The 72,089-nt window shown below is 34.2% G+C and overlaps 5 protein-coding genes across 5 annotated transcripts; 2 read left to right on the forward strand and 3 right to left on the reverse strand.

The window, feature by feature from the left end:
• Nucleotides 1–20,122: 20,122 nt before the first annotated feature.
• LHCA3 (PSI type III chlorophyll a/b-binding protein) lies at nucleotides 20,123–22,070 on the forward strand. The gene is made up of 3 exons (XM_012995175.2): nucleotides 20,123–20,471; nucleotides 20,779–20,840; nucleotides 21,333–22,070. The coding sequence occupies exons 1-3, from the start codon at nucleotides 20,319–20,321 to the stop codon at nucleotides 21,946–21,948; spliced, it is 831 nt and encodes a 276-aa protein (XP_012850629.1). The 5' UTR covers nucleotides 20,123–20,318; the 3' UTR covers nucleotides 21,949–22,070.
• Nucleotides 22,071–22,750: 680 nt separating this feature from the next.
• On the reverse strand, nucleotides 22,751–30,560 carry LOC105970400 (RNA recognition motif (RRM)-containing protein). The gene is made up of 4 exons (XM_012995213.2): nucleotides 30,210–30,560; nucleotides 28,841–29,152; nucleotides 24,731–25,809; nucleotides 22,751–23,900 (listed from the first exon to the last, which is right to left on the reverse strand). The coding sequence occupies exons 1-4, from the start codon at nucleotides 30,210–30,212 to the stop codon at nucleotides 22,964–22,966; spliced, it is 2,331 nt and encodes a 776-aa protein (XP_012850667.2). The 5' UTR covers nucleotides 30,213–30,560; the 3' UTR covers nucleotides 22,751–22,963.
• Nucleotides 30,561–34,032: 3,472 nt separating this feature from the next.
• LOC105970415 (putative amino acid permease 7) lies at nucleotides 34,033–39,233 on the reverse strand. Its single transcript, XM_012995235.2, has 7 exons — nucleotides 38,838–39,233; nucleotides 38,431–38,667; nucleotides 37,401–37,494; nucleotides 37,039–37,253; nucleotides 35,834–35,967; nucleotides 35,510–35,737; nucleotides 34,033–34,523 (listed from the first exon to the last, which is right to left on the reverse strand). The coding sequence occupies exons 1-7, from the start codon at nucleotides 38,935–38,937 to the stop codon at nucleotides 34,122–34,124; spliced, it is 1,410 nt and encodes a 469-aa protein (XP_012850689.2). The 5' UTR covers nucleotides 38,938–39,233; the 3' UTR covers nucleotides 34,033–34,121.
• A 1,255-nt stretch (nucleotides 39,234–40,488) lies between these two features.
• On the forward strand, nucleotides 40,489–43,383 carry LOC105970424 (G-type lectin S-receptor-like serine/threonine-protein kinase At1g34300). Its single transcript, XM_012995247.2, has one exon. The coding sequence runs from the start codon at nucleotides 40,765–40,767 to the stop codon at nucleotides 43,162–43,164; it is 2,400 nt and encodes a 799-aa protein (XP_012850701.2). The 5' UTR covers nucleotides 40,489–40,764; the 3' UTR covers nucleotides 43,165–43,383.
• Nucleotides 43,384–49,691: 6,308 nt separating this feature from the next.
• Nucleotides 49,692–50,534, reverse strand: LOC148768797 (uncharacterized). Its single transcript, XM_088821148.1, has 2 exons — nucleotides 50,405–50,534; nucleotides 49,692–50,256 (listed from the first exon to the last, which is right to left on the reverse strand). Exons 1-2 carry the CDS (start codon nucleotides 50,492–50,494, stop codon nucleotides 49,900–49,902), a joined length of 447 nt encoding a protein of 148 aa, XP_088677274.1. The 5' UTR covers nucleotides 50,495–50,534; the 3' UTR covers nucleotides 49,692–49,899.
• Nucleotides 50,535–72,089: the final 21,555 nt, after the last annotated feature.

Genomic DNA, 72,089 nt, shown 5'->3' on the forward strand with positions numbered 1-72,089 from the left:
AAGGCATTAATTGTGACAAGATTTGGTTTGGTGGAGTTTATTTGGCTGATACTTTTCATATTCCAGGCCTAATGAATGCCTCCAGCCCTAATGATGGTAGTGGTTGTAAATTAAATATTTATGACCTATTTCCTTGTTGAATTTCGAAACAAATGAAAAAGAAATAAAAAAAAGAAGCCAAAAACAGCTTCTCCAAAGAACTCAGAAGAAACTCAAAGGTTTCGGTTGCTTAATCTGTTCAGTAAGACAGATCAGTTTATGTAAGCATTTGTAAAATACTTTTCGTTTCATTAATTATATTCGTCCAGTTATTTTTGTTTTGTGTTCACAGCATGCCGAGGCCCCGTACGAGGAATCAATGAAGCTTGGACGAAATCAACCCGCAATCGTGGCCGTTAGAGTACGACGAATGTCTTATGGATGTCGCGGCTTCGTATGCACAAGATGTTGAAACTTTGAATGATTTCGAGGTGTATGACGAATGCCTCTTCGTATGCTACATCAGCTTGGCCTTTCAGTTCTCGAACAACTTCAACGACCTGCAAACTAATCGTAGGATGGATTGGCTTAGGAATCGTTACTTTCGATTTAAGGAGTACATTGCAAAGCCAGGTGTGACGTTTAATGTGCACACAAGAAAGGTGATAGTTGACAGGAGTTTTTGGCCAGTCACTCAAAAGGTAATTGTACTGTTTTTTGTTGACAGTTGAATAAAATTAAATTGTTTGCTGGGTTATTTTATGCTTGGATATTCTGCATGAATGATTTCATACCCGTGGGATGAAACACTAAATATGTCAGTTGTTAATTCTTAGTCATATCCAAGCAGAGTTCGTTTTGTTATGATAGTTTTCGTTTTGTACTACAATTTATAAACCCTCGGTGTTACTCATATCTGCTAATAATATTTTTTTGTTATTGTTATGATATTTTAAATGGAGTAATTATATGTCTACTAATTACGTGTTATTTATTTAAGTTTTTTTTGTAATTGTGGGATTTGTAGGAGACGGTGGACGAAAGGACATTTAGGATCAACGGGTTTCCATTGTTTGAAGATTGTCATTTCGTGTTTGATGTGAAACACGCACCCGCCGTCGACTTTCGTGGAGTTGAGGGCTATGATCCGGACTACCCGGTTGTCATCCACAATGACGAGGATGACGAACAGGCCGCTGCTGCCGTTCAAGCTAATCCACCTCCAAATGCGCCCATAGTTGTCGACCCGCACTATGCAATGTACCTGGATGACCTCTATAATCACATTCGAAATGAACGTGGTAACAACGCTGCAAACAACAACAACGGAAACGAGCACGGTGGGAACGAAGCCGTTGAACCAGCCGTTAGTTTCAGTGACAATATGGAAACATCCGACAACTCCGAAAGTCTTTGAACACTTCAAAATTAATGACCTTAACTGCAGCTTTCGTGATGTAGTACTTGTGTTCTTGTGTTTCACTATGGGATGTTTTGCTATGTATTAAGACTTCGTATTGTTTGCCATATTTTTTTGGATTTCGAATTATGTCCTATGTTTTGTATTACTTCGGCCTAATTTATTTCTAATTACAGTTGATGTTCACTTGTAACAGACTTAGGTTCCAAATTTTCAAAAAACTTGGACATGGTTATTTGTTTCTCACGGATTAAATTCCCAAATCCCTTTGTAATCTGATTATTGTTCTATATATGCTTATGTGTGTATAAATTAGGGTCAAATATGAAATATGATAAGCATTATGTATACCAAAGTAAAAAAAATGGAGGATATGTCTCATACATATTAGTATGAATTTCAAGTAATACAAAATCACTCTTCATGACTAGATGTAACAGACTTGTATCCACCATCCCTTGTTGGGCACATTTTGGTTCTCCATTATTAGTAACCTCTCAATTTAATGATTCAGGCCATCAGTACCAAGCAAGGACTAGTATACAAGATTCAAAAGTCACAACAACAAAATAACATTTACAAAACTTGAACAATGACCAACATCATTACAATAGAAACAGTTCTAATAACTGTTTGTACATTACAAATTACACAAATTACAACTGTGTATATAATACAATGGCAACAACGGTAAGAAAGACTAGAACGGATCCAAAAAGTGCGATAGAAAAATGGAATCCCTTTGTCTTACTATTACTTAGCTCCAATTGAGTTTCCAGATATGTTATTCTCTGTTGCAGTACAGGAAATCTGGGATTCCAGTGTATTTATTTTCTTGATCAAACCCGGAATGATACGTTTGGATCGTTCACACATTGCCGGATCATACCAGTAAAAGACTTGACAACCATTCACCTAAATCATTAAAGATGTATATTAAAACGCAAATAAAAATGTTAAACAACCTTTCAAAAACTATACTGAATGCCCAAATAGTAGTACTAGCAATTAAAAACGGGGGCCAAATAATTTTTCAAGTACTTTTAGCAGCTCAACATATGTAAACGAGGCCTTACTAGGGCAATTAAACATAACAAAACACATCGAATACCAATTTGTAACCACTGGCTCTAAAATTTTACAACTTCACCAAAGAGGCCCAAATTGTATTACCAGAGGGAAAAATGAAAGGATCGCAATGTCGAAATAATGTGACAATAACTCAGCAAATCAATGGATAGCCTGGTTAGTTTCTTGGTTAATTTAAAATCACGACCCAAATCAAAAAAAATATGAATAAAAACTAATAGCGAAAAAAGAACAAAAAAAAAACATAAAAGGGGGTTTGGATGCATACCCGTTCTGCGCAAGAAAGGAAACGACGACCTGGATTCGCAGAAGTCCAAGAAGTTTGTAAGCGAAGCTCGTTGCCGCAATCACAAACATCGTGTTGCACCCCATATGAACTGAAATCCTCACCGCCCTTGTTACGCGAATTCTTTCGAGAATTGACGCTGTGGTAGCTCATTACGATTTATGAACATACATCTGCTTTCAATAATTGTCAACCTGCGGGCTTGAAAAAAAATAAATAGATGGAGCAAATTTCAGCAGAACTTAGGGTTTCTTCGGCATAGGAATGCACCCAAATGAAGGAAGAAGAAGGTGATATTGGCTGGAGAGAGAAGAATGTTTTATAAGTAATATATGTATCAAAAGGGGCAAACCAGTAATTTACGTAACAAATTCATAGAAAACTGTGTTATCACCCAAACCAAACATGATATTATTAAAGCAGGTATTATTAGTTTCTCCCCCATAACTCAAACCAAATAATGGATTACTCACTGTGAATCAACAATTTAGTCAAGTGTATCATATCCCATCCATAGCTATCTATACCAACCTTCCAACCAAAAGGGCCCCAAGGGAGTTATGTGCTGATATTACGAGCACAATAGGATCATCTACAAAAGTTTGTAACTCGAAGACGATTTAAGTGCTATTTATCCATTATTTTATTACGAGAATATGTATTTGGGCATTGTTTGCATTTATTTATTGGGAAAATTAGCAATAATCCCTCATCTAGGAAAATGTGTTAAGGAAACACCCCCTCCCAAAAATAATTAGAAAAAATCCTCTTAATTAATATTCTACCTAAATGCTATTTAAATAATTCCCAAACTATCCTTAGAGTTGAATGTGCAAAAAAAGAAAATTTCACAACAACAATAATCTCTGCTATGGCGGCGGCTCTGACCTATCTTCCATATATTCAACCTGACGTCTTACACAACCACCGATTACTTTCATTCTAATTATTTCACGGTATATTAATTATACAATACAATACAGTGTGTGTGTGTGTGTGTGTATATATATATATATATATATATATATATATATATATATATATATATATATATATATATATATGTGTGTGTGTGTGTGTTTTTGAATTTTTGAATTTTTTTTGTTTTTTTTATGGAATTGGGAAAATGAACAGAGAAGTCCATTAATAAGGCAACAGAGGTTGTATATGACGAGAGCAGGCTTAATGCAGGTAGAGAAGCCAAGAAGAGGTTGGATAAGAGGCTTCAACTACCACACACTAACAGGTGTGTGTGCTCGTATGTTCACAAGAATATGATTGGTGTATACGGTGGCGGTGGCTGAGGGTCGGTTTGCATCAGCAGGCGGCAAATCATCGGATTTTGGTTCTTGACTTTTGCGTACACAGCAAAACGTTGTCGTCGGTCGGATTAATATTGATTCAAAGAACTGCTCTCTTTTTGTAAGAAACTTGTTTGTTTCTGCCTTTTGCTTGGAATATTTCGTATTGTCGGCGGAGATAAGCGATTACACAGGGCGCTGCCGACATTGGCTAAGCGTAGATGGTATGGTGTGGCGGCGGTGTGGTGACGATGGGGAGGCAGATCTACGTTTTTTTTGGTGGATCGCGCAGAGGACGGTGCGGGTAGAGAATTCGCGCAGGCTGGAACCTTAATCGACTACGTACATGTTCAATTGTCGATTAAGCTAATCGACTATGCTCTGATAGTCGATTACGGTTGATTTTTTGATTTTTTATGATTTTTTGTTTATTGATTCAAATTGTATAAATCAATTATAATGTTTGTATATTTTTTGTTTTTTGTAAAATATAGTTGATGTCGTATTTTTTCGCAATTGTGATTTGTTATGTTTAGTAGCAGATTCTTAATCGACTATGCTTCATCATAGTCGATTAATATACCTGATATAGAAAAAAAAATTAAAAAACAAAAAAAAAATAAATTAAAAAATTAAAGATTTTCCTTAATCGACTATGAAGCATAGTCGATTAAGGCTAATCGACTATGCTTCACAGTCGATTAAGAAAACTGATACATAAAAAAAAAAATCGCTGAGCGCGTGACACAGTGATGATGTGGCGGGCGGGGGCAAAGCTGGAAAACACAAGGCTCAAAAAGGGTGTGGGCTTTTCTTAAATGGACTGAAATGTTTTGGACCTCTCTCCATTAAAAAAAAAGTAATGAGGGGGTTTCCTCAAAGAGTCCCTTATTTATTACATCTAATAAACTTTAAATACATGGTCTAATATTCTATTCGTAGACAAAAATGAGGTGATTAAAAGTTCACCATAAAATAATTCCGTCTTCTCTTGTAGAATATTAAATTAAGCTTTCATAATCTAGATGGATATGTATATTCCATTGGAATAAGGGTTGTAGCACAAACTTAAGTGATCTATGTAAGGTCGATCAAAGATAAAAATAACTACTAAATTTTAGGGTAAAAAGCTGACCCCTCTATGGTTACAAGTTTTTTTTGGCAGATGACTTTCTTGTGCTTGTAATTAGCACATAATCCATTTGTGGTTGATATGGATAACTTCATTTAGTTTTTCCATCAAAATTAACTACGTGTCAAAATACCATATTTTGCAGATGACCCCCTTATACTTACATTTTCCCTTTAATTTTTGTAGATGACCCCCTTAAAGTTTAACACGAGCGGTTAAGTTTGACGAAAAAAACTAAGGAACACTACTTCTACAACCACATGAGGGTTATATGCTAATAATATAAGTATAAGGGGGTTATTAGCAAAATTTTATAACCACGAAGAGTTAAGTCTATCTACCCTAAATTTTAATATACTCTAATTTCATGTCTCAAACACTAACTTAACTCAATTTCACAAATCAAGCGATTAACCACGGTTGCCTCACTACCCCAATTTAGAATTTCTTTTTTATTTATTTTTTTTATTTTGAGAAAAGGATATTCAATTGTTGTCTATGGTTAACACCGTTGACTTTTTTTTTTCGTTTTTGTCTTTTAGATTTTTCAGATCAACACATAAATTTTATCGTGTAACACAATAATATTACTGTGCTGACCAGTCATCACTCTCAAATCATATAAAAATATTACTATTATTATTATGTTCCACAAAATAATATTACTCTTTAATACAATAATATTATTGTGTTAACCGATCAACACACAAAAATAAAATATTGTAAAAAGTAAATTAACATTGATGTATCATGCAATAATATTACTACGTTGACCGCCGATCAACGACGCCGAATAATTCAAAAAGAAGGGGTCACCGGTGGCGGATCGTTCTTTCAAGCGTGTGAGTCGCATGCGTTCAAGTCAAAACAAGAGAAAGCAACTCGACCTAAGCATAGTTTGAACTAAGAAGATTTGGATTGATGAAAATCGAATTCACAAGCAACTAACTGCTATTGGTGGATTACATCCTTCTAGAAAGTAAGAAACCCTAAAATGTAATGGAGAAATTGTAGGATCTTTGTTAAAAATATAAATTGTTTTAAAATTAGAGAGCTTGAGAAGCAATAAATTGTTGGTCGATTCAAAAGTTTTAAATTAAAAAAAAAAAAAATGTCTTGCGTTTACTAAAAAATATTCTCTATTTATCCTTTTAGAATTTTGATTTATATAATTGGACCGAAATTGTAAGTTGTAATATTAATGAACTAAATGACTTTCAAAATTAAAATTGAGTTTCTATGATGCACTTGAATATGTCCACTTTATGATGCAATTTTTTAATATTATTGAAAAAAATATTATAGATAGTACTTTAAATTTCTAATTATTTCATAGCCCAAAAACATTTTTAAATTTAATTTTTTACCCAAAATAATATTTTCCGTTAGAGGTGAACAGACACGCGACTGAGAGGATCAGATGTATTTAAAATTGAATTTTTGATGTTTATTTTATTCACTTTGGAACAATATAATGAGGACTAAATTGGAATTGAGTGAAACATAAGGGATGAAAAGTGCAATTCTCCAAAATTTTGATTTATGTAACTGGACCGAACTTGTAATATTAATAGACTATGTGACATCAAAATTAAATTGAGTTACTATGACGCACTTGAATACGTCATACTTTACGATGCAATTTTAGTTATCGGTTTTATCGTTAATCGAAGAGCTTACTTTGAATTAACTAATATTAATATTATACAACATGTCAACCAAAGTACGAAATAAGTTTATTTCAAAGGTTAAAAAATAACAAGAGTTCACAAAACTATATGCATGCATATAGGAGATCTTCATCCATATTTAAAGAAAAGATTAATAAATACTTCAAAAATGATAGATAAATAACTAGGGTATATTTTTATTTTCTCAATTTGCAATATAGTATGTGCTAGTGATGTTAATTGGAGAGTTGACCCTAAAATAGTCAACATCTAATAGCCAATCACAAGGTGATGAAAAAGACCTAATTCCTAATTAATGTATGTACAATTATTTCACGCAAAAAAAAAAAAAAAAATCGTAAAGTCTCAAATCTGATTACACAAAATGATGAATGATTCAACTAAGTTGAAAATGTTGCGTTTGAACGCGATTTTCAAACGATATATATACACATGTACGATCATATGTACGATAGTTTTCTGCATATACTAATTTACACTTAAAAGTAATTTAAGAAGAATTTTTATAACAATGTCTTCGAGTACGACCCGAGTGGAAGAAAAAAAGGTTATTATCGTAAGAGTAGGAGGTGACGGAGGAGGAAGTTGGACGGGAAGAAATACTAGTGATTCAAACAATAATACTCATACGTCGTACGCCACTGCATCGACTAATCACGGAAATAATTCTCTCACTACTAGTAACACTAGTTACAGTGGCGGCCATTCCAACATCGATGGTGACGGGCAGTCCAACAATGATAGCGGCGATGGTGGCGGCGGAGATTAAACTTTGTACGCGCGCGCGTATAAATTATGTATAATATATATCAATTTTTTTTTTTTTATATCCATGTTATGAAATTGTTTGCATGTTTATTTGTCTAAAAATATGTAATTGTTTTCTTGATTGATTGCTCTTTCCATCTAGCCTTATGTATGTTTGCTTTGGTTTTCAGCTAGTTGGATCATATCAGTGTGCTTTGTGTAATTATCAAGTTCATATGTAATTTTCAGAATAAAAATCCATCGGTGATTCTGTTTGATATTTATATATGATGGACTTTGTACAAATTTTCGATTTTCGTTTTCATTTTTAATTATTACTCAATTTGTTCCACAAAAACTGTCACTTTTGAAAAATATTTTTGTTCTATATTATTAATTATATAATGTCACTTTTCACCCATATATATATATATATATATATATATATATATATATATATATATATATATATATATATATATATATATATATATATATATATATATATATATATATATATATATATATATATATATATATATATATATATGTCACTTTACATTTCCAATACTGCATAAAAAGGAAATCTTCTCGTTTTATCCTTATTAATTTAAGGGTTAAATACACTTTTCACCCCTGAAGTATAGCATATGGAACGCTGAACCCCTTAAAGTATCATTTGTAACACTTAACCCCTCAACATCAATTATTTTATATTTTAAAATTTAAAACATAATAAACATAACAATCTAATAATTATTGGATCATATAAAATTGAAAAGTAACTAAAATTAAATTATTGGAAAAAAAATTTGAAAGGTCATATATCTTGTATGATAATGAATGCAAATATATTTTATGAAATTAATGAACTAAAATAAATTTAAATACTTACGATCACAATTAGTTATGCATTGATTTCTTAAACTTTATCAATATGAATATATTCGATAAATTGGTCCAACAGCACTTAGATCATGTTATTTATTAAATATGTAACCAACAAAAGATAATATTTTTTAAATTTTAAAATGTTGCATTTTTCAACAGAAATTTTTAGTTGTATAATTTAATTATTCTTTAAGTTATTTCTTTCAATGAAAGAGAAAATTTGAAGGCATCAGAGTTTAAAATATAAATTAAATTGTGTTTGAGAGGGGTAAATATTACAAATAGTATTTTACGGGGCAAGTGTTATAGAGAGTATACTTTAGAGGTGTAAACTGTATTTAATCCTTAATTCAACTATAATCATTAACTATCTCTTATAAATCATTAAATGATAAAGATTATTTTGATCATTTTTATGTGACTTTAGTAAAATCAATCCACATTTATTAAGATTTTTAATTCTTGTGCAAAGGTAAAAATATACAATAATTTAGGAATGAAGAGAGTAAATAGTACCTATATTTCCTCACAATTTTTAGGCTGGCATTCTGAACTTGGATCCAAAACCATATCCTGTCTAGCAATCGGGTTGCAATTTGGACTGAAAATTAGGGGATTTCAATTTATGGGAGATAAACATGGGTATTGATTAAATCCGGGTGGGAAATTTTAATCCCGAATTTCAAAATAATGATTTATAAAACAATTTTTTTTTTCTTTTTTTTTTTTATAAGAACATATTAGGGGTTAGTTGAAAGTTAGAAATTTTAATTATATAAGGTAATATTTAATATTATAACTTATTGCTTATGTTCACTAGTTGAAAAATGATTTGTTACTACAAAAAAAATTTCATGGTAAAAAATCGTAACAAGGTGTACCTTTTATAACGGGAGAATCTTTGAGCTATAGTAAAGGCTAGAATTTAACGTAGCAAAAAAGTATTTGCTACGGTCATTTACTATAGCAAAGTTTTTGTCACATCCGTATATGTTACGGGGCAAATTCGTAGCAAATGCATAAAAACGTCTTTTTACTACGAATTTGGTACATTTTGCTACGGTTCATGTTCGTAAAAGCCATTTTTCTACTACTAGTTTAAAATTCATTACGTCAGTAAATTTTTGTTTGCATTTGGGCATAAACACTTGAAAGTCGGAACATCAAAACTGACATCGGCCCGGGGATGGTAAGTTGGTGCAATGTCCTGCGATCGAATACTGGCAGCCGCAGTGTAGGAATTTTAATCCAAGAGGATTGGTTCCTTAGGGCACCTGGTCCTGGTCCGCTACCCTAATGGACCCTTAAGTTACCATAATTTACTTTCCTCCGTCAAATACGTGTCCGGCCACGGGGCCGAGAGATTTCGCTTTTTGGTGAACATCCTACTAAGTAATAAGCATTACAATGAAAACCGCGGTACATTACAATACACAATGACTAGTAAACAATTATTTTATTCAATAAAAATCATATTACAATTAATATCTGGCGACGGAGATATGTAAGTCCATTCTTTATTAGTCAAACCCATATAAATGAGTTTATTAATTCAAGCCCATAAATTAATCTAATCTTATTATATCAAGACTAAAGAGGATGAATATACCATTATCCACAAATAATACTCAAATACAAACAAACCCTATTTTTAATTTATTCAAGACCAAAAAAAAAAAAAAAAAAAAACTCACGACTGCCTCTGCAGGACATCCACAATGCCGACCAGCGAGGCTTCTACCGCCGGCGACAACCAGCAACCCACCCACCGCACCACCACCAATAAGTAAGTTTTTTTTACTAAAATTTTCTTTGTAAATTCTAAAACATTAATTGAGCATCGATTCTTCATAAATATGCGTGGATGAATATTATCTATGCTTATTTCTTGTTGGGTTGCAACGCTTTACCCAAACCAATTTTGTACATGAAAATCGACGTCATAATGCCGATTTTTGTTAACCAAATCGGCGACACAACGTCGACTTTACAAGTAAAAATCAGCATTGCAATACCGATGTTTTTTATGTTTTTTTTTTATTTTGGGGTTTGAATTTCATTAAGGGTAAATTAGTATTTTTATGTTGGAGGTCTTGAACTAATAAAAAAAATGGGCTTGCATATATCTGCCGCCTTAATTTCTCCATTGAATTGGGGTAAATGGCAAATCGGCTCATGACAAGGGATTTAAATGCACATAAGTCCAGATAAAAAATAGTCTCGCAAATAAACTCATCCCTATGTCATTTTGTCTAAAATACCCCTCACACATCAATTATACTCTAACTTAATCAATATTGCACATTGACCCCAAATTTGAATAAATATATCACATTAACCCCCATTTTTATAAAAAACAAATTTGATTTTTTTCCGGCCAGATTCCAGCGTTTTTTGTTTTTTTTTTTGTATATACCTTTTTTTCTCTCTAAATTATTGTGTTAACAGCAAAATTATTGTGTGAGACAGTAATATTGAATGTCAAAACAATAATATTACGGCATGAGACAATAATATTACAGTCGGAGACGGTAATATAACGGTCGAAGACAACAAAATTGCAGGGCAAGACGATAAAGTTAATTAATACGGTAATATTACTGTCGGAAACTGTCTCCGACGGTAATATTAATGAAAATAATTTTTTAAAGAAAAAAAGTTTAAAAAAAAAAAGTCAATGCCAGAGACCGGAAGTCAACAACGGCTGACTAGCGGTCTCCGGGGGTGGCGGTCAAAATTGGGGTCAAAATTGGTTAATTGGTGAAATTGGCCTAAATTGGGGTGTAAATCATAAAATTGAAGTTGAATTAGGGTTTCAAGAAGTTGGGGGTAATTTTAGTATATATAAATGTATTTTCCTTATTTGCAAATAAATTTGAGTGAGATGGATTTATTTGCAAGACAAAAAAGTTGAATGTACATTTTTTAATTAAGTGTACTTTTCATGAGTATATGGGCCAGTTGCCCTAAATTGTATGATTAGAATTACCTAGGGTAATTAAATCAGCAGTTTCTAACAACGACAAAAAATTAAAATGGATTATCTAATATTAATTTGATGTTAGTTTTATTATTTTGATACAGAATTACTCCAACCACAAACCACAAGCACTAAATAGACTATCAAATTGCAAGTATAGGAATAAACATATTTAAAACCAAGACATTTCAATTCATGATATATAAGTTATTTGAGTAGTTAATTTTTTGATACCTCTAATTATCCCATGATGCATTTTTGTATTTTCGAAAGTTGAATATCAAAATAGCTACTAATGTGATTCCTCCATTGAAGATGGATATTTAAGTATTCGGGCATCGAAATAAAATTTCTAAAATTTAATTCTCAATTTGATTTCTCCATTAGAATCGCTCTAAGAAATATATTAGAGAATCAAAACGATTGCGTAAAAAAATAGTTGTAAAGGAGTTTTTGGCAATTCGACCTCACCTTAATTATTTACACTAATTACTTATATGGGTATATTACAACCACCCCAGAAGTATGGTCAAATTACAAAAAACCCCTCATGTTTGGATAATTACAATTACCATGTCAACTATAATTTTTTTACACGTCCACCCTTATGGTGTCAAATTCAACATAATCTTCTAGATTCCGTGGAATGTATGTTCTCTAGTTTGTACTCGTTTTGTGCAAAAATTCTAATGCACCACATCTGATATATACAAGACAAAAAATACATCTTGTGATCGATCATTTTGCTTCAAAATGTGGAGCTCGAATGGGATAAAACGGGTACAAAATTGAGAATATTCCATATAATCTAGAAGATTCCACTAAATTTGACACCGCATGGGCGAACAAGTAAGAAGATTTCTAATTTATGGGGTGGTTGTAATTACCCAAACAAAAGGGTTTTTTTTGTAATTTAATCATACCTTAGGGTTGGTTGTAATTTCCCCTACTTATATTAACGAAGTTTAAGAGAGGATCAACAATCCAAATCCAATGAAGACTAGGTGGCTGTTAAGTGTATATTTTTACACTTTATCATATCTTTTTATTTGGGCTTTTGGTATGTTTTAATGATAATTGGTGCTTAAAAAGTTGATTTATTTTATTTTAGGTACAAATTGAAGAATTGGAAAAGTATGGGGTCAAAACTGCAATTTTGGAGAAAATATGGGCCAAAAGTGAAAAAAGCAGAATTCTGGAGAATCAAGGACCGCACGGCCGTGCGGATTTTAGGCATAAATCTCACACGGCCGTCCGGATGGGCGAAATAGCGCAGTGAAGGAATTTTAATTGCACAAGGAAACTGCCTTCTTCCCCAAGTTCTTCACCCTATATAAGACCAAGCCAAGCACACAATTAAGAAAAAATCTTTTTACGCAATTTCAAGAGCAACAAAGCAATAACGAAGACGAAGAATTCGAAGACTTCAAGCAAAGATTTATCGTTTATGATTTATTTTATTTGCGTTTTTGATTTAATCATGAGTAGCTAAACTACTTGTTTCTAGGATTTTATTTGGAACCCTATGTGGGATTTATGAACCCTTTTCTATGATTTTATGCAAGTTTTAATTCCGGATTATTTCTTCTACTTGTTTTATTAAGTTCATGAAACTGGCCACTTTATGTGCTTTTATGTTATTGTTAATCGCATGAATCGGAAGATCGGGTTAATAATTAGAACTGTGGTAGAAGAGCCTTTGTGGTATTAACATAGGAATATAGTTAATCTCTTAGGTAGCCATTATTGAGATTTGTGCTTAATGCTGTGTTCTAGAATTAATTGCATAGGAATATAGTAATTGAATCTAGAGGATTAGAATCGTAATACACGCGGAAGCGGGTTATGATTATTTTAGCATCTCAGGTTAATAATCCGGGTTAATTGCTTGCATAATTGAAGGAATTGGGGGAGTAATAATCACATAGGGGGAAGAATAAAATCCTAGGCTTGTCTACTTTGATTAATCTTCGTATTTTTAATTGCTTTCTTGTTTTTTGTGTTTTTAATTGCTTTAGTTTAATTTAGTTTATTAATCCTTAGTCGACTGTGTAGGGTGGGCTTGATAATAATTGGTAGAATTTAGCTTCTAGGATTAGATAATTAAATATTCCCTGTGGGTTCGATATCCGGACTTAATTGTCCACTATATTACTTGTACGATACGTGCACTTGCGTGTAGGTTTTCGACCAACAAGTTTTTGGCGCCGTTGCCGGGGAATATTTTAATTATTTATTTTATTCTAGCTCTAGATTTGAACAATTTTCACGATTCACCCATTTAATTTTTGTTTTATTTTATTTTAGGTACGGTGTATGCCTAGGAGACTCGATCTTGCTAGAGAACCGTTTGATCCCGAAATCGAACGCACTTTTCGAGCCGCTAGGAGACGTCAACACGCAACCAATACAATGGAGGACGAAGAACGCATACGCGCAGAGGGTAATTTAATCAATGCCAACGGAAACCAAATCCAAGACCCACCCCCTCAACTCCCATTACAGCCAGCAGCTAGGCCACGGGCACTTCAAGACTACATAATCCCGACTCATGACGGATTCCGCCCGAGCATCCAATATCCACCCATTGAGGCGCACAATTTTGAGATCAAGCAAGGCCTTTTGACGATGCTCCAAAATAACGGGCTATTTAGTGGGTTGGCAGGTGAAGATCCCCATCTTCACATTGTCAATTTTCTAGATACCTGTAACTCTCACCGTCAAAACGGCGTTTCCCAAGAGGCGCTTCAATTAATTCTCTTCAAGCACTCCCTACAAGGAAGAGCTCGCCAGTGGTTGATGTCCCAAGCCCCCCACTCTATCTCGTCGTGGCCTCAACTCCTCAACCTTTTCATGAAAGTCTATAGCTCACCCGAGAAGGACGAGAGAATCCGGCGAGAAATTCACAATTTTGTCCAAGAGCAAGGCGAGCAATTATACGAGGCATGGGAGAGATTTAAAACTCTTTTGCGGCAGTGTCCAACACATGGAGTCGAACAATGGCGGCAAATCCACATCTTCTACCAAGGGATTAACGAGAACGCACGAACCGTCTTAGATGCATCCACCGGAGGTAATTTTATGAGTCAATCAATACCGGATGCATTTATCATGTTGGATCAAATTGCACAAAATAGGTTTGCCAAGTCAAGCGAGAGGACGGTTAGTGGAGCCAAGAAAGTTCCCGGAGTGTTGGAGTTAGATGCAATTACGGCCCTTCAAGCTCAAGTGACCCAAATTGCTCAACAAAATCAACTCCTTCTGCAGCACATCAAAGCAAGTCCACCACAACAAGTCCAAGCAATCGATTCTCCATGTTGTGAAATTTGCGGTGGAAATCACTACACGCTCCAATGCCAACAAGATGTGGAGTCGCTCAACTACGTCAATAACGCATCACGCCAATTCCAAAATCAAGGGTGGAGATCTCAAGGGCAATATGGAGGAAATCAACAAGGCCAAGGATATCAAAGACCTCAAGGTCAATTTCAAAATCAAGCCCCTCCTCAACAAAGCTATCAAGGCAACAATCCACCGGCTCAAAAATCAAACACGGATGAAATATTGGCCCAATTCATGACCGCTACCCAAGCCTCGTTGCGAAATTTGGAGAACCAAGTCGCTCAATTAGCTTTGAATCGAGAGAACCGCCCGCCGGGAGCATTGCCATCGAATACGGAAGATCCTCGAAATCAAAAGTTCGAGACCTGCCAAGCTATCGATGTCAAGAGCGAAAAAAGGGAAGAAATTCAAATCAAGCCGCAAGTCACTGTAGCCGAATGGGTCGAGCCAATCCCATGTCCACAAAGATTGCTAACGAAAAAGATCGAGGTCGAGACATGCCAAGCAGTCACCTTGAAGAACGGTAAGCAATTGGAGGAAGCCCCACGAAAAGAGAAGAGAAGCACGGTAATCGAGAAGCCGAAAAAGAATGAGGAAAAAGAATCATCTCATGACGAGCCACCATCGACGGTGCCTTCACAAGTCCCTCCAATTCCTTATCCTCAAAAGTTTATAAAGAAGAAGCTTGAAGCTGAATATCAAAGATTTTTGGACAAGTTGAAGGAAATCCGCATAAATATTCCTTTCATTGAAGCACTTCAAAAGATGCCAAAGTGGGTGAAGTTCCTCAAGGACCTCGTGAAGAAAAGTAAGAAATTGCAAGGGAACGAGATGATCCAACTCACGGAGCAAATTAGTGCAATTCTTACTCGGCCTCTTCCACAAAAACTCGGCGATCCAGGTAAGTTTACTATTCCTTGTACTATAGGAGGCAAAAATTTTAGATCGCTCATTGATTTAGGCGCTAGCATTAATCTTATGCCGTACTCTACTTTTAAAAATCTTGGGTTAGGAGAAATTGAACCGACGGCTATAACTCTTCAATTAGCCGATAGATCTTTAGTTTACCCAAAAGGTATTTTAGAGAATGTGCTAGTGAAAGTCAATAAATTTATCTTCCCTGTTGATTTCGTTATACTTGATATAGATGAGGATAGGGAGATACCTCTTATCGTAGGGAGACCGTTTTTAGCCACGTCGAAAACGCTAATTGATTGTGCTAGTGGTGATCTTACAATGACTGTGCATGATCAAACAATCAAATTCAATGTCTTTAGTGCTAATAAAATTCCATGTGATAATAACGATTGTTTTGCTATTGAGCTTATGGATTTTACAAATAATGAAAAGCTTGATGTTTCGATCTTGGACAATGGGAAAGTATCTTTGAGTGCAGGAGATGATGGCGGAAACGGGAATCGGACGGAGCAAGTTTATTTCATGGACTCACTTTTAAATCCTCCGAGAGAAAGTCATGCGAGTCGAGGTCAAAACGACGATGAGAATGCAAGGAAGATGTTGCCACCCAAAGACTCGAGCAAGTCACGAGAGAAAGATGAGTCAAGCTATAGTGGTCGTAAGGAGAAAATCAAAAAGGAATTGCACAAAGGACAATTGGTGTTATTGTGCAAATCCCGTCTTTGGTTATTCCCAAGGAAGCGCAAAGCGAAGTGGTCGCGGCCGTGTATTGTCCAAGAAATTCTTCCTCACGAGGTGGTCAAAATAAAGGAGCGCGATTTAAATCGTACGTTTAATGTGAAGCGGAGCCGGCTCAAACCGTATTTGGAAGCGAGTGAAGAATGCCAAGTGACCTCGGTCACTTTTGCTTGAAAATAAAGAAGCAAAGTCCGGCTGAAGACTTTAAACTTAGCGCTTCTCGGGAGGCAACCCGAGCTTTATTGTTTTTCGTATTTTTTTTTATTTAATTTTTCGTTTCGTTTTTAATATCATAAGCATGCATTCTAATTTATTATTTGAATTTTACTTTTCAGGGTCGCAAACGTGATCGAGGGTCAAGTCGGGAGTAAAAAAAAAAAAAAAAAAAAAAAAAAAAAAAGATTTTGGGGCAATAATAAGAAGTTTGTATTTTTCAGGGACCTAATTGCAAATACCCACACGGCCGTGCAAGAAAAAAGCAAGAATCCCACACGGCCGTGTGAGATTCGGTGAGGCTACTGTATAAAATCGTGAAATGGCACGGCCGTGCGAAAAAGACCTGGAATCTCGCACGGCCGTCCGCGATTCCACGAGGCTACTGCCCAAATTCGATGATTGGTGCGGCCGTGCGGATATTAAGCCTATATCTCGCACGGCCGTCCGAGGCTATAAGGGAGCTTTTAAATTTTCGAAAATTAGATTTTCTCCCCCAATTTGTTTTTCTTAAACCCTCCTCTTTCCTTTTCTCTAAACTTCTACACACATAAGTCACTCACACACTCTCCGATTCGTATTTTGTGTTGGTATTGACAGGGAGGCTAGAGCATCGAACCAACTTTTTCAAAATCTCATCTCTCAAGGCACGCCCGAGTGCATCGAGCCGGTATCCACCGGCACCCATTCTTGAGCCCGTGCCCGAGCTTTCCGATGAGGATGAGCGTGAGAGAGCGAGGGAGGAGCACCCCAATCACATCGACTCCGGCTAAATCAGGTGTTTTCTATCCTTAACCTTTGTGCTAATTTCGTTGAGGGCAACGAAAATTTTAAGTTTGGGGGTGAAAAAAACATGTTATTTTTGTGCTTATTTGTTTTAGTTTGCATGCATTAGGTTTTATTCGCTTTTATTGTTTTTCTCATTTTTATTGTTTTTGCTTGAGTCGAATGCATCGATGATTTATGATGATGAGAGATGATCAATGTTTGATGATGAAATTGCTTGTTTTGTGTGATAAGGATTTGATGTTTGTTTAGCTTTCGATTCAACGGGACTTAGAAGCGAATTATTGCTAGGAATCACATTTTGTGCATTGCTTTGGTTGAATGTTTTGTATTTTAAATTTGGAATTAATTTGTGCTAGATCATGCTATGTTCGGTTTTAAAACTCACCTTAGGAAATTTATGATACGAAGTATTGAGTAGTGAGTGATTTGGGATATGATTTGGGCCTTCTTTGAACCGTTTGAGCCTTTCAAGCCGACCTTTTTATCAAAATTATCCTTAGAACCTTGATTTGAGCCTCGGAGAAAAGGTGTTCTTTCTTTTAGCCAATGAATAAGGTAGAATAGGTGGAGATTTTTGAAAATTACCCCTTGGAGTTCGGTTGAAAATTTTTATAAGGTCCTTCTTCTTCTTCGAAAAAAAAAAAAAAAAAAAAAAAAAAAAAAAAAAAGAAGAAGACAAACATCTATGCTTCTATATACATATAAAAAAAAAAAAAAAAAAAAAAAAAAAAAAAAAGAGAAAAAGAAGAAGAAGAAGAAGAGACTAGAAGGGAGAAATAAGGACTAGTTGTTGAAATATTTTTGAAAACTCGATCCATTGCCTCAAAAGCAAAAGTGGAGACTTTTGAACTTTTGAGAATCGAGTTTACTACAGTCCGCAGAGGTGAATTCTTTGTTTCAAACGCCTATCTTTCAAATTTTGGCGTAATCACCTAAAGTCAAGAAGAATAGCCACACATACCCATATTTCCTACCTCGAACCAAAGAGCCTAACAATTGAAAGCCACAAAGCCCCAATGATCCCAATAGCTTAATATTCGATATTAGTAGAGTAGAATAATTTGGTGAGTAGTTGGAGTCAAGCATATGCATGTAAGTATAAATTTTCTCTATTTTTAACTTGCAAATATTGGATACTTGAAGCAATTGTATGATTTGTGGTTTTTGGTAATGGTAAGTGACTAAGTGTTGTTGAATTTTGAGCTTGCGAATGCCTAAGAATTTTCATTATAATTACAAGTTCTGAAAACGTGAAGTTGGTCATTAATCTATGTGATGAGATGCGGTAGTTGAGTTATTTGCTTACGATTAGATTTTGCTTGAGGACAAGCAAAAGTTCAAGTTTGGGGGTGTGTTAAGTGTATATTTTTACACTTTATCATATCTTTTTATTTGGGCTTTTGGTATGTTTTAATGATAATTGGTGCTTAAAAAGTTGATTTATTTTATTTTAGGTACAAATTGAAGAATTGGAAAAGTATGGGGTCAAAACTGCAATTTTGGAGAAAATATGGGCCAAAAGTGAAAAAAGCAGAATTCTGGAGAATCAAGGACCGCACGGCCGTGCGGATTTTAGGCATAAATCTCACACGGCCGTCCGGATGGGCGAAATAGCGCAGTGAAGGAATTTTAATTGCACAAGGAAACTGCCTTCTTCCCCAAGTTCTTCACCCTATATAAGACCAAGCCAAGCACACAATTAAGAAAAAATCTTTTTACGCAATTTCAAGAGCAACAAAGCAATAACGAAGAATTCGAAGACTTCAAGCAAAGATTTATCGTTTATGATTTATTTTATTTGCGTTTTTGATTTAATCATGAGTAGCTAAACTACTTGTTTCTAGGATTTTATTTGGAACCCTATGTGGGATTTATGAACCATTTTCTATGATTTTATGCAAGTTTTAATTCCGGATTATTTCTTCTACTTGTTTTATTAAGTTCATGAAACTGGCCACTTTATGTGCTTTTATGTTATTGTTAATCGCATGAATCGGAAGATCGGGTTAATAATTAGAACTGTGGTAGAAGAGCCTTTGTGGTATTAACATAGGAATATAGTTAATCTCTTAGGTAGCCATTATTGAGATTTGTGCTTAATGTTGTGTTCTAGAATTAATTGCATAGGAATATAGTAATTGAATCTAGAGGATTAGAATCGTAATACACGCGGAAGCGGGTTATGATTATTTTAGCATCTCAGGTTAATAATCCGGGTTAATTGCTTGCATAATTGAAGGAATTGGGGGAGTAATAATCACATAGGGGGAAGAATAAAATCCTAGGCTTGTCTACTTTGATTAATCTTCGTATTTTTAATTGCTTTCTTGTTTTTTGTGTTTTTAATTGCTTTAGTTTAATTTAGTTTATTAATCCTTAGTCGACTGTGTAGGGTGGGCTTGATAATAATTGGTAGAATTTAGCGTCTAGGATTAGATAATTAAATATTCCCTGTGGGTTCGATATCCGGACTTAATTGTCCACTATATTACTTGTACGTGCACTTGCGTGTAGGTTTTCGACCAACAGTGGCCATGGGAATATCTAAGATTTATTCCATGCAAAGCCAATATATCTATTATCCAAGAAGCCATGCCACGTGTGCAATTTCTATTTGACAACAAGATCCCAATTTTATCACATAAACTAACTAAACAGGCTGTGCACCACAATTTGAACTCTCAACAAGGCCCACACAAATCCTGGCTTGTGTTAACTCGTTCCCTATTTTTGCTGCTCTCATGCTTACTTCTTCTCTCTGAGAGTAGCAAAAAAAAAAAACTAAGTAAAGAAAAAAAGGAAATGGCAACACAGGCATTGGTTTCTTCATCGTCCATCTGCTCGTCGGCCGACGCCGCCAGACAGATCCTCGGAGGAAGGTCACCGGCGGCGCACACTTCTTCTTCAAGAAAGGTTTCCTTTGTTGTTAAGTCAGCTGCTACTCCACCTGTTAAGGTACGTACTAATTAAATAATACCGTATACAGTTAAACCTCTATAAATTAATACGGTTGGACTAGGGAAATTCTATTAATTTAGCGAATTATTAAATTATCGAGTTAATAATTTATTACGTTTTCACCGAGAGAAACTATTATTTAATCGATGTTATTAATTTATCGAGATTCTACTGTATTATTTTTTATTTTTTTTTCAGACATCTCACAACTGTTCTTGTCTGAATAATGGGAGTTTTTCTTTTTTTTTTTTAATGCATGACAATTATGATTAATATTTCTTTTTTTTTTTTGTTATTGTTTCAGCAAGGAGGTAACAGGCCCCTATGGTTTGCATCTAAGCAGAGCCTTTCCTACTTGGATGGCAGGTAATTAATTTAAACTCTCTTGCCTCTTATTTTTTTCATTATTATTTAATTCGAAATTCTTACAATGAAAATAATAGGGAAAAGAATTGGTATGATTATGGATTTAGTCCTCTAACTTATCATGTTTCGATTTTACATGCAATAGCGTTACAAATATAGTATTTTTGGTCCTATTTCGCATGATTTTTAAATTTTATGATGCAACGGATAAATTTGACGGGTCTTACTTATATAGACGATTAAAATTTATAAATTTGACATTTAATTTTGGCCTTGATAGAAGTTGATCATGCGATATGACGAATTTGTGAACAAAGTTAGAGGAATTTTTAAAACGCTCGTTTAAATAAATTCCGACGAGTTTGTTTGCCATGATATTAATCATCGGATAAAATTCAATTGAAATATGACCAAAAATGATAGCTCTGTAAACTTATTGCATGTAAAATTACAATTTTCCCAAAAAAAAATAACAAATCATTACTTTCTCAGCCTCCCAGGTGACTTCGGATTCGACCCGTTGGGCCTATCCGACCCAGAAGGCACCGGAGGGTTCATCGAGCCGAAATGGCTAGCGTACGGCGAGATCATCAACGGCCGTTTCGCCATGTTGGGAGCGGCGGGTGCCATCGCCCCCGAAATCCTGGGGAAAGCCGGTCTGATCCCACCAGAGACGGCTCTCCCCTGGTTCCAGACAGGGGTGATTCCCCCCGCCGGAACGTACAATTACTGGGCCGATGGCTACACACTATTCGTCCTCGAGATGGCCCTGATGGGCTTCGCGGAGCACCGCAGGCTCCAGGATTGGTACAATCCTGGATCCATGGGTAAGCAGTACTTCCTGGGCCTAGAAAAGGGCTTTAGCGGGTCGGGCGAACCCGCTTACCCGGGCGGCCCGTTTTTCAACCCATTAGGGTTCGGGAAAGACGAGAAGTCGATGAAGGAGCTGAAGCTCAAGGAAGTGAAGAATGGGAGATTGGCTATGTTGGCTGTTTTGGGATACTTTATACAAGGGTTGGTCACCGGTGTGGGCCCCTTCCAGAACCTTCTAGACCATTTGGCCGATCCGGTCAACAACAATGTGTTGACCAGCCTCAAGTTCCATTAGGGCAGGACGTTGTTGTACGTGTAGCATCGCATGTTGTGCTCTCTTTGATTCTATTTTCTATGTGTATTTCGAATTTGTATAACAATCCATCATTAATGTGCAGAACGTACTTTTACCGTTGAGCATGTGTCGTCGTTTGTAATGTATTACGAAAGATAAGGTTCGCGACTTTGATCAACAGAAGTTTATACTTAAAAGAAGAAATTTCTCCGGTGCTCAGTGAAAAAATTCCTTTTTCGACAAAAAAAAAAAAAGAAAAAAATTGAACCGGCTTTTGCATTCCAAGGCTCCGTTTCCGTCCGTGGATTTTGAGCTTAAGAATTTTGAATCATACAAGCATATACATCAAATTTGGTTTGAATATGTTAGAATTTAGGCCTCGTCACACGATACAAAGAAGAGGCTAAAGAAAACTTGAACGCAAGAACTTGCACAAGAAAGTAAATGCGAAAAACGGCAAACCGTGAAATCGTACTCGGAAAATAGTATATATCACAAAAGTTAAGACGTGAATGTGGATACATCTAAATATTAAAAATACAAGAGGCATAATTGTAATTAATTATAGATTATTTGTTTATGAATGATATATTTTTTAGAAAACTATAAAGCTAACAAAATATTTGAAAATTTGACATTCAAACCTAGTTTGAATTTTTTGAAAAATTATAAAAATTTCAGCAGGTACATGAGTTTAGCGTTCGATACATTTTAGGCACACAAGGATGTCTAAATAGAAGTTGCCATGTACGTTCAACCGAATAATTCCCCAACACAATCAATAAATAGTCAATCAATCGAATAAACCGAACATAAGTTCGTTGTGTGCAAGTAAAACGCAGCTTCTTTCATCCACATTTTTACACCGTCCATACTACAAAATAATTCGGTTCCATAACAACAAAAATTAACAAAAGGCAAGAGAAAATAAAACGGAAACCAATAATATCGAAATTCAACAGCAACTCATAAAAACCCTACATTCACAATTCACCTTCTTCGCACTTCTCCATTTTCAGTTCCCTTTGCCATGCTGAATTTGCTGAAGAAGAGCCGCTGCAAGCTGCAAAGTCGCCTGCAAACGTTTCTGCGGATCGGACTCAGAATCATCGTTCTGGTTCGCCTGTGACGAAGCAGCTGCTAAATCCAACGACTGCTGCTGCAACTGCTGCAGTTGACCAATCTGCTGCGCCTGTGACAAATCAGACGACACCTGTTCGTTCGGCAATCCATAATTCTGCGGCGGAGGCAACCTAACGGGATATCCAGATTGATGGTTTATATTCCCCTGCGGTCTATATTCCCCAAATTGCCCCTGCCCCTGTTGCTGTCCAAGAAGAGATGACGCCAGCTGCGCCAGCTGTTCGGACGGGATATTAGAACTTTCCGGAACATTAAACATTCCGCTATTCCCTCTCGTGAAATCCGGAGTATAATTGCTGATGTGGGTTGCTTCTTGGATCGGTCTACTAGGCGGCATTGCAGAGTAAGCACCACTATTGGATGCTTGCGACGGAATATTCCGAATATAATCGTTCGCGGGTTTTCCGTAATTATTACTACTAGTAGTCAAAGGTGGTGGTGGAGGAGGTGGCGGCAAGTAATTAGGCGCGAATGAAGAAGCTGATTCGTTCTGAGAGGTGGGGCCCGCGTAGATATTTCCAGAAGGTTCTAGCCTTAGGAGAACACCGGAGATGCTGAGCTGGCCGGGGACTTTGAGAACCTTCTCGGAGAATTCTGAAGGCGGTACGAGAAATAAGGTTGTTCTCTCGTCGACTTTTACTACGGCTGCGCGCTGTTTTTCACCGAGGTAGTTCATGAATTCGTTGTAATATGATATGTCGTGGTCGTTTGCTGGTACGAAAAAGACGACCCATGCGGTGGCAGCTTGGTAATAATGTTTTGCCAGCATGTCTAAACTAGTCCTTGCTGTGCAGTCCAGATATTCGGGTCTGCATGAATTTGAATATATGTCGTCATTATCACGAGTTAGATCATAGTACATAAGCATCTCATGCGATATTAATATTTTATGTTCGTCTTTTTTACCATGGTGCGTCCCACTTAGGGGGGGAAACTGAAACGGAATTTGTTTAAAATACGCCAGTTCCTATCTGAATATTTTCGATTCAAGAACAATATTTCATTCTGTATTCCGAAAGTTTCAATTTTTTCGGAACGAATTGAACTAACTTATTATATACTGATTCCCGAAAATATTTCCGAAAATTACACTTATAATATCAATATTATTATGTATTTTACATTATAAGTGACTAAAAAATGGACATTTCAATCACGCCGACTCCGACCCGAATTATTTTTTTTATTTCGAAACAAGATTTTTCATTCCGATTTCATTTTTCTAAAAAAAAAAATCATTAACGGCATTAGAATAATTTCTCACTTCCGGAAAAAAATTGGAATTTTTCCAAAATGCTAATTCGGATCTGATCGGATTGATTTCCACCCTTAGTCCCAATCCATGAAAACCCGAATGTGTATGTTCACTTTCCACACACACACACACACACACACACACACACACAAACAAACACACACAGACACACACAGACACACACACACACACACACACACACACACACACACACACACACACACACACACAGACACACACACACACACACACACAAACAAACACACACAGAAACACACACACACAAACAAACACACACAGACACACACACACACAAACAAACACACACAGACACACACACAAACACACACACACAGAGAGAAGTATGATGAGAATAGTACTTACAGTGCTATATCAGGTGGTTTTCCAACAGGAAAACAACGAGTACGACAAATAGTAGTACCTCCCTTTGCAATCATTCCCTCCCATTTCCACACTTCTTTCGACGACGATCCCCTCCGTTCATTCGTACGCAACAAAGGCATCATCATCGAACCGGAACCTCCCTTGTAATCATCCTGTGGTGCATTATTCCAATAATCACCCCTTTCCCCAAATTGTTGGTTTGTCGGTACATTCACCAAACGCTCGGAAATCGGCCTACTATTATACCCCGAATATCTCGGATCGTAATTCTTATCAAGTACCACAGATTGGGGAATCACACGTTTCGATTTCTCCAAATCCGAAAACGGATACTCCGGCAACTCGTTTTCAGGAAGAGGGTACGTTTCGGTTTTCAATTTCTTCGCCCCGTGTAGAAACGAAACGTCTTCAGGCAAATCCCACAAGTCATCATCGTACATTTGACCTTGTCTATGAAACTTCTCGGGCGAGTATTCACGAATATGAGCTCTACGATGATCGTAGATATTCCGGTCAAGATTTGGGATGAACGGAGGAGATCTGTCGGATCGGAAGCGTTCGAAAGATCCTGCGCGTCCGAACGACGGTCCACCGTGGGGAGATGGTGGATCGTCGTCCAGAGGATTATTCCTCTCTCTGTTTGAAGAATCGGTTTTGGCGAAGCAAATGTGCACGCGTGGATTTCCAAATAGTTTCCCATGGAGAGCTTCTTTAGCCCTAATGGCTGCAATCACGTTTCTGTATCGGACGAATGCGTAAGTGCGCCCTGGAAATGCGGTTATTTTCTCGATATCTCCAAAGGGTGCAAATGACTTACGCAGAATGAACTCGTCGACTTTTAATTGGGCGGGAAATCCGATCCATAGAACCTCGCTCGGTTCTGAATCTTTATCGTTCATTCTAGATTTGTTACTATTAATATTCGAATGTGAAATATCGGGGCTGGAATAACGTGCTCTTGAGTCCCTCTGGGAATACGGAGAACCTCTTGCTCTGGGATTCGGATCTTCACGCCTATCGGAATATTCCGCGTCGCGTGGTGTATTTGATGATTTTTCCTGCAATGTATTCAACTGTATTAAGATAGCCGTGCAGAAAAGTCGGATATTAGTTTCGAAAAAAAAAAAGACAATGTTTTGCATGCAAACTATATCGATGGTTAGATTAGATTAAGTTACAAGAGGATCCGACTGAGGCACAAAAACTGATGATAAATTCGAATATCTCAACCATTAACTTAATGAAACGGAAAACGAAGCAATAAATCGAACCCAAATTTCTCTAAGCAGTACTCGAATGTGCATAGTTTCACTCTACCACCAACATTTATGCATCGAAAACATATATTCATTATTGAAATGGCTTATAGAATGTTAAGGTAAAAAGGCTAAAACGAAGGTCAAATCCATCAAAGAAACAAAAGGGATTACCTCAACAATACCGAGAGTTATCTACAGAAACAACCAACAGAAACTTTCACCTTATTGATGGTTTCTCAGATCACAAACCAGATAAAGACGGAGACACGTTATGCACAAAAAAATAAAGTGAAACGTTTCTGCACTTATAAACAATACATGCACGAATGATAAAAATACACACGAGAACTCCAATTTCCTAGGTTGACAGTATCTTCATAAGTACAAAACATACGAATCTCAACGGTCCTAAGAGAATATGAACCTACATACTAAGCACATAGGTATATACAAATAATGCAGCAAAACAAATATTTCATTGAGCATTTCCAGCATCAGGTCAACAAAATTTTATTATTTCCTGTATATCATCTAAGACAGCAAAACAGAAAATGAACCTCTATGCTGAAAATCAATCAAACATATATTTCTCGATCGATCCACAGTTTGTCTTGCACACAATTGACATGGATCATGCGTGGAGTAAATAGATAAAATGCATTGTGGTAGACTTGGATATGTTGAAGGTAAATGGTGCACAAAGAATCGACCAATAATGCCTGACCAGGCACAGAGGCTATTGCATTTCGCAGAGTGGAACGGTTTTACTAGGTGACCGACAAACGAATTCCCGTTCAACTTTAAAGGAGAAGTATAAGTTTCCGAATTTAATATATCAAGTGCATCAGGTGTTCAAGCAAATGCTCCATGTGCCAACGTGTAGAATAAGTTTCTGGGACAGATGAAAATTTACAAACATTTGTCCCACAAAGAGAATCGCACTTCCACACAGACCAATTGGAAGAAGTCAAGGAAAATAGAGACCATGTGTTAGAAGTAGACGAGTTCAGAAACATGAACCAGAAACGTATAATATCGGCTGATTTGCGATCTGAAATTCACCAGATAGGCAGAGCCTGTTATGGGAAATGAAGCATCGTTTTATCTCAATACATTAGATTATTGAGCAAAAAACAGAATGTACCAAACAATATATCGTAATGAAGGGTGGCTAATTATAAACTGAAATGGTTTTCTGTATGCTGCAAGACAGGATGCGAGCTATGGTTATATCCTTCTCTTGCATAAATGTACTGGAATTTGGTCGAGTAAGGGAAAATAGATAATGATGTATCTATCTGCTAGGAATTTGATGGCAATGAAACTGCATGTTGCGTTTAGAACAAACAAATGGATCTTGATATGCTTGTGCGGATTGGTAACGGAATGCAGGATCTAATTCAAGAAATTAGAATGCAATCATGAGGTCAATGGTCACATATGAAACTTGTGCTGATATAATCCTTCTCTTGGTAGATGCAAAAAGCAAAGAAGAGAGCCAAGATAGTCCGAACAAATCGTTTTAGAATTTCAACAAAATTCGTATTTTTAAGATAATCCTTCCACTAGCTACTTTTTTGTTCTCCTGAGAAACAATTAGCTACTTTCCTTCTCGTTCAGATGCATAAATCAAGTCATAATTCGTAGTCTCAAGATACAGGTGTGTGGCTTGCTGCAAAATGCCAACCCTACACAGTGTCAAATTTCAAGGGAGCGCATCAATAAAATTAAGAAATCTGATTGCAATTGCTTTTGGATGCATGTATCGCAAAACACGTGCATTTTTCCCTTTTTTCCTTTTGGCAGTTAATGTACTTTGGCTGTCAAATATTTAGCCCTTTTTTGCTTCACGAGATCGTAGACTTCTGACCAATTACTCAAGCAACATATACCAAATTCTATGTGTAGCCCAATCCACATAATTTAGGAAAAATTTCCACTTATTCAGTCGTGCATTGCCTAATGTGAGGTAACACATTAAAATAAAGGGAAATACTTGAAGAAAGCATTTTTCTTCAACGGTTTGTCCAAATGATTAACGTAAACAACGATGGTATCTCCCCTCTTCCAACCTTCATCCGAACACGATGTCCTTTGAAATAAATTGGACAAGTTCCACTTTAGCACACTTAGATATGCATTTATCGTCTAATGCTTGTCGAGTTAGTTTTTCCCTCAAAGTCTTGCCCACCTAGTCCATGAGAATTATTTAAATTTATTTTCTCTATTGGAGCTAGCTAGCCCTTGAAACAAATTATTCCTTCTCAATATTCAGTAAAATGAAGAGCGCAAATTAGGGAACCTTCTCTGCAACTTCTCCAGGGACTAGACTTATTTTATTATTATTGCGTTCATTTGTAAGGACCCGTAACGGGTAGAAACGACATGATATCTTAAACCTTCTAAAAAACCCGAGACGAATCCATCTTTAATAGTGTGATCCCTTGGCATGAATTTAGCACCTTAGAGTAATCTCAGTAAGACGTTCGAGCATGACGAACACAAGGGAAGTACTACTCGTGCACATTTATAGGAAGGAAGATCGAGGAATGGAAATGAAGATAAGAACCATTATTTCCTACACGAGTAATATATTCTATGTTTTTGTCTTTTCCAATGCTGACAAAAGAATGAAACTGATTGGTTCGATTAATATTTGATATGTGAAGTGAGAGATGGATTTGAGGGCGCAATGTGTCACGCCTTCATGTATGCATGGATGTGTTTCTGATGTTCTTGGAATCTAATGCACTAACTTGGAACGGTTATAAATTGCATAAAACTGGCAAAAGAATGTATACATATACAATAAAAGAATAACAAAACTAACCGCCTTGGCAAACTCAATCCTAACTGGATTGCCTTCAATAACAAAACCTTGAAGCTCTCTTACTGCAATAAAAGCCTCTTCTTCGTTTCTATAGTTAATGAAAGCATAGCTCCGACCCGGTTGAAATGCTATCTTCTCGAGTTCTCCAAACTGTAAGAAGTGATGAGCCAAAGCATTCTCAGTTAAGCTGTGAGAGAGATTTCCAACCCAAAGATGCCTCGATGGTGGAATGTTTCCTCGACCATGTTGGGATTTCTCTTCTGATCTTAAAGGGTAACCCCTACGAGGTCTGCCTCTTCCTTCTCTGAAGCTCTGTAAAGGGAACGAACACGAAAAATAATTACATACAGGTCTTGTTTGGTTGCCAAGATAAGATTAAATAATCTAATGAAACCCAATTATATTATTAGGACCTTGGAAAATCCAATAAAAAACATGCCTAGAAGGCAAGATAAGGGCATCTCCGACCGGACACCATAACGCCATTTTTTCATCTAATATAGGTGTTTTTAGCCTCCCACCCAAAATTCCTATATCCCCATTACACTTAGAATTATAGAAATTTGGATTTAGCCTCCCACCGTGGTCAACCCCCATATCACCCAATACTCAAATCCTATTTTTCCACCAATTTTTTTGATGAAGGAATTTTGCGGGTCATGATAACCTAATATTTGCGGGTCCACCCGACAAGTTATTGGGGACACCAAACCTCAAATAAAGTCCAATTATTTAGTTAATCATGGGTAATCAATCCAACCAAACGAGGCCTTACAAGACAAAACTAAAGTATCAACCCAAAAAAACCAAAAATATTGACATTCTAACTAAAGTCGAAACAGAATTAGCAAAACAAATACAACCAGGATACGGGTTAACTGTGGGTTAAATATGCTTATAGTATATTAAAACGTAATCAAAATGTCTCACTTAAAGCTAAAAACATAATATGACGTCAAATATACATAGCAAGAATGCGACATAGTACATTTGGATGATGTGCATACTTAGCGCCCTCGGAGCAATACATCTTTCTACAACATTTTGAGGGGATAAAAAAGCTAAATAAATCCGTATTTTATACCTAAAATATGGCAAAAAAAATAACATCGAAACTAGAAAATTAAATTCTAATACGGAAAAGCAAATACGAACACATTAAATAAATAACTGGTAGGCATTTTGCAGTAAGAATAATTAGCACGCATTAGGTAAGCAAAATCCAATTTAACAATAATTAGCAAAATGGGGGGAAATTTTCCAATTCAAAGTTCAGACAATAACGAAATTCCAAGAAACCGTAATCAATTTCCAAAAAAAAATCAAAATCGGAATACAATTTGAAAGAGAAAAAAAGTATAGAACTGACCATTTGTATCTGGACCCTAAATTATAAGGGTATGAAAGCCTATCAATAACGTTCGCGAATCGCTTCTCCTCCAATTATACTGTCTCGCAAGACATTTAGTCCGGAAGAGAGAGAAATTTCAATTAGGGCTGGATGAGAGAAAGAGAGAATTTGTTTTTGATGATAAAGGGGAGAGAGATTAGGGTTTGGGTAAATTGAGATTTTAGGGAAAAAAAAAAAGTTTGTAAATACGATTACAGCGTCTGGGTGGGTGAGAGATACGAAGATGGCGTGGGCCATGGACAAGTAACCTGCATGGTGGCACGTGGCGTATTGGTGTATGAATAATTTCTAAATTACCGAAAACTCCTCGGATCCTAATTTGAGCAAAATCTATATGCATAGAACTTGAAAAAAAAACTAAAAGACTTAGACATTTTACTCATTATTATTACTTTGCTTCCATGTTAGTTGTTATGGTTAATTTTTCTATTTGTCACATTATTTGTCACTTGGTTTTTAATTTAGAATTCTAATGATGTATTAAGTATTATTTTGTCAATTTCCACTTTTTTTTTTACAAAAGAACTACATAATATTAATGAAACGTAAACTTATAATTGTCGACTAGTGGGGATCCAAAATCAAAAACACAATTAATCGTAATATTACAAGGTGGAATCGGGCCGGTCTTATTTGATAAACTAAAGGCCCAAGAGGCAAACCTATGCCGCGAAGTTAGCATTGCGAGATATATATTTGAAACTCCATTTTGGCCAAAGAGCCTAATATTTTTTTATCTCATCTACGATCAGCTTAACATTTCGATCGATGATGCAACTGCTGGAGGTAATGAAGAGAATAGCTTCCTTGATCTTTGCATGGTGGAGAATTTGGTAAGCTTTTTTTAGCGTGATGGCTTCAGCAACAAACGGATCAATGCAAAGGTGATGGTTTGAATGAGCAAAAATACTAGAGTCGTTTCTGTTGCAAATCAAGGTAGTGGAGAAAGCAATGCCATTTTTTTAACTTGGAATCAGAATTGGTCTTGATCCAGAAGGATGAGGGTTTGCTCCAGGTTTGACAGTGATCTCCATTATTTGAGATTGCAGTTTGCTGACTTTTCCAGTGGGCAGGAACGGTGGAGTGGATTCTCTTGGAGATCACATGTAAATGAGGAAGAGGGGAGCCATGAGCCACTTTATTACGGGTCATCCAAACAAAATCAAAAAGAACAACAACAAAGGTAATGAACTCTTTGAGAGGAAGGAGGGAGGAAAGCCAGTTGAAGAGGCTGATATTTTGGAATACATCCAGACGGAAGTTCCATTTGGATGTGAATCAAATTTGCTCCACAAGAGTTTTTAGGAAGAGATGGTCAGAGTTATCATCCTCATTATTGCAAAGAGGCCGGAAGGAGTTTTGGATAGGGAAAAGAAGGCTCAATCTCGAGCTTGTGGGTAGAATATTGTTGAGGATTCTCCAAAGGAGGAGTTTATGTATGTTGTGAATATGAGAGTTGAAAAAGGATTTCCAATTGAATGTGGAGAGAGCCAGCATAATCAGATCTGGCAGTTTGAGAGGAAAGTAAGGCGTTTTTAGTGGATAATAGTCCTGACTTGGAAGACTTTTAGAAAAGCTTATCTTGCCTTTCATATGGGGAGACCTGGATTTTAAGAACTTCAAGAATTATATCTTCAGTGAAGAGATAGTACAAGAGTTCCTGATTCCAGACCGTGCTCCCTTTAAAGACAAGGTTATGGACAACATAGACAGAGTGAGGGCCGAAGGAAATGGGGGGAATGGAGTTACAAATGGTGGGAATCCAAGGAGCTGACCAAACAGGAAGGAGAGAAAAATAAGTGACTTCAAAGCAGATATTTTGGGCAATGAAGGATTTACATTTCGTGGTGTCTTTCCATATCCAAGAATAGGTTTGAGTATAGGAGGAGAGTTAGAGAGAAAATAGGAGGTTCTATAATATTTGGAAGATAAAAGCTGAGTTCAGAGAGTGATCTTTCCAAAGACAATGTTCCATGCATTTTTAGAAAGAAAGCACTGTTAAGGTACCATTCTCCTAAACCCTAAACCACCCACAACTTTGGGGAGACAAATAGAGTCCCAACTTTTAAGCATAAAGGAGTTGCCATTAATATTATAGTTTTGACCCCACCAAAATTTCCTCATGTCAGCATCAAGAGAGGAGCAAATGGATTTAGGGATCAGGAAGGAGGGCTTGGCAAAAGAAGGAATGGCCTATCTTGATGAGAATGGTTCTTCCCGCCTGGGAGAGGTTTTGATCTCCAGCCACAAAGCTTGAAGTTAAGCTTATCAGATACCTCTTTGAAAGATGAGGTCCTGGACTTAGGATGGCAAAACTGAAGGCAAATGTACTTTGAGGTATGGACATTGAGAATATCCATTTTAAACATCTTTTCCATTAACGGGAAGGATGTTTAAATCACATTCTATATGTTTTTTCTTAGTTTTCTTAATATTTACGCAACACAAAGTGATGTTTATTTTAAGGGTTAATATGCTATAAGCCTTAGCTAGAAATATAATTAGATGTGGAATACATTCCTAATATATTTTTTTTCTTTTCTAAACTAAATATTTTTTGTAAAATAAATATGACTCACATCCTTAAATAAAATCTTAATTTACTCTTAATCTAAATCCATAAACTCTAGAATCAGGTTCCTCTAGTATCTATATTTTTCTTTCTTCTACTCTCTCTCTCCACCTCATCATTTAGGGGGCGGTGACTATGGCGTAACTATGACGGTGGAAGCGACGGCAATAAGGCAGATGGTTATGGAGGTAAGGAGACGGATGTGAGGTTAGATCTACGATGGGAGGCTGCTAGGGTTCGTGGACGTCTAGGTTTTAGTTGATAGGGTTTGGTGACGGTAAGGGAGTTGTTGGTTGATAAGGTTTGGTGGCGGCTGGAAGTTCTAGTTGCTATGGTTTGACGGCGGCTGGAAGATGTTGAATGTTAGAATTTGGCAACCGCTGAGAGTTGTTGGGTGATAATGTTTGGAATAGTACACTATAATACACTATAATGAACCATAGTACACCATATAATATTTTATAGTATACCAAAGTATTTTTACAATCTGCTGAATTATTCAACAAAAGCGAAAAATATGTTTTTTTCATAATTTTCAATAAGGTTTAAAAAAAAGGGAAAAATAAGTTGTTTATAATAATGTAAAAAATGTTAGAATGAAAAAAATAAAAAAACAAAGATGAACAAGTTTGTAAAAATAAAATAAGATATGTTGGATGAAAAAATGAAGGTATTAAATGCAGTTTGAATATTATTTAGGTGGTGTTTGCAAATGATTATTTATAAGCAGAAGTTAGTGATTGTGATTTAAGTTAGTTTTAAGTGCTTATTTCTAAAAGTTGGGGGTGTTTGCAAATATTTCGGAAAATGATCTAAAATTGAAAAAGCAGGGTTAGGGGTGTTTTTAAAAAATAGCTTAAAGCAGATTATTTAAGAGAAGCAAAAGCAAAAGTTGATTTTGCAAACACATATTATAAGCAAAAAAAACCGCATAATCACTTTCAAAAAGTATTTGCAAACACCACCTTACTGCTATTTTCGAATTTGAGTGGAGGGGTATTTCTGGAATGAATATAACAAAGGATGTGAAGCTTTCCGGGTGAAGTCCCAATATTTAAACATTTTACCTCAAAAAAGTTCTCTTTCTTAACTAAGAATTTAAAATAGTGGGTAAAACATTGAAAATACAAGGTAAAATCTATGGCTGAACCATATTGCCATTATGTAAACTGCAAACACATAGAATCGCAAATGCAGAATATCGATCGATCATTTCAAAGTTTACGTATATTATAACTATATATATGACCATCAAATAACTCACAAGAATCACATACAATATATTCAACAATAATTTTCTAGCTCAATTTGTTGCTAATGAGTCCTTGCACAGATCCAATAAAAGCTAAGATGGTGCAAAGCAAGCAGAACAATCGGAAAGCTTGAAGAACAATCCACGTAGATGTCCAAGCTCGAACGTTATTCTGAGCCAAGTACATTTCCACGGGGAAATAAATCGCTAACGGCCAAAAATTCAATGCACCGAGTACTCCTAAAACTTGGTTGAAGTACGGGAATAATAGAGCGAGTCCGGTTGTCGATGCCACGTAAGCGGTTCTAAAGCATAGCCGAAGAAGATTCAATTTGAATTGGGGGAGAAGTGGGAGCTTGATTTTGTACTCGTTGTTGACGAATCTACTGTTCGGATGCTTTTTCGCTATTTGTCTTTCGGCTACTGCAAATAATGGCTGGCTGTATATCTGCAAGAAAACGAGCGGAGGAAAATTTAAATGAATCGGGAAAATAAATAAGTGAGAAATTTGCCAGACGATGATACATGATTGAATCGCTTAAAAAATATTATCGTTCATTTCGTCATCTAATTTAGTAAGATTAGTTCGGAGTGGAGATCAGACATAATGAATTGGAATTGGCACTTTTGGAAACATTCCTTTTCTTTTTTTTTTTGGGAAGTGAAATTACAACCCCGTTCCAAAAAAAATGGAAAAATCTAAAATCGTAATTTGGGAGATTGGAACAAAAAACTTGTTCCAAAATCGAAAATTTTCAGACTGGGATCGGCGGAATTCGGAAATTCAATTTTTTTAGTCACCTAAAGTTAGAAGTGCAATTTTCCGAAAATAATTGGAATTTTTGGAAATATTTAAAAAATATAATCGGATTGGAAATCGGGGTCTAATATGTCAATTCTATTAAAAAAATATCGGAAGTGAAACTTTCAGAATTCTAAATGAAAAAATATTGCTCCAAAATCGGAAGTTTTCGGATCTTAATTAGCGAGTTCAGAAATTCCATTCCAATTGCCACCCCTAACTAAGATGGAAACATACATAAGGACAAATTCGTTGATCTTTTCGTCCCCATATTACGCAGTGTGTACGTCTGTGTAATGTGATATTTGTCAAGTATCATATTTGCTTACCCAAAGTTCCACATATATATATTTAGGCCTCGTTTGGTTGGTAGATATGTCATTACTAATTAAATAATTAGTCCTTATTTGATTTTTGATTGCTTGTATCTTGACTTTATCGTCGCTTATTCAAAAATTGTTTATCAGCCCCTGATCGAACTGCAAAATCGGCCCCTAATAAAACTGCAAGTATCTCATCTTAACTTAACTCCAATGTAACAACCAAACGAGGCCTTATTGTTTCGTTAAATGCTTCAATTAGTCAAAAAATAAACGCAATGCTAAAAATAAAGTGATGGGATATATATGTACCTGATAACCTCCGACAAGGTGAAGAACAATACAAGCATTAGCAACGTCAACGAGCCAATAGGGCTCGTAAAATCCGAAGCCGGTCAACATATTCCCCGGTGCTTGGTTTCCGAAAGCAGCATATCCCGAACACCCACAGCACAAAAAGAAGAAGCTCGTAATAAGTATCGCGATAGTCGACGCCTTCTTCATTGTCTTGTTCTCCGGCGGAGGTGCCTTTAGTGTATCCTTCGATTTTCGTATATTCGATTTTAGTGTCTTATAATTATTATTAAAACAATATAAACATCACAAGTTACTATATATATTTTTTAAATTAATTACCTCAATGTCTAAAAGGATTACGTTGTAGGTGAAAGCGAATGCAATGTCTCCAATTGCTTGAGACGAAAGCCATACTTTGTCAGCAACTGTGGATGTAGATACTCCGCTAAGATCACCTCTGATCTCTCCGTTTTCTGCATAAGATCATGGGGGCCATGGCCCCCCACCGCTTTTCAAAAACTTAGTATTATTACAGATTTATTATTATTATTATTAGGGTAAATAACACCTACACCCCTGAGGTATGCTAAAATAACTTTAAGGTCCCTGTAGTATCGGTAATTACAATCACCTCCTGAAACATTGTTAGAAACCCTAACAGAATAATGCATTGGATAAGTTATTCGTTAGGGTTCTAACGGACTATTAATTTCAGCCAATAGTGGAGACAACATAGAGCTAGGGGGTGACATGGCTCTCCTAACATTTCTTAAATCCTTAGGTCCCGTTTGGTTGCCAAGATAAGCCATGATAAACTAAATAATTGGACTTTATATAATGTTTGGTATCTCCAATAAATTGACGGGTCGACCCGTCAAAATTATGTTATCATGTCTTATCTTACCTTCTAGAGAGTTTTTATTGTCGGACGTCGCGAGGTCCGACAAAATAATTGAGTTTCATTAGATTAGTTAATCTTATCTTGGCTAATCTTATTTTGCCAACCAAACGAGGCCTTACTATTTTATATTAGATTTATAAAGTTTCGCCTGGTAGCATTAACGGCCCACTGGAAAACAAATATAGTGCATATCGGTTGCCAGAAATCTTGGCTTTGGTAATTGTTTCAGGGGTGTGGTTGTGATTACCAATACCACAAGGACCTTAAAGTTATTTTAGCATACCTTATGGGTGTAGGTGTAATTTACCCTTATTATTATTATTCGAGTACTATAGTCTGTCGGAGGGTTTATTGCACCCCTTTATTTAGTCTAATTTCTAAAAGAGTCCCTATGATATAAATATTAGCAACCCCCCCCCCCCCCCCCCCCCCCCCCGCGATAATACTATATTTAGCAAACTACCCCCAAAAACTAACCATTTAAGTGGTTGTGTGGCGTTTCTGTTAATATTTATAACACGGTGTTTTTTTTAACAGTTCGATATAACACAGGTGTATTAAATGCAATAACCCTGTCGTCGAACTACCTAGAGAAATTTTTGATAGTAGTACAAAATCAAGAATAGAGAGAAAACTAATGTACCTAGTACATTTGCGAAACCGAGACCGAGTCCGATGAAGGTGTACGCGAATGACATGACGGCGGCGATTATCGAGAGCCACTGCATGTTGTGGAAATTGGGTATCTGAGAGAATATTATCTGAACACCTCCAAACAAAAGTATGAATAAACTATCTCCGTATTCACACGGCGCGTCGTGCCCTTCCTTGTGGTAACAATTTGATTTCAGAATCGCCCTATATATTATATATACCGAATATTTAAAATCATATTTAATAGTCCTTGCATTGCACCACTTATTTACTAATCGTTCTCGATAATCTTATCAAGATATAGCAATCGACACTGATGAAACTCGTACATAAGGTAAAAACGGGAAATACCTCATACTGATGGCGGAAGTGATGGTATACGCAATCCCGTATCCGAAATAACTTTCTTGAAGAAATATTCCAGCCACCCACATACTCTTCTTTCCTGCCCATGAACATAAATTTTAAGTCTCGTTTTACAATTTCATTTCATTTAAGAGTCATTTTACGATTTTGACGACGAGAAAATTTGTTTTATTCAACTATGAGGTAACATTAGTTAGTCAATGACCGAGTAATGAACTGAGAAAGAGAATACAAAAAAATCAGGTAATTTTGTGACACAAAGACCATCTCATTCCATTATCGGTGCACATCTACCTTATACAACACTTAAGGCCTCGTTTGGTTCCTAAAATAAGATTAAATTATAATATGAAAACCTACTTAGGGCTCGTTTGGTTACTGCTATAAGGTTCTACTAACTAAATAGTAGGGGCTAGTAACACGTTCAGTTGACAAGATTCACAATTTTTCAAAACCGCTACTAAAATCAAAGTCCGCTATTAAATGCTACTATTTCGTTAAATTATTATGCACCCCTCCCCCGAGATTAATTTAATACGGGTGACTAAACAATTAAAAGACTAATTTATCCTTCAAACGACATGTTAATTTTATTAAATAAAAGGTCTTACAGACAAATCACATATAATACTAGAATTTTTAACAGATTGAATACAAGATCTAATCTTACATACCGAACATCATACTAACTAAATAATTAACTAGTCAGTAAGGATTTAATCCAATCTCATCTAATCCAAACTTATCCGGTATAGCCCTTAATACAAGATCTAAGCTTACATACTGAACATCATACTAACTAAATAATAAATTAATCAGCAGGGAATTAATCCAATCCCATCTAATCTAAACTTATTCGATATAGGCAACATTAAAAACCATTTTTCCACAATCACGGGCCGGTCCAATAAAGTTATTTTGACTAACCAAACGTTCAATAATCAAATCACGGCTAATAATCCTACCAACCAAACGAGCCCTAAAAGAAAAACGGGAAAGAGTACCGTTCGATTACCAAGATAAGAGCTCACAGCCTCGGCATAAGACCTGTTTCTGATACGGCCCACCTCGGGATCGGGATATCTGTAACAATCACAAAGTAAATTCGAAGAAATAATAGTGATTATTCCAAACACCACCATGGATAAAGGACCACCAATCCAACCCAACTGAGCCACACTCCATGCCAATGAAAGCACACCCGACCCTATCACCCCTGTTATTATATGTGCAATTGCTGTCCAAACAGTCCCTTCACATTCAAACACACAGATTTCAAAAAAAAAAACAAAAATTAATAAAAATTCAAGATTTTGATGTTTTTGCAACTAACAAAGTAATTTAAGTGATGGGCAAGAATCAAGATCAATTTTTTTTATAGTTTGATTAGCAGAAATTAAGGTTGACTTAAAGCTGACTGACCTGTTCTTTTGAGAGAAGCATGGGGAGAATCTGAGGATGAAGAAGGGATATCTGTGAGAAGAGGGTTTGAGTATTCGTCTTGTTCTTCAACTTCAACCATTGCTGCTGCTTTTGTGAATCTGATGATGGTTGTTCCGCTATTGAGAATTTGTTTAATTAATGATTGGTTTTTTTTAAATCTATCTGATTATTGGAGAATAAAATGATTTTGAAGTTTTCGTGTGGGTCATTTTCTTGAGGCTGGAATAAGAGGCTGTTTGTCATGTCCAGCTTGGGTGAAAAGTAGTGGGAATACTTTATTTGAATTAAAAGGAATAAAAAAAAAAAAAATAAATAAAGAACAATTTGTTACAACTTACAACACGAGGAGTAAACAAATAAAAGAATTAAATACAATTTCACCCTTATACTATCATCAGTGTCGTATATATCCTCGTGTACAAATCCGTCTATTTTCAAACTTGATCGACCATTGCACTAGATGTTGGATAATTTCAGACGAAAATGCACCTGCAATTGAATGTAAAAGGTGTGCCTCTTTCTTTCTTTCTGGTACTCAATTTACTCTCAATATTATTTTTTTTCACGATTCTCCCTAATTTTATTTTGCTCAACCTAAAATTTCAAATTTTCTGAAGAAAATAAAATTATATTCGGAATATTATTTATAATTTTCTTTTAAATTTATGGAAATCTGCAATTTTGTTCTCGGTCTAAAAATATCACCCGAACTTTATGAATTTCTTTTATTATGGATAATATTTTTTTAAATATTTTTAAATTTCTGAAATTTTATAATTTCACACCCAAAAATTCTCGATTAAAAATGTTTTTCGTAGTTCTAATTCTCAAAATTCATACATTTCATTTTTTTATGTTCAAACACTACATGATATATTTTTCTAGAACTCTTGTCGATGTAACCAGAATGCTACGTCATGACGACAAAAACTAGCCAAGTAATAAAGTCAAAAAATGCATAGTTTATCTTATAAATGTAAGGGAAAAAAGTAACTGCGCTACTATATAAACTAGCGATGTTACATATTTGAGAGTTGGCCGTTAAGTTGAGGGGTCGTTTTATCTCATTTTATAGTAGAAGGGTATATACGACACCAGTAATAGTACATGAGTGCAATTTATAATTAACCCAAAATAAAAATGAGTCTTCCACTGTCAAAATATCTTATTTCACTACCAAATTAAATATATTTTTTATTTTACCCTTTTGTTCCTCTTCCACACATATTTTATACAAATTTAAAAATTGTTGAACCAAAATATTCACATACAAAATTCCACTACTTTTTACTAGAATCTTCACCACAAAATCTCATCATCCCCACCTTAAGTAAACAACACCTTCGTTAGAGAAAAATACCAGAAGGCCACAAGGAGCAAGAATTCACGTTCTCGGAGAAAAAAATAAATAAATTAAGAATGCTTGTGTAAAAATAATTAAAAAGATCTTTTTTTTTTATTGTTGTTTTCGATGGATTAAAATTGAACGATTATTAGAATCTTGTTTTAACTTTTGAAATTGCTTTGATGCATAACACAAGTTACATTCAGGAAATGGAGGTGGACAGTGAATTATAAATTTTAAGGGTATTTTCAATATTTTAAATAAATTTGGTGGTAGAGGTGGAAAATAACACAACTCATAAAAAAATACACAAAATAAATATTTTACTTGAGAGCAAGTAGAAGGGCAAGACTGTGTATTCAACTCCTTCCTAGTTGGGTTTGAATTCAACGCAGACCAATAAAATAAGGCTCTGTTTGCCCACTGTGCTTACACCATTTTTCTTCCACGCAGTTGAATTCAACGCTCACCAAACAGAGCCTTATTTTCCATGCGATTGAATCCGCCATTAAAATCCCCCAAGAAAAGCTTCAGCTATTCACTCAGTTTATTAACCCAACCATGCCTTCTCCAAACAATTTTCTCTCTCTACATCTCTTCTTCTTCCTCCTCCTCACAGCCTCAATTCTGAAACCCACCTCTTCCCAACAGCAAACCAACATCTCCTCCTTCTCCTCCTCCGCCTCCCCATGGCGGCCAAATCAAAACCAGATACTCCTCTCCCCCAACTCCGTCTTCGCCGCCGGATTCCGCCCCCTCGAAAACTCCCCATCTCTCTACACCTTCTCCGTCTGGTACCACAACATCTCCTCAAACGACGTCGTCTGGTCCGCCAACCCCCTCTCCCCCGTTTCCTCCGCCGCCTCTCTGCTAATCTCCACCTCCGGTGACCTCCGCCTGGTCAATTCCTCCGTCAACGGCCCCGATCTCTGGCCTGCTCCGGCCGCCGGAATCGCCAACAGAACTCGGCTTTCGCTGCTCAACACAGGTAACCTCGTCTACGGTGCTAGCTTTCGAAGTTTCTTTTTCCCGACAAACACGATTCTCCCCGGTCAACAAATAAACGAAACGATTCTCGTTTCGAAAAACGGCAAGTTCATGTTCGATTCCCGACAGCTGATTTTCACCGGTAGGAACGACACTTACTGGACTAATTCAGGCAATCAAACGTTCATGATCCTAGATAATTTGGGTGTTGTTTCGTACGGCGATAACAGTATGTATTACGCCGCCGATTTCGGTGTCGAAAAGTTGCGAAGGTTGACCCTCGATGAAGATGGGAACCTCAGGCTGTATAGCTACGACGAATTGTCGAGTGAATGGATTGTCGGATGGCAAGCGCAGTTTCAACTGTGTATGATTCACGGTACTTGTGGGCCCAACTCGATATGCTTGTACGACGCGTCGAATCTTTCGACGTCCTGCGTTTGCCCGCCCGGTTATCGGAAGGGGGCCGAATCCGATGGTTATTCGTGCGAGTTGAAGATTCCAATAGCTGAGAAAAGCAAGTTTCTGAAACTCGATTTCGTTAATTTCACGGGCGGATCGAACCAAACCGATATCAAGGTTCACAGTTTTAGTACGTGCGAGTCTCGTTGTTTGTCCAAACGGAATTGCTTGGGTTTCATGTTTAAGTACGACGGATCGAATTATTGCGTTCTCCAATTGGATACGATGGTTGATGGATATTGGTCTCCGGGCACTGAAACCGCTATGTTCTTGAGGGTCGACGCGTCGGAAACCGATGTATCAAATTTCACCGGCATGACGAATTTGATGCAAACTATGTGTCCGGTGAAGATAAGGCTCCCTCAACCTACGGAAGAATCTCGAACAACAAGTAGGAATATAGCGATTATATGCGCTCTCTTTGCGGCAGAGCTATTTAGTGGCATGTTCTTCTTTTGGGCGTTTCTCAATAAATATATTAAGTATAGGGACATGGCTAGCACGTTCGGGCTTGAAGTTATGCCTTCCGGTGGGCCCAAGAGGTTTAGTTACAACGAGCTGAAAGTAGCCACTAATGATTTCTCGAACGTAATTGGAAGAGGCGGATTCGGTGTTGTTTACATGGGCAAATTGAGCGACGGGCGGGTGGTGGCAGTGAAGTGCTTGAAGAATGTCGGTGGCGGCGATGGGGATTTTTGGGCGGAGGTCACGATTATCGCTCGTATGCACCACCTCAATTTGGTGAGGTTGTGGGGATTTTGTGCCGAAAAGGGTAGTAGGATATTAGTGTACGAGTATGTTTCGAATGGGTCGCTAGACGAGTTTTTGTTCCAAACTGTCGGAGCCGACCAATCAGAAACGGGCGAGCCAATCATGGGTTCGAATAACAAACCGATCTTTGATTGGAACATACGGTACCGGATCGCGTTGGGGGTGGCGAGGGCAATAGCGTACTTGCACGAGGAGTGCTTGGAGTGGGTCCTACACTGCGACATCAAGCCCGAAAACATACTCCTAGGCGACGATTTTTGCCCTAAAGTGTCGGATTTCGGGCTTGCCAAGTTGAAGAAGAAGGAGGATATGATTAGCGTCTCGAAAATACGCGGGACCCCCGGGTACATGGCGCCCGAGTGGGCCCAGCCCGAGCCGATAACATCGAAGGCGGACGTGTATAGCTACGGATTGGTGCTTCTTGAAATCGTGAGCGGATCGAGGAATAGTACGCAGCTGGATCCGAAGGTGGAGAGCGATCAATGGTTCTTTCCGAGGTGGGCTTTCGATAAGGTGTTCACGGAGATGAATGTGGAGGACGTTTTGGACCGTCGGATCAAGCACATCTACGATAGTAAAGAGCACTTCGATATGATCAATCGGATGGTCAAGACTGCGATGTGGTGCCTTCAACACAAGGCGGAGAATCGACCGTCGATGGGGAAGGTGGCTAAGATGCTCGAGGGGACGGTCGAGATCACCGAGCCGAAGAAGCCCACTATATTTTTCTTGGATGATTGAGATGTGTAACTAATTTTGTTTGTTTTTTTATAGGAGCAAGTTGTGTTGATTATTGTGTTATTAGCATTTTGTCTATTGTATAATTTAATAAATTGTATAAGAAGAATGTAATAAATTAGAAGTCTTGTTTTGACCACAGACTCAAGTCGGTCTTCTCTTGCATTATTTATAGATTCGAAAATTAAAATGTTAAATGTCATTTCAATTTTGTTGATATTATTTTGACTTCAGACGTGATTTTCAACATTTTTTATTCTAATTTTGGCAAAATTCAAGTCACGAAAACTGTATTTCTTTGAGTTAGTTTTTTAATCCAACTTGAATTGGCCAGATTGGATGTCCGGCGGCGAAGTTACGCTTGAATGAGTTTTATTTTGAGTTTTAGATAATTTAAAACATCAAAATTGTTGGCAATGTTCATTTATTTATGCGTATCTTTCTAATCCAACATTTAATGTTAACAGTTCAAATTGAATTACAAAGCTACAAATTCCATATTTTGGGTCTTCCAAATTCAAATTAGAAAATGGTTAAAATCACATTTGAGTAAAAATGATATTTTTGAAACTCAAGCGACATTTGAAAAAAAAAAATATTTGTCTATTTGAAAAGGAGTAAGAGGAAATGGTTTGATCCTCTCATCTTTGATTTCTCGAATCGAGATATGTTAAGCTCTGTTGAATAGGAGGAATATGATTGTATATAATATAAAATAGGGTGAATTGCATATAAGCTCATGGTAGGGGATTTAAATGTCCATATATTCAGATAAATAGATAAAATAGTGTCGCAATTAAACTCATTTTCATATCTTTTGTTCAAATTAGTCCTCATAATATAATTTTCATCAATTTCATCCATCACAACCTAATTTATCTAACATTAAACATTGACCTCAATTTTAACAAATATTTCACATTAACCTATTTTCACAATTTTTTTGATTTTTTTTCCTAAATTTTTTTCCGGACGACGACGTCGGTCTCGGGCGTTAACTTTTTTGTTTTGAACTTTGTTTCTGAATTATTTTTTCGATCTGTTGCCGGCGTTGACTTTGTTTTTTTCAATTTTTTATTTCTAAATTACTATGTAAACAATAATATTATTATCTCAAACAGTGATATTGGAGGCCAAAGCAGTAATATCACTAATATTACTGTGCCAAACAGTAATATTATAGTCTTGCAATAATATTATTGTCTGAAACAGTAATACTATTGTCTGAGACAATAATATTGCAGGTCAAGACAGTAAAATTAATTAATACATTAATATTACTGTGTTAACAACAATACTACTGTCTTGGACATCAATACTACTGTCTGAGAAAATAATATTGCAGTTTGGACATTAGTATTAATATTGATACATTATACTATGTCTTTGACATATATTACTGTTTTTTACAGCAATTTTACTGTCTGAGACAGTAATATTAATGAAAATAGTTAAAAAAACAAAAACCAACACCAGTTAAAGAGAGGAGCATAGAAACTTCTTTGACACTTAAATTCTTTGCCGCCTCTTTTATAGGGTGTATTAATTATTTTTTCGCCCATAACAAGCCTTTATGTCTGGGAAACTAGTACCGCTTCACTCTCATTCATTCGGTTCAGATCCCAAATCATATCTCTTGGAAAGAGGTGCCAATAAGCTTTCCTTTTGACTTAGGGGGGGCTTCCACCACTTCGACTGATGCAGACACGATTCTCTCGTCATAAAAGAAGTAATGAAAGGGAAGTTGTGGGTTAAACCGCCTTCGTTGTTGCACGTATAGCTTTTTATAAAAGAGATTTAGCAACGCATGCGTTGACAGGTCCGAAAAAAAAATTCAGAAGAAAAAAAAAGACGAATGCAGAGAGCGGCAATCACCGTACATCGGTCGAAATTGGGTTAGGGATCAAAATTGACTAATTGGTGAAAGTGAGCCGAATTATGGTTTAAATTGTGAAATTGAGGTTAAAATAGGGTTTCAAAGAGTTAGGGGTAATTTTGGTATAAATAAAAGAGTTTTCCTTGTTAGAGCATCTCCAAGGTTACAAGCTAAAAAATGTAATGATATATCTATTATACCTCATGAATAGTGTTATAGCAAGCTACTTTTCACCTTATCACTCTAACCATATCATCTATTTTATACCATTCTATTAAAAATTATTACTTTTTCATTATTTATTTGATACTTTAAGCATACCCCTTTCTAACAAACCTCTTATTTTAATATTTTTATCATTTAGCTTTCATGAATAGTAAATGGTATATATAGCATTTGTAGATGAGCTTTTAACTTGTGAGCTAAAATATACCACTCCCTTTGGAGTGAGTTTTTTCTTCTTCGAAAGCTATATTTGCTAAATTATTGCTTTTACCATCTCAAATTGTCTATGGTTGGAGATGCCCTTAGGAAATAAGTTCAAATGGGGTAGGTATATTTGTAAAACAAAAAAGTAGAACGTCCATCTTTTAACTCAATGGGTTTTTATGAAAAAGTTCATGACCAACCATCTTTATTATTCTAGGTTCAGGGGCTATATCTCTTTCGCCAATAAGCTCATCCATTTAATATATATTATAAATAAAGACAAGCTTAATGTATATGACAAAATTATCCCAACTCTTTAACCCAATCCTTAGTTAAAAACCTCAGTTTAATTCTAATTTCATCAATTTTGACAACAAAATTCAATTTTTACTTTTTTCTTTTTTCAAACTTTGTTTTTTTTTTTTGCCGTCGGTTTCTGACCTTGAATTTTTTTTTCTCCCGCAGCTGAGCGTTGACAGTACAATTACTGTAAATACAATAATATTATTGTCAACCACATCAATAATTTTTTTTAGCTTTATTATTTTGTTTGAGTTGTTAACCTGTCAACGTAATAATATTACAGTCTACTATTGTATTATTGCTGTTTAAACGAGCCAAAAAACATTCATGAAAAAAAATATTTAAGAAAAAAGTCAACGCCGGAGAGCGGCGGTCAACGGCAACAACGGTCGAAATTGGAGTCAAATTTTGGTTAGGAGTCAAAATTGGATAATTGGTGAAACTTGGGGTCAAATTTAGGTTAAATTGGATTAAATCATTAAATTTGAGCATATTAAAATGTGAGGGAGTATTTTAGTCTTTTACATATAGCTGGACATTATCTGAACTTTTATTGTAAAAGATTTTTTGGTATGGACCCCTTACGAATAAGTAGCTCATGATGAACTTATTTTTAATAAGTCCTAAATTCTAAATATGCGGTGTTGGGATAAAATAAAAATGGGACCTATTCATTACAAGACACGTAAGTATATGGAATGGAAGTTAAATTATTGGGGTTAATATGTAAGTGTCACTCACACCAAACTTAATTAGAACTAAATGACAATCACAAACTAATTTTTTATATACACCCCTATTTTAAAATATGATATGAGCCACATCCCTAATCTTTTTTTATCCCTAACTTGCCCTTATACTGTAAAATATAACCTTTATTTACGTCCCTCCAACCCAAATATGTTTTTTTTCATTATCTCTATTTCTCTTGTTATCTCTACCCTTCTCTTGCTCTCTCTCTTTCTCTCTCTCGCCCTTTTGTTCCTCTCACTCTCCCCCGCCGCTATCCATTCCATGGTCGAGGGAGGCGGTGGTGGTCGTGATTGTAGATGCACGATTATGGTTATATCGGAGATGGCGGCATGACTGTGGTAGGTATGGTGGGCGTAGATATAGCGGTTGTGATGGTGGTGGTCGAGTATGGTTGTGGTGGTCACGGTTGTAGAAGCACGGTTATGGCGATAACACAGATGGCGGCATGACGGTGGAGGGTATGGTGGGGGTAGATATGTCGGATGCGTGGCGGTGGTGGGGTATGGTGGTGGTGTTGGGGCGGATCTAGGGTTTGGTGGACGAATCTAATTTTTTTCAATTTAATGTCTACAGATGTCTGTAAGTGTCTATCAGTGTCTGGCGGCTAGGGTTCAAAGGAGGAGTTAAGGTTTCAGATGTCTGTGTGTGACTACGGATTACTACGGTTCCTACGAGTGTCTGTAGATGACTACGACCAGAATTTTTTTTTTTTTAACAAAATCATAAAATTTCAATATTATGTAGAAAAAAAAGGGAAAAAAATATATTTTTATAATAATGAAAAAATACGAAAATGAAAAAAAACAAAACAAAAAGAGAAACGTGTTCTACGTAAATAAATAAAAACTAAAATCCCAGATGCAAAATAAAAAATGTTAAATAATACCATAGTACAACATATTACATCATATTATATTTACAATCTGCTGTATTATTTAACAAAAAACGAAAAGAATATGTTTTTTCGCAATCTTTGATATAATGTTAAAAACAAGGAAAATTAAGTTATTTATAATAATGTAAAAAAGGTTAGAAACAAAAAAGAAAAAAAATAAAGATGACTAAATCAATAAAAATAAAATAAAATATTTTAGACGAAGAAATCAAGAGATTAAATCCATAACATAAAATGATAAATGTGTTTTGAATTTTACTTAATACACATTTCGAATTTGTGAGTGAAGGGGCAATTTTAGAATGAATTTAATAAATGATGTAAAACAAATATTTAGTTAGCCTTGTCATTTAGTTCTAATTTAAGGAGTTAATATGCTTGGCTCCCTAGTAGGAGACTTAATTAAAACTAAATGACAACCTCAAACTATTTTTTTTCAAATACAACCCTATATTTAATATAATAAGTCTCACATCCCTAATAATTTTTACCCCTAACTTGCTCTCATAATCTAAATATAACCTCTATTTACATCTCTCCAACCCAGATATGTTTCTTTTCTTTTATTTTCTCTCGTTCTCTCTGTTGCTCTTTCTATATCTCTATCTTTATCTCTCTCTCCATCTCTATCTCTCTTGCTCCCAGTTACAGTGGGCGGCTATGGCGGCGGTGGGGGTGGTCATGGAGGCGGCTATGACGTGGGAGTTGTTATGGAAGCGGTCACGGTGAATGGCGACGGCTATGGTGATCAGTGGCGGCAGTTATGGAGGTCGCGAGTATGGTGGAGATAGTTATGAAGGCGGCGGTTATGGGCGGTGGTGGTTGAAAGGGGGTGGTTATGGGGATAGGGAAGGGCCGAGAGGCGATGAATATGGAGGTGGTGGCGGCTATGGTGACGGTTTTGCAGATCTAGATTTTTATTTTGACGGCTATGGGGACAGTGGTTGTAGATCTAGGGTTTTATTTTTGGATGACTATGAATTTCGTGGGTGTCTATGGTTGTCTATGGCTGGCTGGCGGCTAGGGTTCAAAGAGAGAGTTAGGGTTTTCGAATTTTGAAGTACAAATGACTATGGTTTACTACGATTACTACAAGTTTCTACGGGTGTCTATAGATGATTACGACAGTACAAATGACTATGGGTTACTTCGATTACTACGGGTTTCTACGGATGTTTAAACGTGACAATGGCCGATTGTTTTTTTTTTTTTTAAATAATCATAATTTTCAATATTATGTAGAAAAAAAAAAGAAAAAAATAGATTTTTATAATCCTTAAATACTAAAATGAAAAATAAAAAAGATCGTGTTCCACGTACAACAAAAAAGATGCATAAATAGAAATGTAAAATGCAGAATAAAAAAATTATAAATACAATTTAAATATTACTTGGTGCATATTTGATTTGTTGTGTGTGGAGGGTATTTTTAGAATGAAATTTATAAATAATGTGACGAAAATGTTTAGTTGAGTTTGTCATTTAGTTCTAATAAATTTTGTCACAAGGTATCTATTAATTTAAACGAATTTGTCCTTAAAAAAATTAAACTACACTAAATTTTGACCTAATTAAACACAATTTAGTACTTTTGTTGTTTCTTGATTAATTTATTAATCACACACATGGGTCGGTCGATTACCAATCTAAAAATCGAGCCATCCGATAAACTAATTTTGTTCAAATTTGAAAACCGTTGCCGACCCAGCTGTGTGGGTCGGTCGATGGTTGGCAACCGAATATTTGGTTTCGGATTGGGTCGGTTGATGAGTTATACCAACCACCTAGTTCATTTAAATAAAACTCAAAATTTGGAGTAAAATTATGCACATTCTGTGTATTGTCACGGCGCGATCATCATGTATCAGTCCAAAATAACTAATACCAATTTGACAAAAAATATAATTAAGAAATTCAAACTAACCCTTTATTTTATAATTTTTAATAATATAGTTGGTTGACAGATAATTATCGGTCAACCAACTTTTGATAATATTATAAACCACCAACCGACCCATTATTAATGGGTTGGTTGAAATTCCCTAACCGGTCCAAAAAAATATTATCCACCTAAAATATAATCAGTAATGGATCGATTGGTGAATAAAAATCAACCGAGTCCCAACCCTTTTATATATATATATATATATATATATATATATATATATATATATATATATATATATATATATATATATATATATAGAGAGAGAGAGAGAGAGAGAGAGAGAGAGAGAGAGAGAGAGAGAGAGAGAGAGAGAGAGAGAGTGAAAATGCTAAAATAAGTATATATCTCTAAAATTTATTTTAAAAGTATAATATCCAGCAGGAACATATATATTGTAACAAGTAACAACAAATAGAAAAGAATATCTAAGTTTATAAAAAGAATAGAGAATAAATAAAAATTGAATGGGGGCGATTTGATGGTTTCTTTTTTCTTGGGGACAACTGCCCTCTACCCCTGCTATTAGTGGTTACTTTACCGAAGGTCTGCGACCGAAACAACGAGAAGCAAAGTAGCAAAGGTTATTGGAAATGCAGCAAATTGGTCACCGAATTCCCAATTCTTGACTGCCTTCAACCAAGAAAAGAAGCTGAAGCCCAAATGGAGAAGAGCAAAGACAAGAATCATGCTCTTATATGCTGGTGGAAGGTGCCGAACCATGCCTCCTCCTTTGTTCTTCCCCCTGTTTATATAGCACCATAAACAGACCACAATCACCGATAGCAAAGACGTCCACGGTACCAGTGCAAGGAAAATATCGTGGAGAGAACTCGGATGCCTTCGTACTCGTAGGGTGATCTCCATACCAAATGGAACAACTGCACCTACCACCTAAAAAAGCCAAACACAATTAAAACAAAGCTGAACAAAGTATATTTGAAGTCTCCTATATAAAATTAATTAAATAAATTACGTAGAACTACTAAGTAGTCTCTAAATTACAAAAGACTAAACAAAAAAAAGTCCTAAATACTTTTACCTGAAGCCCCATGGCGAGCCTCCGATAAAGTTGATTGCCGGAAACACTTTTGTCTTCTCTATTAACTCCAACGCTTTCCTCGTCAGACATTGCTTCGAACTCAATTTTGCAACTCCTTTTTGTCTCTCTTCTATTTGTTTCCACAAGTACTTTGTATTGTGAATATTACATGTTACTATTGTAATATATATATGTAGTAAATTTTAGAGAGTCCTCAAAATATCTGATTTAATTATACCTAATGTTTGATTAAATTGCAAATATTAACTTGTGATTTGATTAAATGTGTGTACACTTATTATAGAATATTGCAGGATATTTTGCATGATTATATCATCACTTAAACGACATAACCATGCCGTTAAGGAAAACTTGCACTTTACGTAGAATTTTCTTGTTATTTTATATTGCATGAAGTCCTCCATACCGTTAACAATTAAGATCATTAACTATTTAACAATTAAGATCATTAACTATTGCACCAAAATTGAAAGTAAATACTTTTTATTTTATTTTTATTTTTGAATAGTATTTTAACCTGTCAATGTATCTAAAAAAATTATTTTTCCAATACTATATATTTATAATATCAAAACATATGCATCCCAAAATTTGAAATAGCACATACAGTGACACGAGTTAATCATATATATATATATATATATATATATATGAAAATTTAAAAAATATCTATATGAAAATGTTAGCAATATAATATTAGGGTTTTAGTACCACTGTGTTATATCAATTGCTAAAAAACTATCTGTGTTATTTTATTGACAAGACCCCCTACGAATCGATTTCTTTTACCACTCACCCCCAAACAAGGGTACTATTTGCTAAAAAAATTACAGGGGATATTTTGCCAATAAAATAACATTGGCTAGTATTTTAGCAATTCGATATAATACAATGGTACTAATTGCAGTAAAGTCAACAAAATTAATCAAAGAAAAATCTTATTGCATGCTCTGTTCATTATATATTTCTCATCCCATGCATAATTAATTGCAGGAAAATCATTTAATTATTGGAATTTTTATGTATAGGCCCATGATTAATCATCTTTCTTATTCTAGGTTGATGGGTTATATCTCTCTCGCCAATAAGTTCCTCTCTTTAATCTGTATAATTTATATAATATATAAAAGATGAATTTCAATCTTAATTGCTTGACATTTGACAATTTCAATTAGTGACATGTCCTCAATATCTCCACAAATTAATAGGTGGAAATAAATCATCAAAAACATGTCGTCATTATGCTTAATTTGGGAAATATACAAATCTGATTTATGGAGATTCATTAATTGTATAAATCATAAGTAAGCATATGAAATTGGCAACTATATTGTGCTACAATTTTATAAAAATAAATTATTTATAAAAGTTTATTGATTTTATTCCTTTTATTTTCCCGTATGATTTTTTTAGGGTTAAATACACTTCGCACCTCTGAAGTATAGCTATGTAACACTTACCTCCTTGAAGTATTATTTGTAACACTTACCCCCTCAACATCCTATTTTAAGTGTTAGAATCCGAGAGGATTCTATTTACGTTTTTCAACACGTATGCGAAAAACGTGTATAAAAACTAGGGAAGTTTCCTTAGTTCTTTAAACTCTTATTTTGTCATTAATTTATTTAATTGCCTAAGTGTTTTATTAACAAGGAATTTATTTGACTAAGACTTTCCTTGTTTACATAACTCCTTGTTCCTTACGTGAAGATTATATCTAACCTAATGGGCTCTAATTTTGTAGGGCTCCACTAATTCAAGTAAGGAAGTATAAGAAGGGCAGCATCAACGTTGTAATACGTCGTCCCTTTTATTTTGAGAGAAAACTATTTTCTGCTCTTACGTTGCTGCTCCAGAATTCCTGATCTTAAATTGAGAAGAAAATACAGAAAAAGGAGTTTGCTTCTTTCACCGAAAAGAAGATCGGTTCTTCGGGAGGAGAACTCAGAAGATCTCGGGAGGAGGTCGATCCGCCGACTGAGGGACTCAGCGTTGAAGGAATTTCAACCGTGCGGAAAGGGACGTGCTGCAAAGTGAAGATTCACAATTCAGCGTAGGATACAAGAACGGCGTCGACAAAGAGGGAGTCTTTGCATTTTCGATTAAGTCCTATTACTGTATTCGTAAAACTAAAAATTAGTGAATTTCATTTGCAGGTCCCCGTGGATGTAGGGTACAATTGTATCCGAACCACTTTAAAATTTGTGTCTTTTTATTACTGTTCCATTAACTGTTGCAACTCTTCGTAAAACAGTAGAACAGTAGCTAAAACTGAATCTGGGATTTATCGGACACAAATTTATAATTAATTTGCACGAAATAATTCTAACAATTGGCATCAAGAGCCTGTCACTAAATATATCTAGTGAGATTTTGGGAACTGATTACTCTTATTTTGTGCAGATATGAATACTCAACGAGAAGGATCTTCAACTACTCGTCCACCTCTTCTAATCGGCTCCAACTACTCATACTGGAAATAAAAAATGAAGATGTTTATCAAATCCATAGATGAGAGAGCATGGCGCGCCATCATAACTGGTTGGACACCTCCCATGATCAAAGGAGAAGACAAAGAGGAAGTATTCAAACCAGAAGCAGATTGGAGTGATGGAGAAATACTACTCGCAAACTACAACTCGAGGGCCCTAAACGCAATATTTAGTGGTGTTGATGATAATCAATTTAAACTAATAGCGTCATGTGAATCTGCAAAGAGAGCTTGGGAAATTCTTCAAGTCACATACGAAGGAACGTCAACTGTAAGGACATCCAAGTTACAAATGTTGGCCACCAAATTCGAAAATTTGAAGATGGAGGAGAATGAGACGATCACTGACTTCCATGCTAAATTATGTGATATCTCAAATGAATCATACGCACTCGGTGAACCATACTCAGAAAGCAAATTAGTGAGAAAAGCTATGCGCTCATTACCTGAAAGATTCGCTTACCGAATTGCTGCCATTGAAGAAGTCAGAGACGTTGACACGCTCAAACTAGACGAACTCATGGGGAAACTTCTAGCACTAGAACTCAATCATGGTGAAAATCATCGTGAAAAGTCTAGAGAAAAGAAGATAGCCTTTCAAGCAGAAACATCATATGCAACGCCCCAAAATTCGTCAACTCAAGAAGATGAGCAAACAGTTGAAGAATCCTTGGCACTACTATCGAAAAATTTTGGGAAATTTCTCAAAAAGATCGAAAAAAGGGGAAATCTTCCAAGCACAGGGAAACCCGTGAATTTTCAAAATTCTAGGAGAAATTCAAATCAAGATAACTCAGAGGAGTCAAAACCAAGAAGAATACAATGTCGAGAATGCGAAGGCTTTGGTCACATTCAATCAGAATGCGCAAACACCCTGAAGAAAAAGAAGAAAATGTCACTTACTACTGGTTGGAGCGATGAAGAAGAATCTGATGATGACCAAGGAAACAACAATCAAGTCACTAACTTTGTAGCATTCAGCAGCAAAGTTCCTCTGGACAGCTCAGAATCAACTGTTGCTTCAACTGTTGCAACAGACTGTGAAACAGAATCCAGGTATGAAAATATGTGTTCTGATTATGAAAAAAATCTAAACGAAAATTCTTCTTTTGCAGAGGATCCGAACAGCAGCAGTGATGAGGAAGAACCAACCTTGGATGAAGTAAAGGAGGTATATGAAAAAATGTACCAAAAATGGCTCGACGTCGTTAAGGTAAATAACTTCCTGGAAAAGGAGAAGTTTGTGCTTGTAGAGGAAAACAAGACACTAAAGGTAAGAATCTCTACTCTTGAGGAAAGGGTCATATCTAGTGATCAAGAGAAAAATAGTTTGCAGGCTAAACTTACTCAAACTCAAGAAGCAATTGCAAAATTGAACTTGGGTAGAGGTAATCTAGATGAAATCTTAAGCAACAACAAGCCAAACTATAATCGTCTAGCCATAGGAGGGAGTCAGCTACCCAAAGTTGATCTAAAGCGAAAGGAAGATCAAAACAGAAAAATCAACTTTGTTAAACAAGCTTCTGTCTCACAAACAGTTGCAACTGTTGAAGCAACGAAACACAATTCAAAGAAAAGGTTTATTCCCACTTGTTTTTTCTGTCAAAATCCAGGTCACATACGTCCTAGATGTTTCAAATATTTAAAACTTGTGAAAAAGCTTGTGGCTCGTTCTCTTTACTCTGCTAGGGCTGATTATTTTCCTTCACCCTCTCAAAAACCCAAAAATAAAATTGATATTTCCAATAGACCTCAGCAAAAAATTTGGGTTGAAAAGTCCACGTTTAAATGCTTATCTGCGATTACTTCTTTAAAAGCAAGTACTACTAATGATTGGTATTTTGACAGTGGGTGTTCACGACATATGACCGGTGTTAAAGAGTTTCTGAAAAACTATCAACAAATCACCGGTGGAGCTGTTACCTTTGGAAACGGAAAAAAGGGTGAAGTGCTAGGGAAAGGATCGCTAAATCATGAGAATCTGCCAAAGCTGAAGAATGTACTACTTGTAGAAGGACTCACGTCAAATCTGATAAGCATCAGCCAGCTATGTGATCAAGATCTTGAAGTCAGATTCAACAAATTCGCATGTCGAGTATTAGACAAAGACGAGAATTGTGTTATTCAAGGAACTCGATCATCTGACAACTGCTATATTCTTGTCTCTGCTGGTATGAACTGTTTCAACAGTCTGTCAGACTCTACAGTGCTTTGGCACAAAAGAATATCTCATGAATTCTCCGCACCTAAAACACCTCAACAAAATGGAGTGGTTGAACGCAAAAATCGCACTCTGCAAGAGATGGCCAGGGTCATGATGAACGCAAAGGAGATCGCTCCTCGTTTTTGGGCAGAAGCAGTTAACACTGCATGTCATATTATAAATCGAGTCTATCTTCGACCAGGTACCACTAAAACTCCGTACGAAATTTGGAAAGGACCACTGGAAGAGAAACCAACAAAGGAATCGGAAAACAGCTCCAGTGTCGCACCAACAGTTCCAACAGTTGATGCAGCCTCTACCAATTCAGAAGAAAGTGACGTCAATTCTGAAACAGGAGACGAAGCTGAAGTCAGGCCTCTCGAATTGGATGATGAAACTCACAAGGAACCCTCAAGAAGAGTCAAAAAGAATCATCCAGTGGATCAAGTCATTGGCCCGGTAGAAGAAGGAATTCAAACCCGAGGCTTTAGCGATGCTGATTGGGCAGGTGATGCAGACGATCGAAAAAGCACAACTGGAGGATGTTTCTATCTTGGGAACAATCTCGTGTCCTGGTACAGCAAAAAACAGAATAGTATCTCGCTTTCCACTGCTGAATCGGAATATATCGCCGCTGGTAGTTGTTGTGCCCAACTCTTATGGATGAAACAAATGGTATGTGATTATGGTATTAGTCAAGATTTATTGCATATTTATTGTGACAATATGAGTGCGATTAATATTTGCAAGAATCCAGTACAGCACTCTCGAACTAAGCATATTGAAATTCGCTACCATTTCATTAGAAATCTTGTAGAGGAAGGAACTGTCTCATTAGAGTATGTCACAACGGAGAAACAACTTGCTGACATCTTTACTAAACCCCTAGATGCACAAAGGTTTGATTCCTTGCGAAATTCGCTTGGAATTTGTATTGTCTGACCTGTGCAGTTGCATAAACTGTTGCAACAGTCTGTGTCCAGACTTGCAACTTTTAAAGTTTTATGGACACATCACGCATACTGCATTTTGTTCATCTAGGTTATGCATTAGACATATTGCATGTGATGAGACCCCTTGTGTATTGGATACTATCTGTACTTTCGAATCTTGTGAGGTAGAACTTCATCAATCCCCAAATGATAGCTACAGAGGTTTTAGCTTATTTACTACCCTTCACAGTCTTGTCATGGTTGAACACACTCATAAGGTAAAGCTGCCGCTCCAAATGAGTGAAAGCTACTCTTGAATTTTCGTTAATTCTATATATAAAATGTCAATCAATTGGTCTGTGAATAGTTCGAAGCCTTTTTGAGTTGAGTCAGTAAATCACGTGGCCGAAAGCTCGCTACAAGGCTCAATTAGAAAGCCCAAGGGACTACACATTGCACGACCATTATAAATTTTATATGCGGTCAGTGAATAGTTCGAAGCCTTTTTGAGTCGAGCTGGTAAACCACATGACCGAACACTCACTACACGACTCAATTAGAAAGCCCAGGGGACTACACATTGCACGATCATAACTATCTCGCTATTTTAATTGCTCTGCTCTTCATGAATAAGCTACCTTTGATAGTGTGTGTATGCTGCCTAATAAGAGTGTTTTTGTGCTTGATTTGAGGATACTAAATTTGCTGTTAGTCTCCTTAGTCTATCTCTTGGAGCTTGCTTTTTGTTAAAATTGAAGATAAACCCCATGGTTTGATAGTCCTAATAGTATCCTATTCACTTGTGTTTATTCACTCATTTTTTTCTCACGTTTATTTTTCGTCTTAGTTATTTGCCTCTGCATGTTAGGCATTTATTTATTAAAAAAAAAAAAAAAAAAAAAAAAAAAAAAAAAAAAATTCCGGGGTGGGTTCGTAATTTTTGGCGGTACTATATTTCTTCGGAGTAACTCACTGTTCTGAGCATTTTTTTTCTTCTCGAAGTTTATTTGAACTGTGTTGGGCTTCATATGCGAAAGTTGAGAGTTGATGTATCTGAATTTGATTTTCATTAATTGAATTTATTGTGAGCATAATTATTATATTTGCAATTCTCTCACTTGACTATTCCTAATTGCTAAACTACCCCTGAGCAGAGCAACAGTCATCCTTGGAGAATCCCGTATTCAATTTTTTTCTCTCCAATTTTTCTTCTTCCCTACTGCTCTGTTTGCTTCTTCTTCTTCTTTTGCAGCAAAACCCCAAAAATTCAACACAGTCAACGGGAATCAACAACATCGTCATGGGCAAAAAAAAAAAAAAAAAAAAAAAATAAATAAATAAAAAAAATTCGGTGGTTCATCCTCGTCGTCCAAACGACGGTCCTCACGGCCGCCTTCGTCGAGAATTTTGGCAATCTGCCACTCATTTTGGTCCCTAGGTTTCTCCACCGCTGTCGCCGCCAGTCTCACCGCCGTCACCGTTCATCTATTCTCCACCATCTCCTCCACTGCCACACTCGCCGGCTGCCCAATCGTCACCACCACCGTGTGCACCGCCATCGCACCACCCAAACCGGCCTCACCTGCAACCCGCCACCTCGCCGCTCTCGTCGACGCGTTACTCACTCTGCCTCGCCTTCCGCTACTCGCACCACCGCAGGTCACTCTGCACCGGATCCCGTGGTGCCTATCTCTGCTGTCGATGCTTTTAATTCTCGTTTCTTTCTCCGAGCGCATCAAACCCGGTGGCGTCTGTCAAGTGGTTCATGATTTTTATGCCAACCTACCTAGTGGGGTCTCTGATTGTCGAAGTCGTTTTTACGAAAAAGAAACTCGACTATTTTACTGCCCTTGCTCAGAAAGGGGGAGATTATTCTTGAGGGGGAGTTGACAACGAAGCATCAACCCAGGAGGAACCGCATACAGGGGGAGCTGATGCAGCTGCTGGAACTACTACTGATCCAACTGTTGTTGCTCCAACTGTTCCAACAGTTGATGGTACAACAGCTGAAGTTAATACGAATGATGACGAGGAGTTGTTCGTTGATGCTGAATATATTCTGGATTAGTTTTTTTTGGTTGTCGAATTCATTTTCTGAACAACGGCCTCTAATAGTCTGCTAGGCTTAACCTTTTTCTTGTTTTGTTAACTGCTGTTTTCTTTAACTGTTCTAACAGTTACTCTATTATGCAGTCTAATGTTTTGTCAGGTATTTGATCAAGGGGGAGGACTTGATTATAATAAATAGATGACAAAGGGGGAGATTGTTAGAATCCGAGAGGATTCTATTTACGTTTTTCAACACGTATGCGAAAAACGTGTATAAAAACTAGGGAAGTTTCCTTAGTTCTTTAAACTCTTATTTTGTCATTAATTTATTTAATTGCCTAAGTGTTTTATTAACAAGGAATTTATTTGACTAAGACTTTCCTTGTTTACATAACTCCTTGTTCCTTACGTGAAGATTATATCTAACCTAATGGGCTCTAATTTTGTAGGGCTCCACTAATTCAAGTAAGGAAGTATAAGAAGGGCAGCATCAACGTTGTAATACGTCGTCCCTTTTATTTTGAGAGAAAACTATTTTCTGCTCTTACGTTGCTGCTCCAGAATTCCTGATCTTAAATTGAGAAGAAAATACAGAAAAAGGAGTTTGCTTCTTTCACCGAAAAGAAGATCGGTTCTTCGGGAGGAGAACTCAGAAGATCTCGGGAGGAGGTCGATCCGCCGACTGAGGGACTCAGCGTTGAAGGAATTTCAACCGTGCGGAAAGGGACGTGCTGCAAAGTGAAGATTCACAATTCAGCGTAGGATACAAGAACGGCGTCGACAAAGAGGGAGTCTTTGCATTTTCGATTAAGTCCTATTACTGTATTCGTAAAACTAAAAATTAGTGAATTTCATTTGCAGGTCCCCGTGGATGTAGGGTACAATTGTATCCGAACCACTTTAAAATTTGTGTCTTTTTATTACTGTTCCATTAACTGTTGCAACTCTTCGTAAAACAGTAGAACAGTAGCTAAAACTGAATCTGGGATTTATCGGACACAAATTTATAATTAATTTGCACGAAATAATTCTAACATTAAGTTTTAAAAATTTAAAAATAATAAACATGGCCATCTAATTATTATATGATCATAAGAAAATGAAAAGTATCTAAAATTAAATTATTGAATTTTTTTTAATATATATTGTATTAATAATGAACGAAAATATATTTCAAGAAATTAATGAACTAAAATAAATTGAATATGTACCCAGAGCGAGATCATATTTTTAAACTTTAAAATATTGCATTTTTCAACATATATTTTTAGTTGTATAATTTAATTATTTTTTAGTTATTCCTTTTAATAAAACATTTTTCAAGGTATTAAAATTTGAAATAAAAATTAAATTGTGCTTGGGGTAAGTGTTACAAATGATACTTTAGTGGTAAGTGTTATAAAGGGTATATTTTAGGAGTGTAAACTTTATTTAACCATTTTTTAATAATATAATCTTATGTAAACACTTTATTTCTAATGATGAAACATTAAATTGGAAAAAAAAAATTACAACCCTGAATAAATAATATTAATCTATGTATTTAGTATTAAATTATGGTGTACTGGTGTCTGGTTGTGATAAATAAAATATTAATTGGAGATATTTATAATATATTAAATGTAAGATTACAATATTGCGTGATTTGTTAATATTGTTTTTTCAATTTTTTTTACAGAAAAATCACGTTGATTGATATATAAATTAGGACAAATTAACTATTTTAATTTAGTCAATTTTTATGAATAAATATCCATTAATTAGCGATATAATTTAGGCGATTTCACTCTCGCACCTTGGGTCCCTATTCAGCATTAGACATAAAATTATGGAAAATTAATTTTAGCCTCACATAGTGGCAACGCCTATACTTATCCAACATTCTATCTTTTCACAAAATTTTATGGTGAAGAAATTTTCTCCTACCGATCCACTATTTTCCTATCTTTTCCACAAATTTTTATTTTTATTTCATAGGTGAAAATATGATTTGTACGTGTAATTAATTTATTTTATTAACTAGCATATAAAATGATGATTTTATTAACTGCACACAATTACCGATTTATTAGCATAGTTATTGTAAATACATTAGCTTTAATTAATATAATATTTTTTATGATATAAATACATTATTAAAAAATTAATTCTAATAAATATAAATATGCTTATTGTTAATTAATTTCTATATTTTTTGGTGTCAATGTTGATTGGTTAGTTTGTTTTTTTACGCTAATTGATATTAATAAAATATAATAAGCAACAATAGAATGATTAGAAATACACTTAAATTGATGATAATAATGTTGAGTGAGACGTTTTTTTATTTAATAATTTTAGATTAGTTTATGTTGTAATAGTATTTATTTATGCAATAGTTTATGAGATTATTGTTTATGTATGATTTTATTATATGTAAAATAATTTGTGTTAAATTTATTTCATGTCTAGATAGTTTTTCTAAAATTTATAACATGACTTTTAAATTATACATTTCAAAAAATTATTACAATAAAATTGGATCTATAATTAATATTTAAGAAATAAAATATACTAAAATTATGATAAACATTAAATTTATAGTTTATGGATATATATGTGCCATGGGAGACCAAACCAAATTCCATTTCTTATAGTTTTGCTAGAGTGACCTTACAGTCTCCATATTCTGAGGGTGTGTAGTAGGTCATCCAATTGGATAATAGGCCGCTTGGTAGGCTATCGTTTGGGAGAGTTTCGTACGCAGTTGGCGCCGGATCGGCGTTGGTGCAATGGCGAGCGGCTGTGTTCACAGTTCAGAATCGGCGGTTCTTTGTTAATAACTGGTGGTGCAAGGCCAAATGTATATGATGTTATTTTGAAAATAAATGAGCTTGATTTAGTTTAAAACATATGTTAATTTTCATAAGAATTAACATTTTTGAAAATAATCCAACTTTTGGAAGTACAAATTAAGGTTCAATTCTACTTTCAAAGTTTTCGGAATCTAGAAATCCATTCCGATTCTAGAGTGTCAGAAACTTCGGAATTTCGGAAATATCGAAAACACCTAAGTATTAATAAAAAAAATTGAAATTAATTTCGAAAATTTAAACGGATCATAAATTCCAAATATTGTTTTTATATAATTCCAATTCCTAAAAAAATGAATAAATTGGAAATCGAAATTTTCATAGTCGGGTTGATAAAAGTTAGAGTTAACTGCAAAAAATCCCCTAAACTTTGGACGTTTTTGCACTTTACCCCTGAACGGAAAAAAGTTGCATGAGCATACCTCAACTTACTAATTTGTAGCACCGAAACCAAAATTGTCCAGTTTTAACCTAATTGTTCCCGGAATTACATACGTACAACTCCCACGTGTAAATGGAAGGGCAAATTCGCCACCTCACAGGATTTTGGAAAAAAAGAAAAAGAAAACCCATATCCCCATTTCCCAGACATCTGCTCCGCCATCCTCTTCATCTTCTCCAACCAACAGCCCCATCTCCCAATTAAGCTTTAAGCTTTTTTCTTTTATTATTCTTCAAGCTCAAAACTTGGGCGAAGACCCACCAAAAATAAGCCACATGCTGTTGTAGGGAAAATCAGACTGCAAAACCCAATGGAAAATATTGTTGGGGTGAGATTAATAGAACGAAGAAGATCACTTTTTTTTTTGTTCTAATTTTATAATTATTTGTATTTATATATGTAACTAGTACTTCACCCGTGCGTTGCACGGGGTATTCATTGTAAAAATAAATATTTTATTTAAAAAAAGTCCTAAAAATAGTAAGATCAATGATATGCAATACAAAGTAGTAGAAAAGTAAAAGAAAATAAAAAATATATTCCGTATTGTGTAAGTAATGAATATCAGTACCAGTACCAGTACTAATATGAATACAAATACCAATACCATTACCGTTACCATTACCATTACCATTACCATCACCAATATCGATATCATTACCATGACCATGACCATTACCATTGTCATTATCATTATCAGTACCAATCATTACCATTACCATTACTAATGCTAATACTATTACTAATATGATAATAATACCATTACTGTGTTAGTAATCCTAATTTTATTGCTAATCCTAATCCTGGTATTAACTCTAATATTAATTCTAATACTCATCTCAATCATCGTTCTAATCCAAATTGTAATCCTAATGGTAATGCTAATCTTAATATGAATACTAATTATAATCATAATCTTAATCCTAATAATAATACGAATAATAATTCCAATCCCTATAGAAATGGAAATATGCTAATGCTAACGGTAATCTTAATACCAATCTTTATATGCTAATGCTAATGGTAATGCAAATCCTAATTATAATTATAATTATAATTATAATTATAATCATAATACTGATATTAATACTAATTCTAATTATAATGCTAATATGAATACTAATATTCATACTAATATAATTTTTAATATGCTAATGCTAATTCTAATCATAATCATAATACTAAGTAACACTAATTCTAATATTAATACTAATACTAATACTAATACTGATACTTATATGCTAATGTTAATATTAATGTTAATGACAATCCTAATATACTAATTCTATTACTAATACTATTACTGATATTAATTCTCTAATGTTAATATTAATATACAAATGCTAATACTAATACTAATACTAAATTACTAATACTAATATACTAATATTGATACTAATATACTAATATTAATATTAATACTAATACTAATACTAATACTAATACTAATACTAATACTAATACTAATACTAATACTAATACTAATACTAATACTAATATTAATACTAATACTAATTAATACCAATACTAATACTAATACTAATACTAATACTAATATACTAATACCAATACTAATATACCAATACCAATACATACCAATACCAATATCAATATCAATACAATTATCAATACCAATATATACCAATACCAATATCAATACAATTACCAATTCCAATAACATTATCAATACTAAAACCAATATCAGTACACATACTAATATCAATACCAATATCAATACCAATACCATTATCAATACCATTATCATTACCATTACCATTACCATTACCATTACCATGACATTTATCGTTATCATTACTGTTACCATTGCCATTACCATCACCAATACTAATATCATTAGCATTACCATTACCATTATCATTACCATTACCATTACCAATACTAACATCAATACCAAGACCAATATCAATATTGATACCAATATCAATCATTGCCATTACCATTACCATTACCTTTACAATTACCATTACCATTACCATTATCATTACCATTACCATTACCATTACCATTACCATTACTAATACTAATAGTAATATACTAATATTAAGACTAATCTGATAATAATACTACAACTATTAGTAATTCTAATGATAATCCTAATCATAGTCCTAACATTAATACTAATACTAACCCTAATTGTAATCCTAATACTAATTTCAATCATAATTTTAATCCTAATCATAATCTTAATCCTAATCCTAATGGTAATGCTAATCTTAATTCTAATATTAATTCTAATTATAGTCCTAATTCTAATAATAATACGAATCATAATTCTAATCATTATAGAAATGTAAATATGCTAATGCTAACACTAATTTTAATACTTTTCCTAATATGTTAATGCTAAGGCCAATGCTAATGCTAATGTTAATGCTAATTTTCAATAATAATTCTAATTATATTGCTAATACTAATATGCATCATAATCATAAAGCTAATATTCATACTAATATGCATACTCATATTCATACTAATATTAATTCTAATATGCTAACGGTAATGCTAATGCTAATCATAATCTTAATCCTAATCCTAATACAAATACTAATATTAATAATAATACTAAATTAATACTTATATGCTAATGTTAATGCTAATGCCAATGCTAATGCTAATCCTAATATACTAATGCTAATCCTAATATACTAATGATAATACTAATCCTAATATACTAATGCTAATGTTAATCCTAATATACTAATTCTAATTTTAATATACTAATGCTAATTATAATTCTAATTCTACTGCTACTGCTAATGGTAATGCTACTACTAATACTGATGCAACTCAAATAATGATACTAATATAATTATGACCGAAAATGAAGGGTAAATAAAAAGTAATTATATGGAAATTATTAAACAAAAAATCATTACAAAAAAAATAATAAACCATCTACCAATTATTACCAATAATAGAATTTTCTATCCCTTTAGATTTTGGAATAATCGAAGAAACTAAAAAAAAGTGTAGTTGAAAACATTATTGATTTAGTTTGATGGGAGTAATTTGAATGAAGATTATGAGGAGTAATTAAAATTAGGGCATAAAGCTATCCAAAATTTCAGTAATTAATTTCATATATAAAAACGAATTGCATAAAATTAGGGGGTATATATCCAACTAATAAAAAATTACAGCGATGAAACATACGTAGTGCCAAAAGTTGAAAAATGCGTACTAAAAAATGTTTTACTTGATGTTTTAATATTTTATTTAAATTAAGCTTGAAAAGGGATCTAATTTTATAAAATATCAGATCCTACAACTATAAATCCCATTTCAATAAAAAAAAACATTAGAATTTAAAAGAAACGTGAGGAATATTAATGATATGTATTTGGATTGAGTGCGTGTTGAGGAAAAAAAATTGGAACAAAAGAAGGTGGAGGATCGAGTGCTGAAAATTACATGTAATTGTTAACATTGAAAGACTTACATATGATAATATGAAGTAGATCATCATATGAATTAGTTGGATCAAGTGCTGCAAATTATATATAAATATTAAAACGGAAACATAATTGGATATGATAATATGAAGTAGTCGGATCGAGTGTTGAAAATCACATTGTTGTGGGAGATTATATAGCATGGATTATTACATAATTTTGGAAATATTTTAAAAATTCAAAATTTGAATTTTAAATGAGCGGCAATCTAAAATTTTGAAATCATTGATTATATAATGAAATGATTTGATTTGATTTGAATTGATTTGGAAATAGTTAATCATAGCAGTTAATAAATATGTATTAAGTTAATTTGGAAATAATTAATTTTGATTGACAACTAATTCAGCCACCTAATTCGAGAAAAGTTAAGCCACAATAAAAAACGTAATTTATCTAATTTTATGATGCATATAATATGGGAAAAAATATAGTTATGAGAAAATGTAAAAATTGTCCTTATTTGATATATACATAATCCAGAACAAAGAATAAAAGATAAAGTTCATTTGAACGAATCAAATCTTAAAATAGAGATAATTGAATATATATATATATAGTTTTCTATTTTATGTTTCAATCTTAATTTTTTTTGAATAAATTACTACATAAACATTAAGAATATTCAAATATATTCCTTTGAACGTCCATTTTTTATGACTATTCAAATAAATTTTAGGAATTTTTTTTCATTGTAGTAATCGACTAATTTTAATAATAAAACACATTTTTTTTTTCTCGTAATTATAGAATATTGGGATATGCATTCAATAGATTATATTTGTTTAAAATACAACATATAAATATTTTTATTATTTCATTATTTCATTTCATAAAATATAATCGTATATTAATAAAATACAATAATGTACATTCTTTTCTTTTTTCTAAAAATATATAATATTATTTTTTTGTAAGAGATAAAATTTCCATATGAGTATTACTTTCTCTTTCAAAAAACTAAAATAATAATACTTTATATATATATATATATATATATATATATATATATATATATATATATATATATATATATATATATATATATATATATATATATATATATAAAGTATTATTATTTTAGTTTTTTGAAAGAGAAAGTAATACTCATATGGAAATTTTATCTCTTACAAAAAAATAATATTATATATTTTTTAGAAAAAAGAAAAGAATATTTTTTATTGTACATTATTGTATTTTATTAATATACGATTATATTTTATGAAATGAAATAATGAAATAATAAAAATATTTATATGTTGTATTTTAAACAAATATAATCTATTGAATGCATATCCCAATATTCTATAATTACGAAAATTAAAAAAAAAATGTGTTTTATTATTAAAATTAGTCGATTACTACAATGAAAAAAAATTCCTAAAATTTATTTGAATATTCATAAAAAATGGACGTTCAAAGGAATATATTTGAATATTCTTAATGTTTATGTAGTAATTTATTCAAAAAAAATTAAGATTGAAACATAAAATAGAAAACTTTAATGAATGTAAAATATGTAAACTATAAGAAAATAAAATAAAACTCCAAATTGCACTAATGAAGCAAAAGTACAGAAATAATTGTTTGTTTTTATTATTTACAAAAAAAATATTCAATAGATGATACTGTCAATTGTGGTGAAACTTGTACATACAACAATACTGTCAATCCTCTTTTCAAAACCAAAGAAAAATAAAAAATCTTTGATTTTCACGTTTCCACATGCAATACATGATTCAGTGTCAATTATTCTCTCATTTCTGTTTGACAAAACAATAATCGATTTTTGGATAATGATAAATATATAAGTTAATTAAATTAAAAAACTAAATACGAACTTTTACATAAAAAAATGAAATAAATGAAATAAATGAAATTACAAAGATTATATGCGAACCGTAACAATGTAGCACGTAGGACATAAGTTGGATTCGTAAACAACATCTGCAAGAAATACATGACAAAAAAGTATTAGCATAGTTCTTCAATTAAATAAATATATTAAACGGATTTAAACCATCTAAATTTAATTATAATACGATAAATGCATGAAATCAATTGAAAAAAGTTACAAAAAAAAAACAAAAAGAGAAAACGAAAAACGAAAAACGAAAAACAAAAACAACTCGAATGAATTGGGTGAAGAAGAGTAGTGTAGGGTGAAATAAATAGATGGGGTTTATATAGTTTTGATAAGTATATAGTAATTAGGAAAATTTTTGAATTCAAAATTCAAATGATATTATTATAGGTGGAAACCGAAAAAAGAAAAAGGTAAGAAATCAAATCAATTCAATTCGGATGATTTGGTTAGGCATTGATTTTAAAATATTAAACAATATTTATGGTTATTGAATATTTTCCTTCAACTAACTATATCAATTAAATCTAATCATCTTAAATAGGTAAGAAATCAAAGTCCATATCATAAAATGTATATTCTGATTTTAGAAAATTTTAAAATACATAAAACATACACGGTTTTTTTTTTCTTTTTTTTGTATTTTAATAATAAAATTATAAATTTCATAATATATTATTAATATGTTAATTTGAAATCGAATTTTAATTCATTATTAAACAATATTGATATATTTTTTTAATAATTTTTTTAGTGAATGGATATTCGAATATTCCAAGTATTGAAAAAAAAAACAACAGTATTCCTTTATTTTAATATTTGAATATTAAAAAAATGTTTTTTTTTGAAAATTATTTGAATATTCGTAAAAAATTGAGTATACCGATTTGTTTTAAAAAAGACTACCAATAAATATATTTTGAAATACAGGAAATGTAAATAAGATTTTTTTATTACGAATTTATAAAATATTAATTTTGGAAATAATATATATACACGTGGTAATTGTTTAAATGAGTGTATAAATGTTAAATAGGAAATAACTTAAATACATACCAAAATAAAATTGACAACTCACCAATTGAAGAATCCACCTCATCAATTGAACTCCAACTAAGCAATTTTGATAAATGACATCATCATTTGCCACATGTCAATCATTGAGGGCATAGATCCTCTTTTTATATTATATATAGATTTCATGAAAATATTGAAAAACAGGTAAAATACCTTTTTTAAACAAATCATTGTGAAATCCATTGATATAAACAGTAACCGAGGAAAGAAGTCACCAAGAAAATAAATCTGGTTTAAAATACGGTATATTAGTCTACTTATTGCTACTATTTAAAATATACATGAATACCATAAAATCGTGAAATATTTAGAAAATGAAAAAAAAAAAAAAAAAAAGAATGGATTTCCACTTTTATATAAATATATAAATATGATTCAAAGTCGTTAAACATTTGAACAAACTTTCGAATGAAATTATTAAAAAATAGAAATAAAAATGAATAGTGAATCGAATTTTATATTCAAAATGATGGGAAACAATAATAAAATGCTACAAAATTATTGAAATAAAATTATATGAAAATAAATAGCATTAACATTGGGAGCTGTTTAAAATATGAAAATAAAACCAAAACTAAAAGAACATAATATAAAAAAAGAATAATTCATAAAAAAATGTATGAAGATTTGAATGGATATATTAAGAAAAATGAAATAAAATAGAATGGTAATTTAAAATATCTTTTGAAAGCAATAGAAATAAATAAGTAAATAAAAATGATAAAGCATCATTGAAATAAAATTGTATAAAAATTATAATAATAAAAACGGAAAAAACAACACTAACAAAATATCATCAGCCAAATTTTTCTTCTTTCATTTCTTGCTTCTGGCATCGGAATGAGGTGAAGATGAAGATAAAAACGGGTGGACAATTTTGCTTTGGTGTTGGATGGGAAATGTGGTTTTATACTTGTATTGAGTATGATAATTAAGTTAAATATGTATAAATAAGGAAATAACCATTTATTATATAATTAACATAAATGCTGATATTCAAATTTGTAAGAAAAAATAAAAGATATGATTGACCAAATCAAAGGAAATTCGAAAATTTCCTTATTAAATATCAATATAAAATTTATTTTATAATTAACATAAATGTAATAAAGAAATCATTTTTTTGAAATAAGTTAAATAATAAATAAGACAAAATGTAATAAGGATTAATTAAGGAAAGAAGTCCACAAATAAAATAGATGAAAAGATTTGGGATCAAAATTGAAGATGCAATAAACTTCAATTGTGTATTCTCTCTTTATATATTATATAGATATAAATATATATTTGTATACTGATAACTGAATGAATTGAAATTTATTGGAAAAAATATAAAATAACGTTAAAAAAGTTTTTGAAATATTACAAAATTTTCAAATGCCATAAATCATATGATAATTTAAAAAATAAAACGATTTGCATATTATATCCAATTTTTTTCTTTTTCTTTTTAAGATTTGTTTATATTAATGAAAAAAAAAAGAAAGAAAAACAGGTGTAAAAGGAAAAGACCAATTTACCCATCTTAAATCATGTGCTTCTCACGTGTTATGCCTTCCGGCCATTTTTTTGCCAAAAATGGACAATTTTGAACTTCGGTGCTACAATTTAGTAAGTTGAGGTATGCTCGTGCAACGTTTTTCCGTTCAGGGGGTAAAGTGCAAAAACGTCCAAAGTTTAGGAGATTTTTTACAGTTAACCCTAAAAGTTATTCCAAAATTGAAACTTTTTGGATTGAAACCGGCGAAATTTTGAAATTTCGTTCCAATTTTCACCCATAGTTAACCTTTTTTTTTTTTTATTACACTGACTATCGAGATAAAGAACATAAGACTGTAGGATCCGACGGATCTCCATAAGGGTTCACAAATATCTGGTGCCGTTGACTTTTATGCTATCGTTGTTTGAGGTGTTTGAAATGTATGCAAAGAGGGGGAGAGGAAGGGCATTTGTTGAAGTTTGCCCGTACTACTACTTTGAGAAAGAAGGCGAGCACTTTTGGGACTCTCCCACACGGCTGGAGGTGCTTAGTATGTTGTTCACTCTCCTCCACATGGCTTCTAACGTCTTAAAGTTTCTAATGTCAGTCAACTGTTGGGATTCGGCGCGGCATTCTCTTCATCTTCGGTAGTGTTCGCTACACTTCTTTGGTGTGTTTTGGGCCTTGACTTATGCTCCCCTTGATTGGATCGGGATTTTTTTTTCCGCACTGTTCGTGTCATTTCAATTTTTAATTCGTAATGTAGTTTTTATTATGTTTGTTTTTAATTAATCACCTATTTACTTTGCTAGTTTTCAAATTAATGAGATGAGCGCAAATTACAAGTCTATGTGGGTGCACTTAATCATAACTGTCCATTAATTAGAAAATAAATGAAAATGACATTAATAACAATTACGGTAAAGACTAGAGAGTCGAAATGGTCGGAAAACAACATAACAAAAGACGCAATATGTGGTTTGTCACATAAATAGCCGAAATGCAACTAATTACCAAAATATAATTCGATCCTCCGATATAAACAAGTTAATTAGTATTTATGGGGAAGCAAAAAATATGAAATTATGAATGTTTGAGAATGTTATTAATCGTCTCTCTCAAGATAATGGAGCTAGTACGTAGAAAATACGAAACAATCTCTAAAACTAATTTTCGATAATTTACTAAATTGTTTTGAGTTTCTTATGCTTGAAATTAATGTTTGCGAGACTGTAAGGAAAAAAAAATTTAAATAACCAAACATACCTTGATATATGCTCTGAGGCAAGAAGGGTTGCCCTTGGAGCTGGAGGAGGTTGAATGACCGGAACGCCATAATTTCCTGACGGAACTTCATCTCTCGCCAGAACACCGTGACAATTAATAGTATATTATAACGTATATATTCAATAAACAAATGCATAATATTTTTTCATGTCACATAATCATAATAAATAGTTAAGTTATGTCCCTAGATATATGACCTCAACTAATTAATATAAAAGAATATTACAATTTTTTTAATCGCCATTCATTCTTAAAAATACTCGTTTTGTGTTTTTTCATGTGTAATCACGTAATTTGAATGTGATTTGCACACAATTTGCATGTATTTTGGTCGGAGTAAAATTATTGAATTATCCTAAACTTATAAGAAGAGACTACAATACTACGTTAGTCAAAAGAATATATATATATATATATATATATATATATATATATATATATATATATATATATATATATATATATATATGTGTGTGTGTGTGTGTAATAATGATAATAAAGATATATATATTTGTATGGAGGTGAAAATGCTAAAATAAGTATATATCTCTAAAATTTATTTTAAAAGTATAATATCCAGCAGGAACATATATATTGTAACAAGTAACAACAAATAGAAAAGAATATCTAAGTTTATAAAAAGAATAGAGAATAAATAAAAATTGAATGGGGGCGATTTGATGGTTTCTTTTTTCTTGGGGACAACTGCCCTCTACCCCTGCTATTAGTGGTTACTTTACCGAAGGTCTGCGACCGAAACAACGAGAAGCAAAGTAGCAAAGGTTATTGGAAATGCAGCAAATTGGTCACCGAATTCCCAATTCTTGATTGCCTTCAACCAAGAAAAGAAGCTGAAGCCCAAATGGAAAAGAGCAAAGACAAGAATCATGTCCTTATATGCTGGTGGAAGGTGCCGAACCATGCCTCCTCCTTTGTTCTTCCCCCTGTTTATATAGCACCATAAACAGACCACAATCACCGATAGCAAAGACGTCCACGGTACCAGTGCAAGGAAAATATCGTGGAGAGAACTCGGATGCCTTCGTACTCGTAGGGTGATCTCCATACCAAATGGAACAACTCCACCTACCACCTAAAAAATCCAAACAAAATTAAAACAAAGCTGAACAAAGTATATTTTAAGTCTCCTATATAAAATTAATTAAATAAATTACGTAGAACTACTAAGTAGTCTTTAAATTACAAAAGACTAAACAAAAAAGAAATCGTAAATACTTTTACCTGAAGCCCCATGGCGAGCCTCCGATAAAGTTGATTGCCGGAAGCACTTTCGTCTTCTCTATCAACTCCAACGCTTTCCTCGTCAGACATTGCTTTCAAACTCAATTTTGTAACTCCTTTTTGTCTCTCTTCTATTTGTTTCCACAAGTACTTTGTATTGTGAATATTACATGTTACTATTGTAATATATATATGTAGTAAATTTTAGAGAGTCCTCAAAATATCTGATTTAATTATACCTAATGTTTGATTAAATTGCAAATATTAACTTG

Source organism: Erythranthe guttata, chromosome 8 (assembly GCF_056151865.1).
Source record: "Erythranthe guttata isolate IM_541 chromosome 8, IM_541, whole genome shotgun sequence".
In the NCBI taxonomy this organism is placed as follows: Eukaryota; Viridiplantae; Streptophyta; class Magnoliopsida; order Lamiales; family Phrymaceae; genus Erythranthe; species Erythranthe guttata.

What these genes read in the sequence shown, in the direction of transcription:
- LOC105970415 (XM_012995235.2), bottom strand. Translation starts at nt 38,937, where the DNA reads ATGGTTGAAGTTGAAGAACAAGACGAATACTCAAACCCTCTTCTCACA. An exon ending in ACTTCCGCCATCAGTATGAG is followed by an intron (nt 37,254 to 37,400) that starts GTATTTCCCGTT and finishes TATAATATATAG; the next exon opens with GGCGATTCTGAAATCAAATT. An exon ending in ACCTTGTCGGAGGTTATCAG is followed by an intron (nt 34,524 to 35,509) that starts GTACATATATAT and finishes GTTTTCTTGCAG; the next exon opens with ATATACAGCCAGCCATTATT.
- LHCA3 (XM_012995175.2), top strand. Translation starts at nt 20,319, where the DNA reads ATGGCAACACAGGCATTGGTTTCTTCATCGTCCATCTGCTCGTCGGCC. An exon ending in CTGCTACTCCACCTGTTAAG is followed by an intron (nt 20,472 to 20,778) that starts GTACGTACTAAT and finishes TTATTGTTTCAG; the next exon opens with CAAGGAGGTAACAGGCCCCT. An exon ending in CTTTCCTACTTGGATGGCAG is followed by an intron (nt 20,841 to 21,332) that starts GTAATTAATTTA and finishes TTACTTTCTCAG; the next exon opens with CCTCCCAGGTGACTTCGGAT.
- LOC105970424 (XM_012995247.2), top strand. Translation starts at nt 40,765, where the DNA reads ATGCCTTCTCCAAACAATTTTCTCTCTCTACATCTCTTCTTCTTCCTC.
- LOC105970400 (XM_012995213.2), bottom strand. An exon ending in GGATTGAGTTTGCCAAGGCG is followed by an intron (nt 25,810 to 28,840) that starts GTTAGTTTTGTT and finishes AATACATTGCAG; the next exon opens with GAAAAATCATCAAATACACC. An exon ending in AAACCACCTGATATAGCACT is followed by an intron (nt 23,901 to 24,730) that starts GTAAGTACTATT and finishes AAATTCATGCAG; the next exon opens with ACCCGAATATCTGGACTGCA.
- LOC148768797 (XM_088821148.1), bottom strand. Translation starts at nt 50,494, where the DNA reads ATGTCTGACGAGGAAAGCGTTGGAGTTAATAGAGAAGACAAAAGTGTT. An exon ending in GGCTCGCCATGGGGCTTCAG is followed by an intron (nt 50,257 to 50,404) that starts GTAAAAGTATTT and finishes TGGCTTTTTTAG; the next exon opens with GTGGTAGGTGCAGTTGTTCC.